This window comes from Xyrauchen texanus, chromosome 2, assembly GCF_025860055.1.
Source record: "Xyrauchen texanus isolate HMW12.3.18 chromosome 2, RBS_HiC_50CHRs, whole genome shotgun sequence".
NCBI lineage: Eukaryota > Metazoa > Chordata > Actinopteri > Cypriniformes > Catostomidae > Xyrauchen > Xyrauchen texanus.
This window is the reverse complement of record NC_068277.1, coordinates 38,280,571-38,338,861: the sequence shown is the minus strand read 5'-3', so window position 1 is coordinate 38,338,861 and position 58,291 is coordinate 38,280,571. Positions and strand designations below refer to the sequence as shown.

Below are 58,291 nucleotides of genomic sequence, written 5' to 3'. Positions count from 1 at the left end.
ACACACACACACACACACACATGTTGGTGCGGTTATCCTTATGAGGGCTCTCCATTGACATAATCATTTTTATACTGTACGAACTGTAAATTCTATCCCCTAACATTAACCCTAAACCTAACAATCACAAAAAACCTTCGGTTTTTTTTTCAATAAAACATAGTTTAGTATGTTTTAAGTTATTTGAATTATGGGGACACCAGAAATGTCCTCATAAACCACATGTATATCATAATACCCTTGTAATTACCAGTTTGTATCCTAAATAATTGTCCTCGTAAATCCCCCCCCCACACACACACACACACACTAGTTTTCTATCATGGTGGGGTATTTCCGATGACTTCTTTTGTTTTTATACTGAACTAATGATATTTACTTTATCCCCTAACCCTACAACTGAACCTAACCCTCACAAAACCCTCTTTTATGTTTTATAATTTTCATTAAGATGTTTAGTATGAGTATTAAGCTCATGAGTGTTATGTTTGCTGTGTTTTTAGACAAAAGCAGGTTAACAGGAAAAGTGTTCTCTGTAGCTAGTTGATGTAATTGCAAGAAATTAAAGAAAAAATTATGAGATGGAAAACATAACAAAACAAACCTCCCTACCACTCCAAAACCCATGATTATGAGGTTTAATGTAACCTTACCATAAATATCTAACTCTGTATCACTGCTTTTACTGGAATCTGTATGTTTTCCCACCTGTTGTGATCTCTAGCAACAGTGTTTAGCACTAAAACAGTTGGGAAGTCAAATCTTCAACCCTCTACACATTCTGCAGACCCATATTAACATACATTTCTGCATATAAACTTCACATAAATAATGATTCTAGAACTGCCAAAATAATGCACTATTTCAAACTCATTTGAATTTTGGCAGGTCTGCTTGAGAAGATTATATGGTTAAAGTTTTACTTAAGATGTTTTAAGGCGACTGTAGAAACATGAACAGTGCATAATGATGGGGACACGTTTTAAGGAACATTTATAATCAGATTTGAGGGTAATTAAATGAGAACAGAAAGTTTTAGGGCTAAGACTAATATATATATAAAAAGGGTTACTTTTGAAATGTATTTCACTACAGATTACAGAAAACATGCTGTAAAATGTCATTTATAATGTATTCCATTAGATTATTCATGGTCAGTAAAGTAATCTAAATACTTTGGATTACTTCTTCTGCACTGGTAGATTTTTCACTTGTTTTGACTATAAAAACTGTCAGTACAGTAAAACAAAATACACATGTTAAAAATACATTCTCTGAAAAACCTAAATATCTTATGCAGTGTTGTTTCTAAAACAAGATAAATCAAATTGATCTTGTTTTAAAGATTTTTTGATATTTTTACAGGAAAACAATATAACAATTATTATCAAGAATATGATTTTTGCCCTAATATCAAAGATCTTACTAGAAAAAAAGAGTCTATGATCTAACTTGAATTTTCTTAATAAAAAATATGATCGTGTCTGGTAACATGTAAAATGGCTAGAAAAAGCATTTTAGCTTAGCGTAAATCTAAATTCAAACAAGGTTTATTTCTATTTCTTCTGCTCCAAACTTACTTCAAACGTACTTCTCTGACTGCTCGTATGAATGTAACACATCATAAGAAAGTGTTTCACTGCTGTTCAAATGCACTTTGGATCACATATTTTATATGTGTAAATGTTTTCCATCTGAAAGGACTAAATATTAAATGAAACAAATGACAATAAAACGCAAAGTAATCTCTTCAGTAATCAAAATACTTTGTGAATGTAACTGTATTCTAAATACCAATTATTTAAATTGTAACTGTAGTGGAATTCAGTTACTTATATTTTGTATTTTAAATACGTAATCCCGTTACATGTATTTCGTTACTCCCCCACCATGTATGTATTGAATTACATTCTTTTTTTACATTTCAAAATTAACGTTTGATGTATTAAAGTGTGTATTTTATGTTGTAGAACAAAATGTCCACATATCGTCAAGTAATGTTTACCACAGACCTTATTTTACTCATAAATTTAAAACAACAACAACAACAAATCTTTCATACCAACCAGACAGGTGCTGCTCCAAGAGAAACAATATCTTAGTCTGCACTCTGTCAAGTCATGGAGCTAATTTGATTCAGTGTATTGAAAATCTGGTCAGAGACATTTTACTTGTGAAATTCACCTCCTGGACTTACTGACTCTCTTGCTTTGATGAGGAAACTTCAAATCAGTTTATAACAATAATCTGTCATTTATTCAGGAAGCATATTTATTTGGGGGAAAAGACTTGAAACCAGAATCCTGTTTATCTGAGACATTTATTAAAAACTCAACTAACAGCATATAATATTCCAAATGCAGTTTTGGGAAAGCAACATGATGCCACTAAAGTTTTCATATATGTATGTTTTTAAACAAATGTCGAATAAAGTTGGTAGGCTTTCAGTGACGATGAAAGAAGCTGGTAAATTGAAGCCCAAATAAAGCTTTTTTAATCTTTGGCTTTAGGAGCTTTTATTTGAATAATTTTCAGTTAGAATACCTGGCATAGTTACACACCATAAATCACTAGCACCTCAGGACATTTGTTCTAAAACACATTTGTTCTAGTCACTTACCCACAGGGTCTTTCAGTCACATTTCAGAGGCATCTCTGGGTAAACAGCATCCTGTAACCATATTAACATGGACAATGTCATCAAACAATAGTACTGCTTGAATGTAATTAACAGAGAGTGCAAAAACATATGTTTCATTTACAAAACAGATCTACTTTGATTTAGAAAGAGAGACAGACTGAGAGAAAAGTATGAAGCTCAGTATATTTTCTGTTAATTTTAGTTAAATATAAAGGAAAGTAGAAGAGCTCAGATTAGGGAGGAAATTTAAAGGAGTGGTTTACCCAAAAGTGATAATCATCTCATTTACTCACCCTCATGCCATCTCAATCTCTTATGACTTTCTTTTTTCTACAGAACACAGACAAAGATATTTTGATAAAAATATGATGTGAATATATCCATACAATGCATGCCAATGGGGATAGTTCCAAACTCTTTAAAGGACATAAAGGAAGCAAGGTAATCAATTAGGCAATTTCTTGCTATAAGTGGTATAAGCGGCCGCTTAGGGCCCCCTTGTGGTGTGAGGGGGAAGGGAGAATATAACAGCAAGGACAGAGTTGTAGCTAGATGTGGCAGTCACGTGCACGCTCAAAGAGTTTTTTGTCATCATAAAATTCACATAAAAGATATGAGATACACAGCCGGACCACTGGTAAGAAATTAATTTAAGCCAGCTACATGGCTAGATGGGGTTTTTTTGTTCTCATGCATTAAATTGCAACAATTTGAAAGGTCATGTTTTGCAGTTGTGTCCTTGTGGCAGGGCAGAGGGCGGGGCCATGATTCCACACACCTAGCCCCTAATAGCCCCTAAAAATAGTTCACCCCAAAATTTAAATTCATAATTTACTTACCTTCATCCCCGCGACCCTGTACACAGGATAAGCGGTTGACGATGGATGGATGGATGGACTTACCTTCATGCCATCCCAGATATGTATGACTTCCTTTCTTCTGCATAACACAAATTGTGATTTTTAGAAGAATATTTCAGCTCTGTAGGTCAATACAATGCAAGTGAATGGGTGCCAAACTTTTGATGCTCCAAAGAGCACATAAAGGAATCATAAAAGTAATCCATAAGACTCCAGTAGTTAAATCCATATATTCAGAAGTGAAATAATAGGTGTGGGTGAGGAAAAATATCAATATTTGCCATTTTATATATGAATGTGCTCTGTTTCTCATCCACATCTATCACATCACTTCAGAAGATATTGATTTAACGACTGGAGTCTTATGGATTACCTTTATGTTGACTTATGTAAAAAAACAAATTAGCTTTAAAATGTTGGCACCCATTCACTTGCATTGTGTGGGCCAAAAGAGCTGAGAAATTATTCTAAAAATCTTTCGTTCAGAACCGCTCAGAAGATGAATGAAAGTCATACACATCTGGCATGAGGGTGTGTAAATGATGCGAGAATTTGCATTTTTGGGTGAACTATCCCTTTAAGGGCTGTTGTCAGATCTGGATGAATTTGTCAATAAGAGGAGAGGTTTGGAAACATTTCAGTCTTGGTCCCGGAACACTCACTGTGTTTGAAACCACCCCCTATCCACTGTATAGTGCACTATTTCGGGTGTAAGCCATTTAGTAGGATTGTCTGAATTCTGAGTGAGCCACTCGTTCCAAACTTTTTTCAATAATTTTTACCCACAATGCACTCTATTTTCAAGTGTATATTTGATGTACACTCAATTACAGTTAATTGCCCACAATCCACCTCTTGGAAGACGTACGAGCTGGGAGTTCCTGCAATGTTTTATTTCATGCTGAATGTATTAAATTACATTTTCACCAATCATTACTTGATTAAAATAACATAATAACATATAGACATGCAAAATATAAAGATACATTTTAATTTAAAGATAAAGATAACATTGAATTTTGTCATTAAGCTGAAGAATTCTTTATTTACTAAATAAGGTGATATTATTTTAACTCAGGAGTCTGTACACAGGGGAAATGATAATTCTGTGGATGATTTAAATATTCGGTTATAACATGTAGGTTATGATAACTTTGGTGTCGTTTATAGTCGGATGAGAAATGCTACCCATCTTGTATTGGTAAAATTATCCATGATTTAAATATAGAAATTAGAAATATAGATACTAAAGTACAACAAATAACTACAATAATGTAAATTTTATCAAAGGTGTTTACTCTTTATATTAACATTTATATTCAAAATGAATATACAGAATTAAGGTTTATTGTATTAATATATTATTTAATAAGAATAACAAGTAAGGCCCAAGTATTTTAAAAGTTCATATGTGATGTTGGTGTATACGTCAGCATCCAAATTCACTTACTCATTTCGTTCACTTACTGCTGAGATATAGTGCACCCACTCCCATTCCCTATGTAGGAAATATTGAATGAGTGAATGATTTCAGACACAGACACTCTCTTCATCATATGACCGCCTCACGGCCCTCGCGGTGCATGCGCAGAAATTCTGCCTGTTCACGCTCCAGTTGTAAATCACACGAACAGCAGAGCAAAAGGCATTTACACTCAACTTGGATGTTTACCTGGATTTATACAGTTAATCCGCCCGAAGTAGCTGTGATAGTTGCCAGTACCCCCAGGAGGGCACGGGGTAAATGTGTAAATACTGCTCATGACACGCAGGACAACGCGACTGATATATTGCTGCACTGATTTAAAAATGTGTACTTAAAAACTGATGTCATAAGAGCCCAGTTACAGAATCACCCTAAAAATGACCATCACCATGTCAGAGAAAATCCTGTGTTAGCATTACAGCCAAAACTTACCCCAGCGTGCTGCCTGAAGTTGAAGCTGAGATTTTAATCTTGAATTATCAGTTCCCTGTCTGTCGCTCACTTCGATGTTGTGTCGAAGAAGCGACACAACACCTCCCTAGCACCTCCCGGAGGGGCACCTCCCTAGCAGACATATTCAGAGCAGCGGGTTGGGCAACACCCAATACCTTTGCGAAAGTTTATAATCTCAGGGTTGAGTTGGTTTCGTTCCATGTTTTTTTAGGTCCCAGCCGGTAGAACGGTACACGCTGACAAACTGACCAGGTGGACTGCTTGCACCTATGGACCTTTCCCTCCGCTGAGGTAATACCGTGCACCTTTACCCCAGGAGATCCCATGAACTCGGCTCCCTGGATGACTCCTCCCTAGCCCTCTGGTCCGCAAATTCAGGGGAGGAATTCGGCGACCAAGACCAATGCGGGTACTTTTACCCTGTACTGGAATAGGTGCTCTACAGGACAGGTACCACATGGACTTTTCCTCCTGTGTGTATTTTCCGCAGTACAGTCCCCTTACGAGTGGACCCGTGATTTGTAGCAACTCCTCAATCCCAATGAGGTAGGATCTACCAACGTGCCATTCTCCACATGTGACCTAAAAGCCCAAGTGATGTATTTCACCACTCTTTACCTCCCCCGGACTGGGCAGGTGTGGTCTGCGCAGGGTCTTTCCTCCTTGAAAGAATAGGAAAACTGGGAAAGATCACCTTCCCCGATGCGTATGATAGCGTTAAGATGGCCCCAGCCGCTTTAACTCTATGCGAGAAACATAGAGAGAGAAAAGGGCGCAGCTGGCGCAGCCTGCTCCCATGCTTAGCACGTCGCCTTGTTCCCCCCTGTCGGGGGTAAAGAACCAGAAAGCTTTGACGATTTTATGGGGCGTTGGGGAAGGGTACGTGCAGCCTGGCACAGCTGGTCGCTTTGGCACGTAAAATACCTGCCCGCTCCTGTGTCAGAAGTACACATACACTGCTCAGCGCATGGCATGATTTAAATTGGACCCCTAGTGTCGCTTCTTTGACACAACGTCGAAGTGAGCGACAGACAGGGAACGTCTAGATTACGGATGTAACCTCCGTTCCCTGATGGAGGGAACGAGACGTTGTGTCCTCCTGGCCACGTCACTGAACCGAGCCACTGTTGCGGCCGAACCTCATTGTCGGGTCCTCGGAAAAATCCTGAATGAAACAGATGCATTTCCCTCCCGTTATACCTGTATGTCCAGGGGCGGGACTTGCAAATTCTGTCTGCCAATTTCTCATTGGCCTTTTCTCATAGATCAGAGATGCAAAAGGCTCAAAGTCTTCAAGAGTGTGAGACAGAGACTGAAAGCTTGTGTCTCATGCCAAATGCGTGAGAGTTGGCAACCCTGATACTATTACAATATAATAACTATTATAAATTTAACTAATGCACAATGCAGAGAAAATGCCTATACAGCCTACATCAGATGATGGAGATGAGGGATGTAACAGGTGTTTAGAATGTGGAACATAAGGAACAAACCAGATGACACCAGTTTCTTATACAATGTTTATTTGCAAAGGTGAGTCCATGAGTCCATCATGTTGTGCATGAATTAATTTTATGAGTTTAGTTGACTTGGTGAATGTTTAGTTTGAATGCAAAAGCACCTTTTGACAGCAAAACGTGCAGCAGCAACAGAAAGTCCATCAGAAAACAACAATTCAAAAACTGAAATGGCTGCTGTTTAAGCCTCAGATTCAAACATCTTCTTCCTGCCGCCCATGCCAGCCTTATCCTCAATGTTCTTACGCCAGTCACCAACAGCCTCCTTATCCTAAAACAAGCCGCACATGAATTGAAGACACAGTATTAATATTTTGACATTAGAGAGGATGCTACACTACCACTGTACTGCCCTGGGAGCTAATGTTTGACACTCTGATTTTTGACAAAAATAATTAATGAAAAATATGTGTCTTGACAACATTCAATCGTTCAACTTTCAGTTAAAATCTACCTTTATTATTGCCTGAATGTACACCAGTGTGGTTTGATTGACTTGCTTACCCAACACCTATTTGTACATTTTAGTTTGAAGTATAAAATTAACAAATATTATTCTAATTTAAGAGTGTTTTAATCTCTATGCTTGAAACCAACATACAAAACCTCTGCTTAAGAAATAACACATGTATAATTGGACTGTTGACTCAGAATCTCATCGTAACTGAGATATAACCCTTGTGAAAACTTCTCTGTGTGACAGCTAGCCATATATCTCCCCTATATTTACATTTACATTTACATGTATTCATTTGGCAGACACTTTTATCCAAAGCGACTTACAAAAGAGGAAAAACATCAGCGAATCATCTTAGGGAGACAGTGGTACAAAAAGTGCCATATTACAAAGTTTCACTATCATCAGAATAGTATACAAAACAGATTTAAGTGCAACAAGAAATGTAAATACTTTTTTTTTTTTTTTTTAGTGACCGGTTAAGTGCTTTTGGAAAAGATGTGTTTTTAGCCGTTTTTTGAAGATAGAGAGTGAGTTAGCTTCCCGGATTGAGTTGGGAAGGTCATTCCACCACCGTGGTATGATGAAACTGAAAGTCCTGGAAAGTGTTTTGGTGCCTCTTTGTTTTGGTACGACAAGGCGACTTTCCTTAGCTGACCGCAGGCTTCTGGTGGGAACGTAGCTCTGCATAAATGATATGCTATATATATGCAAATGGTGTGAGCCTATGTTTGGTTTGCAGTCTTGGAATTTAAGCCATGATAGTGGAATATCCTCTCCCTGTTTGTTTTTGTATGGCAAACTATTACAGTGTATGTGTGGTTTTTTGACTGCAGTAGCACACTCACCTCCTCCTTGACCTCCTTTTTGACTTGTTTGAGGTTGGCTCTCAGGTCCATGGACACCTTGTGTTTGGAGCCCAGCAGAGCCTGTAGCATGGCATCAGCAGACATGCGTACTTTCTTCAGAGCTGGTTTCTTGAATTTACCTTTCAGGTCCTGAACCTTTATCTTCAGATCCTCAACCTATATAAACACACAATGACGTTTGCTGAAAATCAAGTTGTCACACCCACTAAATGAGAAGAGAAATGAGTGAACAAAAACCCTTGATAACAAACCTCTTTGTCACTCTTAGCCACTTTGGCAGCCATGTCATATCTCTCCTCATCCACCACATCGATTTTCTGATGGAGCTGTTTGCAAAAATCCTAAACACAGAGAAAAAACCTTTCATCAGCAAAACACAATGTATATACTGTATTTTTTATCTCTCTCTCTCTCTAACACTTTTTGGTATCTACATTTTCAGAGTAGGAAAAATAAATAAATAAACTGCATACATATACATAATATACAGTGGCCCCAAAATGTATTTGGACAATAAGCCACTTTCTGGTTGTCAAACACTGTCCAAAGTTAATGTCATGAACTACACTTGTGGTTACTCAGCTAGGAAACCTGTGTAAACTTAAGAGAAACTGACATCCACCAAAAATCATCTTCACACCAGCTGGTTAAAAGTAATAAGCTCAATGGCTCAGAAAAAGAAGTAAGTTTTAAGAAAAGATCTAGCAGTATTTTTTGCAGATCCCACTTACTTTGTTATTTTGTTATTATCTATGCAATTACATTCATGACAAAAGTGCAGCCATGCAATTCTATGGGGCACAAGCTGATGGGTTATTTGACATGTAACATGTTAAGCCAATTGGCTCAATTGGTGTAAGCTGATTGGTCCTTAGATTTGTAATTTTCTAGCAGTAGCAAGTCTCCATACTTGCTCTGCAGCAGCAGTGTAGCAGATCTAGTCTGCCAAGACCAATATCCTATCAAAATGTCATACCCACATTAACATGCTAAATCTTTCAGAGAGTTGTCATGACTGAAATACATTTAATTGAGGCTTACAGTAAGTGTCCAAATACTTTCTGGGGCTACTGTAAGTTCAAACAGTTTAGCATATATCATGAATGTGTGTGCGTGTGTGTGTTATCATTAATGTGTGTACCTGTAGTTCTTGCATAGAGCCAGGCAGAGAGAGAGCAGGACATTTCTCCTCCAAATATTGAACTCTGTCCTCCACTGCCTGCTTTTCCTCAGCTTCCAACAGGTCCTTAGCTATAGCCAGCACCAAACTCTACAACAAACAATAAACAAGTGACAAATGCAACCAAAAACTCACAAATCTGCAGAGTTGACAAACTGAACACTTAAATGATTCTGTATACCTTGAGATTGTGCCGGCGGCTTGAGGTCATCTTTTTTCTGCCATGATATTAGGAGAAAGACAACATATTTCAATAATTTTGGTTTAGATATGTGTGTTTGTGACTATTTGTGTTTGACTTGTAAGGTTTCCAGTTGAAGATGAGTTTACAGACTTACTCAGACATGGTGACAGACTTTCTGTTGTGTTCTGTTACAGGAAATGTAGAGAACGAGGAGAGACTTCCTTATAGAAATGATAGAGAGATCAATCAGAGTTGGCAAACTCTACACTAGAATGACATGCATCGTATTTTTCTTTAACATTGTTTAATGTCACACGTTGATCAGATGACAAATCTATTCAGCTACACATGTGGTTCTTTCGTGAAGGTCAACTCCATTATGTTAGACTGATGGCAACAGGAAGCCTTGAAGAAGGGGCTGAATTTCAATCAAGCATAATAATTTCAGTCAAAACCAATAAATACTGCAGCTAAAAAAAAAATGACAAAAATACTCTAAAGTCAGTGCTGCCCTCTTGTGGCAGAAAGCAAAACTCCTCTCTACTGCATTTATCATGGATAACACCCCATATTCAATTACAGCCACTGAGTAGGCCTACTACTATCAACAACTATAACACTATAACCTATAGCTATAAAACATTCACTCAATATCTCACTCACAGCCAATCCACACTCAATTACACACTCATTCATAGCACAGAGAACACCCCACCAATCACATACCAGAATATAAACCAGCGGTTTTTCATTAGAGAGAAATCTACATTCAAAATAGCTCACAGTGCATGCAAGGCCACAAAATAATATAGTGTTAAAATTGTAAGTTAACTTAGGTTTTAGGATTTGGTTGTGTGTAAATTAAATGCTGGATTTGTGCTGTCTGCAGTGTAAATAAATATATGCAAGAAAGAAAAGGCCACAATCTCAGTTCATTATGTAAATATTACAATGGTGTCTTCATTGTTGATTACATTTTGAATGCTGAACATTATATCAATGTAAGTCAATGGGAGATTTTCAAACTTCAATTTTTTATTTCCAACAAAATAAAAAAACACACAAGAAAACATAGAATATAAAGTTTACTAAAACCAAAATAGATGGTGTATGCATGTTAAGTGGTTCAGGTTGAATCATTTACCAACTTTTAATACTTTGGGTCAGGACTTTAGAAAGGAATATTAATACACTGTTGTCTTGCAAGCAGAGTAGAAAAGGATATCAACTGCCCATATGATACAGACAGCTGCTGTACATACATATGTATCATCCATGTATCCATGTATCCATTTCCTATATTATTTAGCTGTGAGACATAAATGTGACTGAAGTAGAAAGCTAATGTGTAAAATTATCCAGAGTGGTGTATCCCGAGCAAAGAGCGGAACACATTCATCAGAAACTTCATCAGTCAATAGATCAATCAGTTTTTCCTCTTTCTTTCAGTATAATAACTAGTCTCAAAGTTATACACTGATCAAATATTTCTCACTCTCAAAATCCATATGTCCAGAATTCCTCAAGATCTAAAACTAGACTGTAGCTGTAATGATAATCTGAGTGATGGACTGACTGAGGCCTCAGATTTCAGGGTTATTGAAATGTTAGCACATGGTGTTCCCTCAACTCTGCCACGCCACCCGTATTATGTTATCTTGACATTTTCTTGATATTTTGCAGGAATTCACAACTCTTAATTAAAATCTCTTTTTCATTCTACCCATAAGCCACCACCATTGTGTCAATGAGCAAGGCATATACTGTAGCTCCATCTGAATGTTACTCACATTGGATGAAAGCAACATGATAAAGACTACTTACCCCAACACTTGCCGCAACACCTTGCTTAGTCATAAAACGTGCACTTAGGGTATTTTATACGGAAAATTGTAATTAAATACTTAAAAATGCACTAACAGATATATCTCTTAAATATTTCTAATATTAAACTTTTGGACAAACATTTGGAGAGCAAATTTACCTTACTAATGACTGAAAACATTTCTCTCCTTTGAATCACACACTAACTCAATTCTCATAAAACACTTCCATATAGTACACAAAAACACATGTATTCAGTTTCCATATGCCACATATACAAAAATGTCATAAAACTCATCCACATAGTCCTCAAAACTCATCCAAAAGGTACACTATTTATAATAGAGTTGAGAAAGTAGTGTGTAACAGGTCAGACATCATCTCACCTTTAAGAAAATCTGGGCAACAGAACAGACCAGGAACTGGAGGTGGCCTCCGTACTGAAAGATAGTTTTGATAGCATTCTGTGATGGCTCAGCAAAACTCTTTAACTCTTTATGGAATTGGTGTTGCACAGACCAATGAGCCTTCAAGCTGCTGAAAGTCAACCATACCCCTCCCAGTTTTACACACATAAATAACCTTTGCTTTTCAGTTATTCTTCTTAATTACATATTTACTTTACTCTCTATCCTAAACAAGTTATTGCACTCTAAATAGCAAAAATCACAACAACAGAGAAATACTCAATCACACAGTATACACCTACTAAATCAAATCACCAGTCATTTTGATTAAACCAATGATTAATGTATGGAAACTCTTTCCAACACAATTTTTCAGCATACATCGAAAGGTTTTGATGGTAAGGACGTTGGGTTAGATCAACAATGACTAGATATAAAATCTTTTGCCTTAAAATAAGCCCATTTTGAAGACATGGAATATAAATGTAATATGACAGATTCAGATATTTTATGAATTATTGATAAAAAAGGACATTTGGCTAAATTTGTAAAATACATTCAATATAATTAATTTTCAAGTGTATGGGACATAATTGGCATTATACAACAATGAAACCAGATTATACAACTATTGCACAAAAAATTGTTGTCAACACTAGTACCACAAATACAAAATTTAATATCAACTGAGAGTAGTGTTTGGAGCAGTCATACAGAACAAAAGAGAGCACATTTCCCTAAATATCTGTAGTATTTGTCATGTGTGCTATGGCTCAGTCATGTCTTGCAGCTCCACATGCTATAATTCTGCTTCTTCCATCCATAAGCAATGTATTTTAAATGCCACTGCATTGCAGCAATTGCATAAAATCTGCAACACGAGCCAAAAATATACTAGTCATCCTCAGAAGAAACTGTATCCATTCAGCCTTACTAACCTTTCATTTAGCACACAGTTTCCATGTGCTATAGAGACTTTGTGTCCTAACATGCTTCTAATTCCAAGAGGGAAAGGGAAGAGTGTCAGAGCTGTCATCGACATATGTGTATATGTATGCATGTGAACATAATGTGCATGAGTGTGTGCGAGGTGGTTGTGATGTTAGCTGTGTCTTTGTGAATGATCTCACTTTGACGCCCCAATTGGTGCTGCCAGTCCAACCCTTGCATGAACAATCCTGAAATAGTCAAGACATGATGTCAACCAATTTTACTCATTAATACATTTTCACACTGACTCCTCTGCACAAAACAAATTAAATGTTGCAAAGTATGTATTAACTCTGTATTAATTAATTTGATAAGCTCAAGCATCACATATCCAGAGCAAAAATCTAATTTCTGATCAAGTTAATGTCTCCAAAAACGAAGATATTGAGGTCCACTGGCATGTTTTGTAATAAACCAAACATTCACAGCCCAGACAGAATAACAAACGTGTCTGATTTCAGAGAAAGCTCTTATGTGGCCGCAACATCAGAGCTCTCCAATGACCTACACTCACCTAACTTGCGTACCATTACAGCATTAACTATCTGTCACTGAGAAAGAAACACATGTAATAGTTCATTTGACATTTTACAGCTCTTGTTTGCAAAAACAAAAAGACTAGTTTGGTAGAACAAAAGCTATAGAAATAACCCCACCAATATCCCTACCTATGCATGTGTTTCCATGTTTTAAGAAATGTTTCTACACAATATCATACAGCACATATTTATTTAACTGTGAAATGTGGTATTAATTACATTGCGCACTCACAAACGCACAAAAAAAAAACCTAAAACAGCACCAAGTACACAATTTCAGAATCAGTCACTGTGTAAACCAGAATTCTCACAGTGCAATATAATGAACTGAAATCAGATACTGAAATAATTTACCTGCACTGCAAAACAATTTGTCTCTCTTGTGCTTCATGATCACAATTTCCATCCAACAAGGACAGAGAGAAAACCAGGGAGAGAGTGAGGTGCTCTGAAGTAAAGACATGATCAAGGTGGGGAGAATGGAGGAAAGATGAAAGCAAATGAGGGGTTTGGATGTGTAACGGTTACCCTGTCTTGTCTCACTGTTGCCCTTTGTTTGTAATTTTGTCACTTTTGTTATTCCGTAGTTTTCACTTTTGTCACCCATGTACCTCCATAGTCTTGTTTTCCCTCGTGTTCACTGTTCATTGTTTTCACCTGCCCTTGTTAATTTGCCTTTGGTTTCTGTTAATCACCTTGTCACCTAGTTTGTGTTCTGTTTGTTCATTGGCCCCTTTTTCCCATGTTTCTGTATTTATATCCTGGTTTTTGGTTTAGTCCTTGTCTGTCGTTGAATGTTGTTGTACGTAGTTTGTGCTCGCTCCCATGCCTGTGTTCCAGTTCCTGTGTTTTGTTTTCATTTGCCCATCGTGGTAGTTTTGTTTATTCATGCCTGTTTGTTTCCTTCAATCAAATAAACCCGCATTTGGATCCTCATCCCTTGTCTGACTCCGACCTCATTCGTTACAGAACGACAGACCACACAATGGATCCAGCGGTTATTCGGGCCAACTACCGGTTGCTCAGCCTCAAACAAGAGGACCGCCCTGTTGAAGACCACATCAGCGACTTCCTCGCGCTGGCGAAGTTCACGGACTTCCCGGACTCAGCCCTGGTGGTTTTCTTCAGGGACACTTTCCACGTTTCGCTCAGGGAGCGTTTGCCGCCGGCTACGCGTGACTGGACTCTCCACAACTTCCTAGAGGCGACCTTACTGGTCTGCGGCTCGACGTACAACGTGGGCTTCGCCGAGAAGGACCCTACCTCTCCACCCACTGTGGAGACCCTTCAGCCGTCCGGGGCTCCTCCTGTCACGCCTACCCCGGTCTGCAAGCCAGAGCCTACGCCCACCCTGGCCAGCGAGCCTGAAGTCACGCCGACCAGGAACAGCGTTCCAGCGTCGCCAGTCGCCTTCCATGAGCCAGCACGGCCCACTTCGTCTGCCCGGAGGAGGGAGAGAAGACGGGCTTCCGCCTCCCGGCCCGCGCCAGCCCCGGTCTGCGAACCAGAGCCCACGCATGTCACGGTGAGCGAGCTAAAGCCCACGCATGTCACTGTGAGCGAGCCTGAGTCCTCGTCAGCCACGGTGAGCGAGCTAGAGCCCACGCATGTCACTGTGAGCGAGCCTGAGCCTCGACCGTCCCCGAGCCAGCGCCTGTAGCCTCGACCGTCCCCGAGCCAGCGCCTGTAGCCTCGACCGTCCCCGAGCCAGCGCCTGTAGCCTCGACCGTCCCCGAGCCAGCGCCTGTAGCCTCGACCGTCCCCGAGCCAGCGCCAGTAGCCAGGTCCGTCCAAGGGCCAGCGCCAGTGGTCGTGCCCATCCTAGAGCCAGCACCTCTCGAGCCTTCCAGGGCTCCTCCTCCCGAGTCTTCCAGGGCTCCGCCTCTCAAGTCTCGAGTCTTCTAGGGCTCCTCCTCCCGAGCTTTTCAGAGCTCCGCCTTCCGAGTTTCCCGAGCTTTCCCGAGCTCCGCCTTCCGAGCTTTCCCGAGCTCCGCCTTCCGAGCTTTCCCGAGCTCCGCCTTCCGAGCTTTCCCGAGCCCCGCCTTCCGAGCTTTCCCGAGCCCCGCCTTCCGAGCTTTCCCGAGCCCCGCCTTCCGAGCTTTCCCGAGCCCCGCCTTCCGAGCTTTCCAGAGCCCCGCCTTCCGAGCCTCCCGAGCTTTCCAGAGCTCTGCCTCCCGAGCTTCCCAGAGCTCCACCTCTCAAGTCTCTCGAGTCTTCCAGGGCTCCGCCCCACAAGCCTCTCGAGCCTCCCAGGGCTCCGCCTCTCAAGCCTCCCGAGCTTTCCAGAGCTCCTCCTCCTGGGGCTCCGCCTCTCGAGCCTTCCAGAGCTCCGCCCTCAGCTTTCCAGGGCTCCGCCCCTCAAGCCTCTCGAGCCTTCCAGGGCTCCGCCCCTCAAGCCTCCCGAGCCTTCCAGGACTCCGCCTCCCGAGCCTTCCTCAGCTCCGTCCCCAGAGCCTTCCAGGCCTCCACCTCTAGAACTGCCTACGGCGCCACCGCCCTCGGCTCCACCTCCTGAGCCATCCTTGGCTCCACCTCCTAGGCCTTCCTCTGCTCCTTCCTCAGAGCCTCCCTCAGCCCCGCCTCCAGAGCCTCCCTCAGCCCCGCCTCCAGAGCCTCCCTCAGCCCCGCCTCCAGAGCCTCCCTCAGCCCCGCCTCCAGAGCCTCCCTCAGCCCCGCCTCCAGAGCCTCCCTCAGCCCCGCCTCCAGAGCTCCCAGAGCCTCCCCCAGCTCTGCCTCCTGCTCCTCCAGAGCTTTCCATGGGTCCGCCTCCCTTGGCTCCGCCTCCTGGGCCTCCAGAACCTCCCACAGCTTCGTCTCCAGAGCCCCTCTCAGCTCTGCCTCCGGAACCTGCCCCTGTCCTGAGGTTGCCTCCCAGGCCTCCTGGACCTGTCCCTGTCCGATGGCCACCTCCCAGGTCCCCTGAACCGGCCCTTGCCTTGTGGCCAGCTCCCAGGCCATCTAAACCGGCCTCTGTCCTGTGGCCACCTCCCAGGCCCCCCGAACCGGCCCCTGCTCTGCGGCCATCTCCCAGTCCACCTAAACCCGCCTCTACCCGGTGGAAGCTTCCCAGGCCACCCGACCTGGTTCCCAGCACACACCCCCAGAGACTGCTAATCTGCCCTCTCGCCCTCCTTTGTCTGTCTCTGTGTCCCTTGTGCCCCCCTTGGCCTGCCTGTCCGCCCCTCGTTGCTCCCTGGACTGCCTGCCTGCCTCTCGTCACCCCCCGGACTGCCGGTCTGCCTCTCGTTGCCCCCTGGACTGCCTGTCTGCCCTTTGTGCCCCCTGTCATTTGTCAGTTGTTCTTCCTGTTTTTTTGTTTTGTTGATCGTCTGGTATCCGATCCTTGAGAGGGGGGGCTATGTAACGGTTACCCTGTCTTGTCTCACTGTTGCCCTTTGTTTGTAATTTTGTCACTTTTGTCACCCTTGTACCTCCATAGTCTTGTTTTCCCTCGTGTTCACTGTTCATTGTTTTCACCTGCCCTTGTTAATTTGCCTTTGGTTTCTGTTAATCACCTTGTCACCTAGTTTGTGTTCTGTTTGTTCATTGGCCCCTTTTTCCCATGTTTCTGTATTTATATCCTGGTTTTTGGTTTAGTCCTTGTCTGTCGTTGAATGCTGTTGTACGTAGTTTGTGCTCGCTCCCATGCCTGTGTTCCTGTGTTTTCGTGTTTTGTTTTCATTTGCCCATTGTGGTAGTTTTGTTTATTCATGCCTGTTTGTTTCCTTCAATCAAATAAACCCGCATTTGGATCCTCATCCCTTGTCTGACTCCGACCTCATTAGTTACAGGATGAAAGAAATGATTGAAGCTGTAACCTTATACATAAAGGAATTTGTAAGTAAGGTATAATTGATGATGGGCTGTTGAATTATTGAAAAAGAATGTGCATTATTCTTTAAATAATTCAACGGGCCATAGTCAATTATTCCACCTATACCACGGTTACCACACCTCAAGACATTTTCAGGTTTTCATCCAAACACTCTTGTGAGTAGAACCTACTTTCTTCCACCACAGATTCAGCATTTTGCTTTGATACAGCCCAAACCTTCATTGCAAGTTCGAAGGTTATAGCATCAGCATTCTTGTATCGAGCTTTTCAGTTGCTAATCTGTCACGGGAGTACATTAATATTAAAGAGAGAGAGATGCCTTCTTTTTGCAGATGATCTAGTGGTGCTGTTGCCCACAAAAGAGGGTCTACAGCAGCATCTAGACATACTGCAAAATTTCTTTCAAACATGAGCCCTGTCAGTTTACCCCAAAAAGACAAAAAATGTATGATATTCAGAAAAAGACCCAGTCACCAAGAGCAACACCATAACTTCAAATTAGACAACATGATCTTAAACTCAGAACTACACATACCTTGAAAAATATCAAAATTGACATCCATATCAGAATCTGGCTAAACATAATTCACTCGGTTTTAGAACCCATCGTACTCTAAGTCTGGGGTATGTAGTTTCACAAACCAAGAGTTCACCAAATGGGACAAACAGTAGACACACTGCAGGCAGAATTCTGAAAAAAGATATACTGTGAGTACAATGAAAAAACCTAATAATGCATGCAGAGCAGAATTAAGACTGTACCCACTAATAATTACAATATAAAAAAAGTGCCATTAAATTCCATGCCCACCTAAAAAATTGTGATAAACAAACCCTTCACCACAAAGCCCTTAGATACAAAGAGCTGACCCCAGGGAGAAATCCCCTTAGCCAGTTCTTTGAGCTGACTTTACCATCTAAAGCATGCTCAGATAAACCCCAGCTAGACGAAATCAAATTATTAAAACACAAAAAGAAAAATATCTAAAACATTGGACAGAAGCAACAGCTCAACAAAGTAAATTGGAATGCTATCTGTCCCTAAATGGCTGGGTGGCTTTGCCGGCTGTGGCTCAGGTGGTAGAGCGGGCCGGCCGCTAATCGCAGGGTTGGCAGTTCGATTCCTGGCCCAAACGACTCCACATGCCGAAGTTGCCAACCCCAAGTTGCTCCCAATAGCATGCTAGCACCTTGCATATTGGTGTATGAGTATGTGTGTGTGAATGAGTGAATGGAACACAGTGTAAAGCACTTTGTTAACCTCTAAGGTTAAAAAAGGCACTATATAAGTGCAGACCATTTACTGAGCGTAGTCACCGACCCTAAACTAAAAAAAGTCCTGACCATGTACAGACTCAGAAGCAAGCAGACAAAGACAGACCTGGCTGCCAAAAGAAGACAGGCTGTGCCCCCACTGCACACAAAATGAAGTGCACTGCAGAACTGCACTTTTTAACAACATGCCCTAGTTATGCACAAATTAGGGAGACATTTTTTCCCCATTTCACAACCCATCACAAAGACTTTAATTGGATACATCACAAGGACAAACTTTCATACTTGGAGAAACCTCAGCAAGTTCAAACCTGTCTGCAAGGTATGTCAAGTCCTGCCACGACAAAAAGAAAACCAGTGGAACAGTACCACTACCAGACAATAACCGAAACACTGTGCCACATAGCATAAAATGGATAACATAGCATAACAAACTGCTTTGATTTACACTTTTACTATTTCTTTATTTTCTTTAACTGTATGTTTCTGTGTAAATGTGTATGTATATGTAATGTTACTAAGCTTTGTCAATGTAAAACTTTTATTTTACCATGCCAATAAAGCTATTTGAATCTGATTCTGAGAGAGAGAGAGAGAGAGAGAGAGAGAGAGAGAGAGAGAGAGAGAGAGAGAGAGGGAGGGTGTTTTCCACAGATATAAATACATTTAGGATATTATAAACATTGTTTGGCATTCTTATCCGATTAACTCGCTAATGTCTATGTTTTATTTGGTTATCTTGGCATGTTAGAATGTATGGCTCTTTGAAATAACTTAAATAATTTGGTGAAGTGATATGGAACCGTCAGTTACTTCATAGCATTAACTCTAGTATAAATTGCACACCTTAAAGAACATCCATCAACCAATCAGATTCAACACTCCATAGTATAAGGTCTAAATAATCATCTATCTTGTACACATTATATCATGACTACTTTGGCCCCCCTCGTTCCTGAATAAATAAATTAGTCTGAAAGTTTGTACTACTAATATTCAATCTTCTATCAATTTCCACATGCCTTGCAATCTGTTTTACAGTCTGTGTTCTGTTCTAGGACAGATGTTTTTAGTCGGCTACCAGAATAGATGACATGTCTCTTCTTTTTTGCAAGCACCAGTGATGCCTAAATGTGGTCAATCTGATCATATATACAAAAAATCCTGTTAAATGAAGACATACATTATTTGTACGTACTCTTTCTTCAATTTAGCTCTACCAGGCTGGGTGAAAGACATTCTGTTATGACTCCTAATGTCCTTTTTAATGACCACAAACTGTTTCTCTGTGCAATTTATCAACCCAGCATCCGAACATGCTTACTTACCTACAATATATGCCAAAAGCGGTATGTCAAATGAGTAGGGTGTCAGAATACTCATTCATTAACAGTGGGCAAAAAATACACGGATGACCTACTACAAGGAGTTTGGAATGGCATACTGCCTGTTATATGGCAGAAATAGTAAGAGTAGTATGGTAGTGTGCCATTCCGAACTCAGCATTTGAAGTGCACATCCACTGGACACTTCAATATCCCATAATCCCACAGGAGCCATGAAGAATTAGGCTGTATCTGAAACCACGTACTTTCAGAGTATGTACTGCTATTGTTGAAGAATGCACTTCTCATCTGGTTAAAACAAGTTTATTCTTAAGGTATGCAGGTAAGTAGTGTGATTACATTGCCGTACATACTTCATCTGGGAACGTGGGTAACAACAATGCAAAGATAATTGACTCTAATTTGTTAAATAAACAGGGTGAGGTTAGAACGATTCAAAGGCCCTGGAGAGACAGTGGGGCCAGCAGAACTCCAGAGTCTTTTAGTTTTGTGATAAATGGCTACTTTGCACTGGTTAGCTAAAATGAAGACTGCTCTTACTTGATAATAAAAGATTATTTAGTGTGTGGGATCTCCCTTACCATGTTCAGTGGTTTATACCAAAAGCTTTTTATGTGTTTCATAGTTGCACAGCTCGTTGCGACTCAACATTCTAAACAGTTCTAACAAGGAAGAGGAGAAAACATAATGTGCCATTACTGTAGTAACACCAACTGTAGTAACACAGGGATTATTTGACACATATGGCATACAGTTTCATTGAAATTATAAAAGAGGAAGGCGTCTACCTAGTTTTTATTATAACAAACCAGTTTTAATTTGAGATTTAAATGTTTTTTGTTCTAAAACAAAATGCTATAGCTTGTTTTATAGAAACCACACCAACACTGACCTACTCAATGAAAAGCCATCCATGGTCTAACCTGTGGTAATTCTTACAAATGAAAAAAGTCAAATTAGGGCTTTAAAGCCAGGACCTCTACGAATTATGGACCAAACTATCAGTTTTTCAACTGCAGTTTTTTTGCCTTCAGATATTCCAAGAGATTATTTAAATCCCAACTCACTAAAATGACACAATCAAGCATAATATGTTTGATATACTGTAAATTCCTTTATTGTATAGTTATTTAAATTAAATTATTTTAAGTTTTCAAACTCAAAGTTGTTTTTCGTCTCTGTTATTGAATGCACAAACATGATAATGTTCAATATATTTGAATGAAAAAAAAATTTAAAAAAAATATATATATATATATATATATATATATATATATATATATATATATATATATATATATATATATATATATATATAAATTGTACGGGTTGCGATAAGACGGGTGCCCCAGAGTGGTCAGGGGGACCCTACCGGTGCCCCTGATCCCACATGCAGCAATCTTAAAACATGGCATCAACATTGGCCTACAGTTCTAGTAGTCACCTAACTTTAAACCGCAAAAGAAAGCGACATTTAAGTAAAAAACAATTATAAAAAAAAAGAATAGTGAAATGTCTCTTTAAGAGGAGGACGGAGGACAGATAAGAAACCGCAAACTTCAGATCGTGACCCTGTTTATGTAGGAAGTGCTGGAACGACCTAGTTCATTACACTCTCCATTTGATCGGCACTGAAACTCTCCTTTGTCAATGTGGTTACGTTATTTTAGGTCAAACCAAACATTCTGAATCACAGCGTCTAAATATGGAGTCTCTGAATTCCCAACGCTTCTATTCAACTACTGATAATATGCTGTTAAGAAGTAGCTGAATCCAAGAACCTCGCGTGCCGTGTACACACAAATAGCAACTTTGCGAAGGCAATGTTGGAACGGTATTTGCCTACAAATGCCTGCTGTGCTGTGTTGTTTTGCACCCTTGTTCTGCGATGGGATCATGCCAGCTGCCAGCAATCGGCTTCCACTCTTCCTTATGAGTCAAAAACAACTCAGCGCATGGATCTGGGAAATGTCTGGAGTTCAGATAGTCCTGCTGGGGATGTAGTGGACCACAATGGAGATGAGGTGAGCTTGTCAAAAGATATTATCATAACTGAAAGCATTATAAATTAAAATAAAGATAACGCATGTTTAAATCACCTGTCTCATCATACAGACGCTTCAGTTTATTCAGTATGAGTTGGATGTAGACCTCATTTATGATATTTTGCAGTGTGACGTCGTGATGAACTTGTCTTCTAGACAGAGATGTGAGTTTGTGAAGAACACACCAGATTGTTCTTCAGATGAAGGATTTATCAATTACCCATGGGTCACCTTTTGCCTGTTCTCACCTCATCTACTGCCCCTAGTCATCACACTCTATGTAAGGGCACAAATAATTCAATAACCAAGCTTACAGTTTAAAGGAACTGTTCACCCAAAAATGAAAACTCTCATAATTTATCTACCTTCTTGCCATCACAGATGTGTGTGACTTAATTTCTTCTGCATGACACAAACAAATATTTTTGGAAGAATATTTCAGCTCTATATATCCATACAATGCAAGTGCATGGTGACCAGAACATTGAAGCTCCAAAAAAGCACATAAAGGCAGCATAAAAGTAATCCATACGACACCAATGTTTTAATCCATGTCTTCTGAAGTGATCCATTTGACCTTTTTCACTGTACATCTCACCATATTGCTCTTATTATGCTTTCTACTGCTTGTCATATGCAAAGAATGCTAGAGGATGCTAGGAAGTGTATTTGAGCTTGAAATCATGATCGCCAAAGATCACGGTCACCTGAGACCGCTGATGTCAAGATTTATAGTTAAAAAGGAGTTATATGTTGGTCTGTTCTCAGCCACACCTATCATTTCAGAAAATATGGGTTAAGCCACTGGAGCTTTATGGATTACTTTTAGGCTGCCTTTGTGTGCTTTTTGGAGCTTCAAATGTCTAGTCACCATTCACTTGCATTGTATGGACTTACAGAGCTGAAATATTCTTCCAAAAATATTGTTTGTGTTCAGCAGAAGAAAGTCATACACATGTGGAATGACCTGAGAGTGAATAAATAATGAGAGAATTTAAATGTTTCATTCTATTCTTTATTTACTCCTCATGCAGTTTCAAACCTGAATGACTTACTTTCTTCCATTAAGTGCAAAGTAAAAAATTGCAGAGAATGTACTAAAAACATTTCTTCATCTTCCATTTACAATGAATGGAAACTAGAGTTGTCAAAATTACTTGAAAATTAACCATAAAATAATCCATATGACTGGTGTACTATATCGCAAGTCTTCTGAAGACATAGGATAGCTTTTTATGTGAAACCAGCCAAATTGTAAGAGTTTAGACTGAAAATCTCACCCTTGCTCTCCTTGGTGTGTTCATAAGAGTTCATTAGAGAAGTAGCAATTCATCTTTTTTTGAGTCTTTTCAATAAATCATGTGACAGACAGTCTGAACGACTCATTAAAAATGGGATTAATCAGATTCTTGTGTATAACTCACTAACTTAATGATCCATTTGCAACTGTTTCCAACTGTGAGTTAATGGCTCACTAGTGGGAAACATTATCAGTGAATATTGACTTTTTTTCCTCACGCAAAGCTATTGCATGAATTCAGAAGACACGAGACATGTCGAAGCACATATCATATGGACTACTTTTATAATGCTTTAAAGTGCTTTTGCTCTAGTCACCATTTAATTGTAATTGCATGGAATTGACCAGCGTTCTTCAAAGTTTATTATTTTGTGTTTCACGAAAGTAAACCATTCAGGTTAGGAACAACTTGACTTGAATTTTACATTTTCAGTGAACAATCCCTTTAACTTTTTAAACAGTTCAGCACATACCCAATAATTTAGCATGTCTGTTTTACTTTTTTTCCATGGAAAGCGGCAACATTTTTGTACATATCCTTTTTAATTTCAATGCTTGTATCAATTATTATTAATTTTCTCTTTTTGTTATTTCTGTTTCCTCCCCTCCCCCCTCTGTCTTTTTCCCCTGTCAGGTTCTCTGGCTGTTTGTGCTCTTCCTTGTTCTTGGGCTGATTGCATCAGATTTGTGAGTTTTAGTAACTGAGGGAATGTTTTAAGGGTTATTAGTGGTAATCTGCCTGCACATGCAGCTCTTTGTTGGTCACTGCTTCTGAGGACCATCAGATCATTCATATTTACCAACGCACTACACTAGTTGTGTAATCATTGATCTGTGGTAATTCAGCATGGCCGAATCAGGTGAAAGTCAGGTGCTGTGTATAGCTGTAATCTTACTGTAGTTACTTTTAATATTCTGCCTTTTTGAGATGATAGTGAGTTTCACTTTTTAACTTTTAAAGGGAATATGGGATGATGTGTTTATAGGTTTACATTGCATTCCTTTTCCATTATACATTGAATGTTTTAACATGTTTACATTTGGTCCCTGCAGTCTGTAATGCCCTTAACAATAATTGCAGCACTTTTCAAGCTTATGTGTGATTTATTTTTTTTATTTATTTTTTCTTCTCAATGTTAAAACTTTTATTAAGTGTATCCCAGCTTAATATGTAAACACTGGCTCTGTGGCGCTATCAAAACATTATGCAAGAGTCTCTATTCCTTCATGTGACCTCATAGCAATATCAAGAGAGCTGACTCTTCAACCATGACCCTGTCTTTATAGGCATTGTATTGATATTTACTATGGGTGACATGATTGACCCTACTTACTCATGTGACAATGTATTTCATTAATTTGGTGATTTTTCAGATTGCTTTATCTTTGAAAGGTTTTGCTTTGTGAATAAGCCAGTCAGTTAGTCATTATGTTGGAAAGTTGATTTAAATGCCTAGCTGTAAAAGAACATACATGTATTAGTATAAGTATTAGTATAAAAAAAGTTGTTTAGTATGTTCTGTGACATGCGTTGTAATGTACAAACATTTTTGTGTTTTGTAGTTTCTGCCCAAACCTCTCCGCCATTTCCTCCACACTAAGACTGACTCATAACGTGGCCGTATCCTTTAAATGGGTGAATCGTGACATGATGGCATTATGCTGCAGCAGCTCATCCTTTTCATTTATGTAAATTTTGCTGAGGTTGGTTAATTACCGCAACAAACACAGCAGTGTGACAACCAAATTACATATGAAAATAATAGTCTGTTAGCAGGTCATATGCCATTTATGTTGGCTTTGGCACCATGTGGTGTGTGTTGCAATATGTAACCTGTGGAAGAAGTGGCTCTAAAAAAAAAGTGCGTGCGTGCGTGTATTTATCACTTTGTGGGGACCAAATGTCCCCATAAGGATAGTAAAACCTGAAATTTTTGACCTTGTTGGGACATTTTGTCGTTCCCATGAGGAAAACAGCTTATAAATCATACTAAATTAATGTAAAAATGCAGAAAGTTTTCTGTGAGGGTTAGGTTTAGGGGTAGGGTTAGGTTTAGGGGATAGAATATAAAGTTTGTACAGTATAAAAACCATTATGTCTATGGAAAGTCCCCATAAAACATGGAAACACAACGTGTGTGTGTGTGTGTGTGTGTGTGTGTGTGTGTGTGTGTGTGTGTGTGTGAGCGTGTATTTATCACTTTGTGGGGACCAAATGTCCCCATAAGGATAGTAAAACCTGAAATTTTTTGACCTTGTGGGGACATTTTGTTGGTCCCCATGAGGAAAACAGCTTATAAATCATACTAAATTATGTTTTTGAAAATGTAAAAATGCAGAAAGTTTTCTGTGAGGGTTAGGTTTAGGGGATAGAATATAAAGTTTGTACAGTATAAAAACCATTATGTCTATGGAAAGTCCCCATAAAACGTGGAAACCCATCATGTGTGTGTGTGTGTATTTTAGAGCAGTGGATTTAGATTTTACATTGAATATGAATTGGTGACTCAACCAATTGTAAGCAAAAAATTATCTTAAAATCAAATTGAAATGTAATAATATAACCATGAACTACATTCAGTAAGTAGGCAGTCAAAATTTCACTGAACGAAACACATGGTGGTCAGCACAAACCCTGTTTGCAAGTGAACCCTTATTTAATGAAGTCTGCTTACGTTTTCTTTTACCTCCTTGTAGTTGTGTTCATGGTTTTCAGGAACGGCGGCATGTTGCACAGCCTGTCCATGGTGGAATCTGCTTAATTTGGCTGGCGTCTACGAAGTGACGCATGAATTCGCACCAAAATGCCATAGACTTTGATTGTTCTCACAGCCTTTGACGGTAAAACAGCAAAAGAAATTGAAAGAATTTTCTCCTCCCCTTTAAAAGTTGATAAGCCTGTTTATTTTTGCCATCCTAACTATGCACAATTACTGTAGATGGTTAGTTGCAGTTGATCATTTGCATTTATTTTTTTTATTTTTTTTCCCCTGCAGCTCATTTTTGGGTTGCGACCCACCAGTTGAGAAACACTGATTTAGTGTGTGTGTGTGTGTGTGTGTGTGTGTTTTTTTGTGGCTTTTATTGAGATGGTTTAATCAAATCCTCTTTTGGTTTAAAAATAAACCAATTGGTGCTGCAAAAAGTGTGTGTGTCTGTCATGTTTTTAAATGTTGTTTTCTTTAACATTGGAGTGGAACAGGGGGTGACATTCCTGGCTTTTGGAAATGGGGCTCCAGATGTATTTAGTGCCATGGCTGCTTTCTCTCACCCTCAAACCGCTGGTCTTGCCATTGGAGCACTGTTTGGTGAGTGGACAGCACTTGTAACTACTGTATAACACACACCAACCTTCCTACCTTATACATACAGACATCCTTGAAATTATTATTTAAAGGTGAAGTGTGTCATTTCTGTGCAACTAGTGCAATATAGCAACACTGACCACGTTTACATGCACTTATGAAAGCGGTTTATTCCAGGGTTTTTGCAGAATACACCATTATGATTTGTCACGTAAATGAGAATGCTGCCATACATCATATCAGGAAGTCAATACAGAAATAATTCAACATGTCTGGCTGTACAATGTGTAAAGGGAAAAGCACATATACTATAAAATATACACTATTATACAAACAAATGTATATCGACTACTGTCCCTCACTTCCATGTATATACTACGCTCTTGTACTTTGGAGGAATCCCAGAGTTTGACGTAAGAGGGAAACTACTATTGCAGCACAATTCTGCTGCAGGTCACAATGAAAAGTTAAGGAAACAAACACAGCAACAACTCTGGAATATCTAGGAATAAAGTGAAGCAACAGAGAGTAAAATGGCCAAGTCTTGCCATGCTTGTTGTTTGGTCAAGCGTTGCAAGGAAATGACATTGCTGTAGAGAAAGCCGCTCACTGGCTGAGCCGCATGTATACAGGAGTAAAGAGAGACTGTAACACAGTGCATGTAACCGCATAAACTGATTTTGAATCATAAAGGGATAGTTCACCTACACAAAAATGTAAATTCTCTCTTCTAGTACTCACCCACAATGACATTCCAGACGTATATGACGTCCTTTCTTCAGCAGAACACAATTGAAGAAAAATAGAATAGAAAAATATCTCCGCTTAGTTGGTCCTTATAATGGTTGTGGATGGTAACATGATTTTTGATGCTCCAAAAAGCACAAACAGTCAGCATTAACGTCATCCATACCAGTGACTCCAGTGGTAAAATTAATGTCTTATAAAGCGATGCGATTGTTTTGGTGCAAATATGATCAATATTTAAGTACTTTTTAACTATAAATATTTGCTTCCATTAAGCAGCAGCATGCACGTTCATGAGGGGGCTGAGGTTACGCAGTCTCTCGTGTGACGTATTGGCGTTGGCTTGTCATGTGAGAAGTGACACATGCGTGACACACCCTAAAGAGCGCTGTTTACAACAGATAGAGAAATGCTGTACAGACTGAACAGCGTAAACAACTTGAAGCAAATTTAAACAAAGAGGTGGCTGGACAAACAAGCCTCAGAGAGCTCAAGAGACGTGGTGGTGCACAATTAGGAAATGCCAGGCAATGCCAACAGAGGTAGAGAGTGTCTGCTGCAATGAATGGAGTGTTGCCATTCCATCGCTGGAAAGACCTTGTGACCTTAGCCCTATCGTGAACGTGCTTACTGGTGCTTACCAGGACGTGATGATTTATAGTTAAAAAGTATGTAAAAATGGATCTTTTTCGTAACAAAAGCGTTCGTATCGCTTTATAAGACATTAATTTAATTTAACCACTGGAGTAGAAACAAAAAAAGTATAACAAAAATCGTGCTACCATTCACTTGCATTATATGGACCAACTGAGATATTTTTATATTTTTCTTCAAATGTGTTCTGCAGAAGAAAGGCATTCATATACATTTGGGATGGTATGAGGGTGAGTAAATGAGAGAGTTTTGGGTGAACTATCCCTTTGAGATTTCTGATGTCCATGTAAATGAGGTCATTGTCTTAACCAATGGCCCTAATCTGGGGCAGGACTATCTGTGTGTTTTAGCACTGGGAGAAAAATTTAGCAATTGAGTGTTAGAAATGTTTTTTAGCAAATCCATTTGCACAATTTAAGTTTTGTGTGGTACTTTGTGTAGCTCATTAAGATTAATCCACTTTAATAGACATAGAACATTAATATATAGATTATTTTCAGTGTCATATTTGTCACACATATTAAAGTTAACATCAAATATAAATCATTTGTTGCACTACATGAATTTGGATTTGTTTCCTAATGTGTATTTCTTTCTAGGTGCAGGGATCTTTGTGACAACAATTGTTGCTGGGAGCATTGCTCTGGTTAAACCTTTTACTGTGGCATCCCGTCCATTTCTTCGTGATGTCATATTCTACATGGCTGCTGTGTTTTGGACCTTCACTATCCTCTATAAAGGCCACATTACCCTGGGAGAGGCAGTGGGTCTGATAACCGTATTAATTTTCTTTTGTTTTTATGTGACCTGATTGGATTTTATACACGCTCTTTTCATTCTGCACTTTTCATCCCAATTTCTGCAACCTTTACAGTTATATTTTAATCAAGTTTGACCTATTCATAAATTTGTTTGGGTAAGAAGTAGCTAAGTTGTCTAACGTGTTTCTCTCACTCCCCCTCTTCTTTTACTCTTTTCTGCAGGGTATCTGGGGCTGTATATTGTATATGTTTTGACTGTGGTTGTGAGTGCATATGTATACAATCGTCAGAAGCATCAGCTGAATAACTCAATCCAGAGCTCAGATAGAGCACAAGGTGAGGAGACTGCAGTCTTTTTCAGCACCAAAAATACATTCACACACCAAACACTTTTTTTACTCTTGTAATTTGATTGCAATTCCTAAATGAAGAATTTCATACTGTTGTGTTAAAATCTTCATGTGCATCTTGATGCAGAAAACTTTGTTAACGTATCAGTGTGTTTTTATTTAATTATTTTAACCTTTAATTGACCAGGCGGGTCCCATTTGAGATTTAAATGTCTTTTACATGAGAGACCTGGTCAATGAAAACAGCAAACATATCTATAAAATACAAAAGATACCACATAAATGCATAAATCAACAACATGTAAAAACAAAATCTTTTACAACTATCACAAGATTCTGTATAGTGACAGTATTCTTCAAATGCTTACTCTTTTAAAGGCTTTTGTGAAATAGAGGTACTGCTGTTTGACTTGGATCAGTGGGCAGAGATGAACAAATGCTGTTGTTTTGTATTTTGTCTTGTAGAAGATATTCTAAACTCTGATGCATATTGGGAAACTCTGAGTGGAAGCAGACAAGCACCCGGTGGGTCACTTCCTCTCAAATGAAAACTATGTGTCTGGGACTTAACAGATTTCAGTATACATATGTGTTGTTTTACTTTACATTGTTTTGAACACCACAGTCTTTCAGGTGTGTGTGTGTGTGTGTGTGTGTGTGTGTGTGTGTGTGTGTGTGTGTGTGTGTGTGTGTGTGTGTGTGTGTGTGTGTGTGTGTGTGTGTGTGTGTGTGTGTGTGTGTGTGTGTGTGTGTGTGTACCTGCTTGGGTAATTGTGAAAGGGATATAACATTTTGAAACTTAATTTTGAGGAAGATCTGCATGGTGTGAAATTGTTGTTCTCTGCCTGGACATTTTGTACATACAAGTTTATGATTGTGTGCTTCCCTGGCTTTGAAATGTCACTCCTGAATGGTCATTTCCTTCTTAAATTTAAATTTTTGCATCTATGTTAAATGTGTTTTGTAAATTTGTGTTATGTAAATGTTTTAGATGAAGAGTATGAGCATTTGCTGCCTTACACTCAATCAACCACTCAAATCTTCCTGAATGCCATTAACCCGGTGGACAGCCGGAACTGGAGGAGATGGCACTGGAGTGGCAAACTCATCAAAGTGATCAAGGTGAAAATGTGCACATTCACTTTCATGATTATGCTGTTCCACTCTATAAATGAGGTTTGCTCCATAGAAGTACTTTTAATAAACTTGAATTAATTTAAGTGTTTTTAAAGATTTCCTGTTTCAGTGGCATACTCCAAATTAAAGGCTTATAACTTGACAAAAACAAACCAAAACAAGGAGGGTCAAGTGTTTGGCATCATTGTAAAGAAAATATTTCACATTTATTAATGATATACTTGGATTGTGATCAATCCTGAGACTCTCAGCCTAAGAAACTGCTGAAAAATCACAAAAATTAGTGTTTTTTTTATGTATTTATTTTATTTGACATTATATACTGTATCTCAGGGTATAAATAAGGCAACGGTTTTTGTTTTGTTCCCAATCATGTCACCTGTAACTGACAATTTTTTTTTGATACAATCAAAAGTTATAGCATTACAAATATAATTTATCCTAGTGTCCAAAAGCATTTCCAAACAAACAAAACAAAATAATAGTACATAACTATTTACACATGCAATCACAACAATGCCTAAAGATTTACAGAGCAAGCATACATGAATTTAGCCAATTGAGTCATTACTGTCTGTGTCGTACTTGTCCCTATCTCCTGGCAACAATATTTAAGTCACATGTCTCTCTGCCCAAATATGGATAACTTTTTGCACCGATCTGAACCTAGTCTGATTGGTTTAGTGTTCTATGACACTACATCATTTCCGATTAAGTCATCTGATCCAGGAATGCTAACGTGTTTTTAGCCAGATATCACATTATTTGCTGTGTGAACATTGAGCTTTGTGTGGATTTCCTAATGATCTATGCATCCAATTACCTTGTGTGTGGACTCGTTTGAAAGAGAATCCAATTAATGTTATGTGATATTTTATGTTCTGTTTATTTTTTGTGAAGTTATAAGCAAAAACGTGGCATATGAGCAACACCTGTTCGCATGAAACATAAATGTCAAAGATATATATTTGGCTATTAAGAGAAATAGGCGGGACGTATTGTAGTATTTGATAACTTTCCTATGACACATGGCTTTATGATGAGTTTCATTTTTACCGATTACAATAATATTTACAGTACAAAATCTTAATGATCAAATTATAAAAACGGAACTCTTCTGATTTGTATCCATATTTCAAAGCACTTATTCTGGCTCTGCCTTTTCCCTCTCTTCGGCTGATTAGCCTGATTGGGGGCCGGCCGTGCGCATTCACGGTCTGGCCCCACCCTCGTCTTCGTCACATTCAGTTTTGGTCATAATGCTTACATCTATTGTAAAGTAGACCTTCTAAGCTTTCAAACAATACATATTTTGTGTTGGTCAAGACTGTAGTTATAAATATTTTTATTATTATTTTTTTTTTTTTTAGCTTAAAGGGTTAAACAAAATATATTATTTTATTGGAAGGCTGAGTTAGAAGGCTATTGCAAGTAACTCCACTTCTGATTGGTGGATGCTATGAACCTTCCATCCTTGCCTGTGTATTTTTAGGTTGGGGATTTTTGGTTTCCAGGAAATGTAGTGGAAATGACACAAAGGTATTGTTGTCCTCTCTCATAGTCTTGATCCCTCCTTTCTGTCTGACTGTATAGGTGCCTATAGAAGTGCTGTTACTGTTGACAATTCCTGTGGTGGACAGAGATAAGGAGGATCATAACTGGAAACGCCCCCTTAACTGTCTTCACATAATCACTGGGCCACTAGTGTGTGTGCTCACTTTCCAGTCTGGAGCTTGTGAGTCAACTTGCATTTCTTTAAACCATGAAAACAAACCTGAAACAAATCTGAAAAGTAGAGTTAACACTTTTGCTTAATTAGCCCTTGTTTTCTGATGAGGCCAACAGGAGTCATAACATTACTTGCCCCTGTTGCCTGTTCTGGTAACTTTTAGAGGAACTCAAATAATTTTTATATATAGAAAGATACATGTTCATGCAAATAAGTTTTGGTGTTCCATGTACTACTGTGAAATACATTTGATTGAAACTAGGGATAAAAATCCTTTTAACTAGGGCTGTCACAGCGCTTGGCCACCGCATCAGTTGAACGTGTTTACCATGGCGGTAACAAACCTCAGTACTCATGGGGGCGAAAGTGCTACTTTCAAACATCTGTGCCATTTAAACTGCATATGTAATTATTCAGGTTAGTTGCTATAAATATATTGACTTTAACTTACTTGCTCAGCACTATTATCTTCAAACTGTTGCTCCGCCATGACTGTAGCTGACTTGAAAGAGAAAACTCACCGTAGAAGTGTACAGTTCACACTACTCTCTCTATAGCGCCTGTAGGAAACTCTTAGAGAAGACCACTAGACTCAGCTTAAGCTTCAGCAGGATTCTTTATTGTAGAAGATCAGGAGCATCAGTCTACATGTCAGAATGCGCGGTCTATGCTGCAGTCATCAAGTCTAACTTAGGGCAGCATATATTTTATTTTATAGGCATTCAGTGGGCAGTCCTTCCAGGTCCTAATAAAGTATTCAGGTGAACCTTAAAGAATGCATTTTAACCCGTTTCTCCAGCCCTAATCCAATCAGCATAACTATATCACTCAGACAGTTTCATTTTCATAGGAATATGGAAGGGTCCACACCTATGGTAATGCATTTACTTTTGACTCCGCCTTGATTGAATCATGTACAATGGCCACCAACTCACAGAATGGGGCTGGGGCACCTAGAGCCATCACAGACAAAAGGTTGGCTTGAGAAACAAGTTTTCATTCACATACACTTTTGTTCAAGTTAACAAACAGGATGCAGCCATGTGTAGACAGTCTCAAAGAATCACAATACCAAATACTTTGAAAGCCCAATACAATGTGCATCACTTTAGTTTTTCATGTGACGCTATATGAACACTGCTGATGATGAAATTTGCATCACACGTCCTTTAAGCAGACGCCTAGCGTTCATGTCTGACTGAAGAATACTTTGGGCTTAAGGCTGAGTAGCCTGCCAGGAACGACGTCCGGCACCTTTTTCCCATCGCGCGTCAAACCAAAGAGAGCAGGCAGATAAGCCTTCTGGAGATGATGCGCTCTAGCATTACAAAAACAACTGGACCAAACACAACATAATGCAGGGATCTAGAGACACATTTGTTTCTATTGTTTCTACAGACTAGAGGTGCTGAAACGGGAAACTAGTGAGATGGGATGCAACCAATGTGAGATGCTCCATCTGATGCATGAGTACATAAACCAACAATTAAAAATAACGCAGATGGATTTAGACCAATAATGTTGTTGTTTAATTGCAAAGTTATGTTTAATGATATGAAACAAATAAGCAAAATCTTTACTTAAAGCCACTTTTTGAAACGTCTAAATGCTTTTCTTGTCTGCTGCCACAATATACAGTATTTAAATTATGTAATGTGTTTGAATGATCTGTATTATATGTATTGCATATAATTATTTTCTAATTATGTTCTAAATTGAATTATTTATTTGGGCTGTAAAACAAGAAAGGTTTGTGATTGTGCCCTATTGGTCTGGAGTGGAACCCTTTGAATAGAATAGATTGCCCTTCGAAGGTCTCTGCATTGTTTTGTCTTTTCTGAGCACTGAAATAAAACGGTTAGTTATTTGCACTTTATAAATTCATTCGTTATTTTATCTGACTCCAATTTAAGTTGACCTCTAATTTAGATTAAAGCTATAATTACTTTCTGATCATACTTTTAATATAATCTTTTACGTTATTGATTACTCTGAATCATCTTCTGAATCTTTCATCATCCTTTCATTCGGGTCCCGATTGTCACTTGGAGTCATATGCCGGCTGATTAATTGCATGGATCTCATGGACACAAAATTGCCAGCCAGTTCATAGTCAGCGGTTGAAGGGTTTACTAATATCATCTGATTCGGCCACCTACTGCTTGCTCGTAACCAGATGATCGTTTTATTTAGTCACGTTTCATACAACTTGCTAAGACAGTGATAAGCAGTGACTGGTTTTCTCCTATTCATAAGCTCCAGTAATGTCATTATCCTGGACATACGTTTGTGGCAACAAAAGGCATCTCTCGAATCTACCGGTGATAAATAATTTGAGGAATACAGAATACATAAAGTAACAATTTATTTGCCAGTTAGGATTTAAAACGTAAGTTACAAAATCAATCAAAGCCAATTTTACATATGATCAGAATAAACAAACATTCCTAAAATAAAAATAAAAGAAAAACGTACCTGACAATGTAAAAAACGACATGCAATTGCAAAGCATGGGAGATCTGAATTCATATTCCTAAAATTACACACATCGATGTGTGGGATTGTCTGACTACAGAGAACTCTGATTCCTTTGTCATCTCTCCTTAAATAACAAGTACAATAGTAGGGCTGGAGTATAAATATATATATATATATATATATATAAAATGTACAGACACAATCTGGTGTACAATTTAGTTTTCATTATAATTGGTTTATTATAAAACAGTACTATTTTAACCTATAGTATTGGTCGAACATATTGTGAATTGTTAGGCAATAATTAATTGGTTAGCCATCTACAACCCAATTTGAAACAAATAATCCTTCTCTTTCATTCTAGATGGTTTGTACCTCATTCAGGGAGAAGTTCCAGTTTGGGTGCTCACATTCTGCATTGGATTCTTCCTCTCTGCCTTAGTCTTCTTCACTACCACAAACGAACGTCCTCCTGCATATCACTTTGTATGAGTCTTCAGAATATGTGTCTTGCCAACAGCATAAAAGGGCCTTATCCATAAAATATACACTTAATTTCATAGTCACTTCTGTTGTTTATTTTTGTGTGCAGCTGTTTTCTCTGTTGGGTTTTGTGGTTAGTGCTCTGTGGATCAGTAGTGTGGCATCAGAGATTGTTAGTGTGCTGCACCTGCTGGGTGTTGTTCTCCATTTCAGCAACACTGTACTAGGCCTCACCTTGTTAGCTTGGGGCAACAGCATTGGAGGTATATTCTTACTCACAGATGAGCATACACAGCAAAAAGTCTTCCTATTATTATTTCTCCTTGGCCAATAGCATAGCTCCTGAAATAAAAACAAGCCATTTTATAATAGTTTGAATGTTTTGACACTGAACCCTTATTGAATAGCATAAGATGATTATCTTCAGAATATTAAAATTATAATATTCTGAAGAAAATTATCTTATGCTATAAAAATAAGGCTCAGTGTCAAAAATAATATATATCCCCTTTTAATTCATGCACTAATTGGTCAAAAAAATGTTTTTAAATGTTTTACCTTCATTGGACCCAAAGAAGTATGTGTGTGTTTTCACAGATTGCTTTTCAGACATTACTTTAGCCCGTAAGGGTTATCCACGGATGGCCATCGCTGCTTGTTTTGGAGGCATTATTTTTAGTATCCTTTAACCTCTGTATGTGCTATAAAGACTGTATTATTAATATTTAAAAACAATGTTTGCAATATTTTACATCCCAAAGTAAAATACCATTGCGCAATTTCCACAGAGAGATCTATGTATGTCTTTAACCAGGTCAGACATGATGTTTGGTGTGGGTCTGGGCTGCCTGCTGCAGATGTTCCATCATAATCGCATTGTGATGGTAAGTCTCATGCTCTACATACAAGGTCTCCGCTTTCTCAGATAAGATACATATATCTGGTTACTGCATACAATCCTGAGAACATTGTTGCAAGTCTTCCAAGTCAGAACAATGTTAATTTAGTCAGTATGATGGATGAACTGATGGAGGCCGATCTTTGTTGTATTGTATTCTGTGATCAGCTGGAGCCAGAGGGATCGCTATGCTGGGTTCTTTCAGGAGCGCTGGGTCTGTCTCTGGTCTTCTCCTTCATACTAGTCCCTCTTCAGTGTTTCCACCTGAGCCGAGTCTATGGAGTTTTTCTCCTGATCTTCTATGTTGTCTTCCTCCTCATCGCCCTGCTCACAGAGTTTAAGATTATCCAATTCTGACTTCAGCAGGAACACTAACTGGACATGTGCAATGACTCATCAAATGTATAAGATTACCTTTTTTTTCTTTCTTCTTATTTAATATATATGTATTCTAAGATTTCATCAGGGCCAGTAATTCCTTTACACTAGTTAAATTGTCTTTTTAAGCAATGATACTGTTCAATCATGAGATTAAAATATATATTTTAAAATTATTTTATTAAACATAACTCTTGCAAATAGCTTTGTGGTGTTGTCTGTTGTTATTTTACACAAAGTATTACGAACAAGAAATGCCTGTTAAACGCTAAAAGCCTCTACGGAGGCAGTTTAGCGGAGACGGACCACTTCTGGCCGACGGATGTAGAAAAGAAGTCCCGCCTTACAGGTAAAAAAAAGCCATTTACCTTTTGAATGGAGAACCACCTGTCAATCAATTCGAGAACACGCATACGCTGAACCAGCCTGTCAAAAACAGCGTTTCTTTTTTTTTTGCATGATCTGAGTAAAAGAAGCACACTTTGTGTTTATGTGCACACTTTCTCCATTCAAATAGATAGGAGCTGTACTTTATGCCACTTGTTTACATGGAAACTAGCTGCCCAGGAGTGCCGACTGAACTGACTTTGAAAAATGACAACGTTGGCCTGTTGACATGCAGTAACCGCTCCAAACCATCAGATGTCAGTCTCGCTTCATTGCGCTCTTTGAACCGGAGAGCGCTGAATGATCCGCGGATGTTTTTAATTAGATGGAGGTTACCTAGCAGTGTAATTCAATCCCGTTTACCTGCGACATACACCAAGTTAGAAATTACGCCAGCCTAAAGACCCGATCCGTTGAATTTGAGTACTGTTTTATCATTTCCTCGGTCGACACAAACGATGTCAGCCAGCTGCGGGCGGAATCCTCCTCCTTTCCCTGATAATGAAGACCAGGAGGCTGAATTAGACAACCGAGTCCTGGACAGCGATGATGATGATGATGATGATGATGAAGAAGAAGAAGGGGACAACATATTCACTGGAGCCAGAGTGAGACACCTGTTTCGAAATAAATTCAGTCAAATATTGAAGTGTCATTTATTTGATAAAAGCTAGAATTTCGCTTGTTGTCGGTGTCTGCAACGGTCGTGAAATTGTCATTATGTTAGCGATGGTGGCGTTAATTGAATGTCTTTTTGCAGAGTAAACCGATAACACCCTCGCCTGCTGCTGATGAAGCCCCTGAGGTTGATATCTTCAGTGAGGAGGGCTCTTACATCAGGAGAGATGTTCATCACACCTCTAATGGCCTTCATTCTGATGAAGAGCTGGATCTGTTCACTGGTATTTCAAGTGTTTATATAACAAGTCAACTCATTATTATTTGTATAGCGCTTCTCACAACACGCAACGTTTCAAAGCAGCTTTACAGAAAATTATGTTGTATTGTCTTAAAAGTCCTCTGAGCAGCTTAAATGGAAAAAAATTATTGAAAAGTATATTTTGAAGTTCATCCCTGAATTCACTGCGGAAGTGCACATAGATTCAGTGCTCTTATTTTATTTGACTGATGAAGGCGTTATTTGGCATTATTGTCTATGTCAGTGGTTCCCAACCCTGTACCTGGAGGCCCCCCAACACTGCACATTTTGTATATCTCCCTTTTCTGACACACCCAATTAAAGTCTTGGAGTCTCCAGTAATGAGCTGATGAGTTGAATCAGGTTTTTTTTTATTAGGGAGATATCCAAACCATGTAGTGTTGGGCGGGAGTATGAGTTTGTGAATGGTTTAATTAATGTTAATGAAATACTGTTATTAATAACTTGTATGGAAGATACATTTTTGAGTTTATTAAAACTTCACATTGTGGATTGAGGAATATTTCAGTCCTTTACTACTATTGCTGATATGTAGGCTGCTGCAAAACACAGTAGCCTACATGGCATGCTGTTTCACTGGTGCTGGTGGGATGTCAGCTGAATGTACCTTTGTGCTTTCCTGGCCATTACTGACGTTATTGTAGGTTGGGATGGAAAAAGGAGACCAGAAGATCAACAGTGCTTGTTGTCATGTTGAACTTTAACACAATATCACAATGTATGCAGAAAACATGCTCTGAGAGACAAGCTCTAACACTGATTGTGGATGGTAGTTCTTCTGTAATGCAGACAAGATATGACATGCAGTGCGCAAGCGCTCTGTAGCAGCGGATGCATAGACTGCTTGATCAATATCTGCTGCTATGATTACTGAAGGCATTTGTCCAGAAATTAAGCTGAATCGATCAAATTAACAGTAATGAATCGATTATATCTTGATCATTATCATCCCTAGATTAAAGTAATGTCGACAGTGATCATCATAGCACCCCTCGCTGTCTGGTTTGAACAGGCTGTAGTTAGTAGTCATTGCTCAGTGACACACAGTGGTGGGAGCCGAACATCGGACTGGATCAGGCAATCTCTGGTAACCTCGGTAAATACGATGGGTGAACAAATAGAATTATATTAGCATAGACGCTGTTCGCTTTAAAGCATTTAAAGAGTTATAGAATATGAGAAGTGTTTCTGGCTCTGGCAGACCTGACTAATGCTGCATGATTATGGGTTGGGGATAAATTAGGTGTATCCTTGACTGAAAAGATGAGTGTTTAGTCTAGACTTTAATGGAGAGTTTGTTTCTGAGTCCCGAACAATTTTAGGAAGGTTATTCCATAGTTCAGGACCCAAATAGGAAATGAATACCTCATTTTGTGGATTTTTATATTTTACTGTCATTTAGCAGACACATTTATCCAAATCAATGGTCAATCACTCGATTGCTGCAGCATTATACTTGCATACATTTAAATCTGATTTAACATTCAGGTCAAATGGCATCTCAATTGCAAATTGACAAGTTGAAGAGCAATGATTTACTTAAAGGTGTACTCAAAAAAAAGTGTTACTCCTAAAGACATCAGTTGTAATTTTGAAACATCTGTATAAAATAGTGACCATTCACATGAGATGAAGAATCCAGTCAAATCGCTAACCTTATAAAAGCTGGTTCATGCTACATGGAGAGGGTCTCCTCATGGGGCTGGTATGTTAGGATCACATGTCCAGCTTAATTCTACTCTCTTAATATCAGTTACCCTGTTATTGGACAATTATTTTAATGGATTACATTTATCATGGATGACTATTGTGTTTGAATTATGCTGAATCCCTTTCCCTAGTTCTCCGTGTAGGTCCAAGATGCTATATTGGCCAGTGCAACATAAACAAAAACTATACTGAGTGCACCTTTAATAAATTGTGTCACTTCCATGATGAAATTACCACTGGTCATGTAAAGATGCTTTCTCTGTTCTCTTTGTTTAAATTCCAGAGGCCACTGTAGAACTGACACTCACCAACACCACTAGTCAAGGGAGGAGAGAGATTATTGGCCCGACTGCAACGGCTTCCAACCCCACACATATTCCTAATTCCATACACAAATCTAGCATTGTCACCAAGACCATGGAGGAGGTGCAGACCCAAGACCTCTCATTTGACCACTGTTGCATCAGTGTTTTTATTTTTATTTTTTATATATATATTTTCTCAACTCTAAATCAAATCTAATGTATTTTAACAGTTGGAGGAGGAAGAGGTTGGAGATCAATTTGAGCTGAACATTGCAGTCACCAACCCAGAGAAAATGGGTATGTGTGAACTACTTGCATAATTGAGTCTGGATCAAGGTTTTTAATCTGGATGTTCAGTTGGGAGTTTAAGTAACTGTGCCCCTCTTTTATTGTGTTGCAGGAGATGGCATGAATGCCTACATGTCTTACAAAGTGTCGACTCAGGTTCATCAAGGTTCTGTCTTTTATAGCAATTTTTGATTGTTCAAAGCTTTCTTAATCAGCATTATTCTCTCTCTCTCTCTCTCTCTCTCTCTCTCTCTCTCTCTCTCTCTCCAGACTACACTGCCCATGTTCCATAATAAGACGTTCACTGTGCGTCGGCGGTTCAGTGATTTTCTGGGTCTGTATGAGAAGCTGTCAGCCAAACACTCCCTGCTTGGCTGCATCATCCCATCTCCACCTCAGAAGAGTGTAGTGGGTAAAGAGTCTTTTATTTTTCATTTGATCATCTTGTGTTCACTTTTGTACTTGTCTACAGTAGTGCGGTTATTAAACTCAACTAGACATCCTACAGTGTTCCAGATAACTGAGAATCACTCTTCGCTCTGTACAGTTGTGTCTCAGTGTCTTTTGCATCACCTCATGTTCACTCTTTGTGTGATTTGTTGACTGTTTGTTTGTGGTTTGGTGATGTGCCACAGGGATGACTAAAGTGAAAGTAGGGAAGGAAGATTCATCCTCAGCAGAGTTTGTGGAGAAGAGACGAGCAGGACTGGAGAGGTGAATGCACCCACAATTAAACAGACTCGATCACTTTTAAATGCTAACACAAACTTGTCATATTTGGGAAGTTCACAAAGTGTAGTAAGAATTATGCTTTATTTGATCACTAAGTGTATTTATGCGTTTCATTTAAAATGTATTATATTTGCTGAATGTTTGTTTTATGTTATGTTCTGTAGGTATCTGCAAAGGGTAGTGGCCCATCCGTCTCTGCTGCAGGACCCTGATGTCCGGGAGTTTTTAGAGAGAGATGAGGTGATCACCATCATGTTCCTAAACACATCCAATATTTTAGTGAAATATTTTATATCTTAAAGGGATAGTTCACCCAAAAATGAAAATTCTCTCATCATTTACTCACCCTCATGCCATCCCAGATGTGTATGACTTACTTTCTTCTGCTGAACACAAACTAATATTTTTAGAAGAATATCTCAGCTCTGTAGGTCCTTGCAATGCATGTGAATGGTGACCAAAACTTTGAAGCTTCAAAAAACACAAAGGCAACATACAAGTAATTCATAAGACTCTAATGGTTAAATTATGTCTTCAGAACAAGCAATATGATAGAAACGGATCAATATTGAAGTCCTTTCTCACTAAATTCCTTCTTTCCCAGTAGGTGGCAAAATGCACGAAGAAAGCGAATCACCAAAAAAAAAAAGTGAAAGTGGAAATTTGTTAAAAAAAAATAAATAAAGGACTTAAATATTTACCTGTTTCTCACCCACATCTGTCATATCTCTTCTGAAGACATGGATTTAACATGTGGAGTCAAATGGATTACATTTAGATGCCTTTATGTGCTTTCTGGAGCTTCAGAGTTTTGGTGACCTTTCACTTGTATTGTATGGACCTATTGAGCTGAAATATTCTTCTAAAAATATTTGTGTTCTGCAGAAGAAAGTCATACACATCTGGGATGGCATGGGGGTGAGCAAATGATGAGAGAATTTAAATTTTTTTGTGAATTATTTCTTTAATTTGTGTTTTAGTTGCCCAGGGCGGTGAATACTCAGACTTTGAGTGGACCTGGCCTACTAAAGATGATAAACAGAGCATCGGATGCTGTGAATAAGATGACCATTAAAATGAATGAATCAAATAATGTAAGAGGATCTCAGTTCCTACATATTCTGTCACAGTCAGCTGATTGGCTGCATGCTAGAGCGTGACACTTGTGCATGTATGCTTGTATTTTAGTGGTTTGAGAGTAAGTTACAGGAGCTGGAGAGTGAGGAGCAGTTGTTGAGGAGACTCCACGCTGCTGTTGACTCATTAGTATACCACAGGAAAGGTGAGTGAAAACTATGGCGTTAAGCCAATGATACAGATTTATCCTGTACAGCATCTTGTTTCAAACTCTGTCTTTCTCCTCCCCTAGAGTTGTGTAGTAATACAGCAGTGTTCAGTAAGACTGTGGCAATGCTGGGCAGTGTGGAGGAGAACTCTGCGCTGTCTCGTGTGCTGTCACAGCTGGCAGAAGTGGAGGACAAGATGGAGCAGCTTCATCAGCAGCAGGCCTTTAGTGATTTCTTCATCCTTGCAGAGCTGCTGGCTGACTACATCAGACTGCTGGGGGCTGTGAGGGTTAGCGTGTTCAACCACCAGCTTTTGGGCTTTGGGTAGCCCTACACACATTTAATTTAAGTAGAGATTTAAAGTTATTGATCATTTCTTAATTGTCATCAGATGCTGAACTTTGTTATGAGTGAGGCAGTGCTGTATTTACTGTGTGTGTCGTGTTTCTCTCAGTGCTGTTTTGAGCAGAGGATGAAGGTCTGGCAGCGTCTGCAGGAAGCTCAGTGCACACTGCAGAAGAAACGAGAGGCAGAGGCAAAACTGCTCTGGGCAAACAAACCTGACAAGCTGCAGCAGGCGAAAGACGACATCAATGAGGTTAAACCTTCAACACTAAACGCTTAATGTACCAACACCCTGCATGTATTATTAGGCCAACACAATGCAAAACGTAACATCCTTGTAGGAGGTTTCTGTTGAATCAAATGGAATAATATGATTGGTTGCTAACTGAATGTTAAAAAACACAATAATTATCATGTGTATTGTTGAAATGTACACACCTACCCAACTTGAATAAAAAAAAATGAATGAGGCTTAAAGCCCAAGATCCAAAGAGAGGAAAGTTTAACTGAAGATATCAAATGTACATGGTGACAAACAAAAATGTGTACACACACAAAAAAAAAATATATATATATAATTTTTATTTTTTTTGTGTGTATATATATATATATATATATTAGTGAGGAAAATAAGTATTTGAACACCCTGCTATTTTGCAAGTTCTCCCACTTAGAAATCATGGAGGGGTCTGAAATTGTCATCGTAGTTGCACGTCCATTGTGAGAGACATAATCTAAAAAAAAAAAATCCAGAAATCACAATGTATGATTTTTTAACTATTTATTTGTATGATACAGCTGCAAATAAGTATTTGAACACCTGAGAAAATCAATGTTATTATTTGGTACAGTAGCCTTTGTTTGCAATTACAGAGGTCAAACGTTTCCTGTAGTTTTTCACCAGGTTTGCACACACTGCAGGAGGGATTTTGGCCCACTCCTCCACACAGATCTTCTCTAGATCAATAAGGTTTCTGGGCTGTCGCTGAGAAACACGGAGTTTGAGCTCCCTCCAAAGATTCTCTATTGGGTTTAGGTCTGGAGACTGGCTAGGCCACGCCAGAACCTTGATATGCTTCTTACAGAGCCACTCCTTGGTTATCCTGGCTGTGTGCTTCGGTCATTGTCATGTTGGAAGACCCAGCCTCGACCCATCTTCAATGCTCTAACTGAGGGAAGGAGGTTGTTCCCCAAAATCTCGCAATACATGGCCCCGGTCATCCTCTCCTTAATACAGTGCAGTCAGCCCTGTCCCATGTGCAGAAAAACACCCCCAAAGCATGATGCTACCACCCCCATGCTTCACAGTAGGGATGGTGTTCTTGGGATGGTACTCATCATTCTTCTTCCTCCAAACACGGTTAGTGGAATTATGACCAAAAAGTTCTATTTTGGTCTCATCTGACCACATGACTTTCTCCCATGACTCCTCTGGATCATCCAAATGGTCACTGGCAAACTTAAGATGGGCCTTGACATGTGCTGGTTTAAGCAGGGGAACCTTCCGTGCCATGCATGATTTCAAACCATGACGTCTTAGTGTATTACCAACAGTAACCTTGGAAACGGTGGTCCCAGCTCTTTTCAGGTCATTGACCATCTCCTCCCGTGTAGTTCTGGGCTGATTTCTCACCTTTCTTAGGATCATTGAAACCCCACGAGGTGAGATCTTGCATGGAGCCCCAGTCCGAGGGAGATTGACAGTCATGTTTAGCTTCTTCCATTTTCTAATGATTGCTCCAACAGTGGACCTTTTTTCACCAAGCTGCTTGGCAATTTCCCGTAGCCCTTTCCAGCCTTGTGGAGGTGTACAATTTTGTCTCTAGTGTCTTTGGACAGCTCTTTGGTCTTGGCCATGTTAGTAGTTGGATTCTTACTGATTATATGGGGTGGACAGGTGTCTTTATGCAGCTAACGACCTCAAACAGGTGCATCTAATTTAGGATAATAAATGGAGTGGAGGTGGACATTTTAAAGGCAGACTAACAGGTCTTTGAGGGTCAGAATTCTAGCTGATAGACAGGTGTTCAAATACTTATTTGTAGCTGTATCATACAAATAAATAGTTAAAAAATCATACATTGTGATTTCTGGATTTTTTTTTTTAGATTATGTCTCTCACAGTGGACATGCACCTACGATGACAATTTCAGACCCCTTCATGATTTCCAAGTGGGAGAACTTGCAAAATAGCAGGGTGTTCAAATACTTATTTTCCTCACTGTATATATAAAAATTTTAACTGGGACGGCCAGTTTTATGGGCTGATGCTCCACCACCATCCTTTTTCAGGGCCAGTTGATTTAGCAGGTGAGTTTTACACACTCCTTAGTGGATTCCAACTTCTATAGCCACCAGAATGTTAAAGGGATAGTTCACCCAAAACTGAAAATTCTCATCATTTACTCACCCTCATGCCATCCCAGATGTGTATGACTTTCTTCTGCAGAACACAAACAAAGATTTTTATCTCCACTCTGTTGGTCCATACAATGCAAGTGAATGGTGGACAAGGCATTTAAAGCTCAATAAAGCACATGAAGGCAGCATAAAAGTTATCCATAAGACTCCAGTGGTTAAATTCACATCTTCAGAAGTGATCTAATCAGTTTTGGGTGTGAACAGCCCAAAATGTAACACATTTGTCACTACAAATCTTAACATCTGCAGTCCCCTTAGGGATCATGATTTCAAGCTTGATTACACTTCCTCTAGCGCTCTTTGCATGAGTCAAGCACCAGGAAGTGTAATCGAGCTTGAAATAATGATAGTGCGTAGAGACTGCAATGGCCAGATGTACATTGAAGTTACATTTTTGACTGTTCCACCCATAATCGATTGGATTGCTTCAAAAGACAGTGATTAAACCACTGGAAACATCTGGATTACTTTTACACTGCCCTTATGTGCTTTTTGTAGCTTCAAAGTTTTGGTCAGCATTCACTTGCATTGTGTGTTGTACAGAAGAAAGTCATACACATCTGGAATGGTATGAGGGTGAGAAACTGATTATAGAAGTTTTGGGTGAACTATCACTAACAATACTAATTGAATATCAACAAAGAGCTTTTCTCTGTATCTCGGTGCAGTGGGAGTCTAAAGTCAGTCAGTATGAGAGAGATTTTGAAAGAGTCACCTGTACGGTGCGCAAAGAAGTGCTGAGGTTTGAGGTAAGATTTAATTTTTTTTCTACTGTATTGCACTAAATGTAAGGTGCAGATCAGTACAAGAAATAAAGAAAACTAGAAATAGAAAATAAATGTTTTGTCTATTGCAGAAAGACAAAACCAGAGATTTCAAACAGCACATAGTGAAATACCTGGAGTCCCTGCTTCACAAACAGCATCGGGTAAGTGTGTGTGTGTTTGTATGTGTGTGTGTGTGTGTGCATTACATATATTGAATACACTTTCATTATTTGTTATTTATATTCATCCAGCTTGTGAAGTGCTGGGAGGCCTTCCTGCCGGAGGCCAAATCCATCGCCTAATCAGTGTTACCTCACACACTCCTAACCTTTGACCTTGACAACAGACAATCAACATTTCTCCCTTCCTCTATCCTTTGCTCTCTCTGTTTGTCAAATAACATGTAATTGATACCTTTCAATGAGGATGAATCTCTAGTTTGTGATTGTAATCCTGTGCAGTGATCCATGTCACTGCTGGCAATTGAAAGTTGAGTGGAAAGGTTAAAGGTCAGAGCAGCTTGAAGCAGGTACAGCAGTGTGTGGGGGTGCAGCAAGAATATTTTGTGTGTTTGTGTGTTTAGTGTTATCCTTGAGGTTTGTCATGGTGCTTGGCCTGTGTAGTGTTTTAGTAGAGACTTTAAACTGCCTTTTAAGATTAAGTTTCATTCTCATGTCATGGATGTGCACAGGGATGAGGTGGAACATTATCCACTCTAAATAAAAAGAGAGACCATTTTTTAGAGTACAAACACTTGATGTGTTTCTATGGGCATTCCACCCAGCCTGAGATTGCACCACATATTTCAAACAGTAGCAAATGTATGGTATGATGTGAAGAATGAATTACAAACTATGAAGTGAAAATAATGTCTTTTGAAGTACCCCAGTATGTGTTAATAATAATTTTAATGTCAGTTGGTAATTTTAATTGATATTTTTATGTTCTCCACCACATGCTCTGATCTGTACTGGTCCAGATAAAGTTGGACAAACAATTATATTAAAAAAGATTCTCGAAAATTCTATGAACTTGTTAATGAGTACATTACAAAGAAAGTACAAGGTTTAATGCCTTTGTACTGAGGAAGTACTTATTTCGTCTTTATCATTTAAAGCTCTGCTGCCATATTCATGTTATCACGCTACCTGTTGAAACCAGGATTGTAACCACTAGTTGTTGACCAATAAGGGGTTTTCAATGGCCGATACCAATATTTAGAGCAGGATGGCCAATACAAATGCAGATAAACCTAATACAATTAGAAAACACCAAATCAGATGTTCACAAAATGTCTAAAGCGAAACAAACACTTATTTTATGCAATATTTACTCAAATTTGCATAAACTTTAAAAGAAATAAAGTTGACAATTTTTTTTTTAAATCTACTGGTAGAATGTGTAATTTTCAAGTTTTTTTTTTCTTGACAATAATACTCTCTGCTGTTATGCATATTTATGTATTGTAACCTCTTTTTAAATGTTAATGACCTGGTAAAAGATGTGCACTTGTTTAACAGTCCTGTAAAACATTTAGCCTTTTTGGTAAAAATAAAAAGAGAAAAAAGGATTACAAAGTGTTTGCTTTATTTTTTTGTCACAATATCTTCAATGTGTCACTACAGCATTTGCTTAATTTACATTAATCCAGTTCAGAAGGTTTCGAGCAGAGCCGGAAATGAACTTTTATTAAGTGGTGATATTTACCCCCAGAATTGAGAACTCATGATATGTTGGACAATATTTAACTAAACATAAAATCTGATTGATGATGTAAATAATTAATTACAGGGCAATATTAAGCAACTGGAATGGAATTATTGACCACATCATTCATACATTTCAAAGGTCTGCATGTTTGTGATGGTAAAGGAAAAACATGAACACAGCAAAAGATTTAATTAATTACCAATAATTGTGTTTAAATGGCTTATTATTAATGATCACCTCATCTGAGAAGACTTCAAATCAGCATGCTGTACTCAACTATTCTGTGACTAAATAAGTGTGTTAATTAAAAATGAGACTATTACATTAAAAGCATGAGCGTGGTTCATTCAATTAAAGACAGAGTTTGAGTGATAAGGCCTTAATTTACATCTAATATCTAAGACATTTCATTGCACCATCAGAATGACTAGGCAAATGTATCAAGTACAATGCTCTAATAAGGATACTAAAACTAATGGGCCAGGCTCACAAACCAGGTACACCAATAGTCCTTGCATTTGAGAGAGCACAGACAGACAGCTTCAATCTAGTCCACTTCTCGGGTTTATTCTGAGATTAACAGTAAAATTTCTAGCTCCACCTTTGGACATTTGTAAGACAACACAATGATTCAAAACCAAAAGTCACTGTTGCACAGACACAGCATCTTTGCACTAAGCATTATAGCTAATCAACGCTGTTAATGCTATTGAAACAATCATAACTTCTGATTCCCTTTTTCCTCTCTAAACACTTACAGGTACAAAACAAATAATAAAACACTGCCAAGACTCCCCCATTATAAATAAAAGTTTGGCCAAAGGTTGTGGAGACAGTCTGTGTTGTCTTAGATCTTCTGATAAGTTGAGGTTGTGTCCTCACAGGTCCTCTTCACTGTCCCAGGAATCTTCTTTGCGGAGGAGCCTGTGTGATTGTCAGGAGTCACTCTCATTTATGACATTCCTATAGCCAGCCATCTGCTCTTTCTGACGACATAACACCACAAACAGCAGTAATATCAGAAGGAAGATTAGGCAGCCACACACAGCCAGTCCAATGATGACTTCTATAAACACATGGGAGAAAACCATTCAAATATAAAGGCATAGTTCACCCCAAAATTAAAATTCTGTCATTAATTACTCACCCTCATGTTGTTCCAAACACGCATTACTTTATATCTTCTGTGGAACACAAAATGAAATATTTAAAATAATGTCACAGCCGCTCCATACAATAGCAGTTGATTTAAAAAAAGCACCCATAAGTGTCCATGCAACTTTTGCATGACGTTATTGAGGTGTTGCATATTTGAATTGGACTCAGTATACACGAGTTGAACTATGATTTGATGGATATATGAGGGTATAACAACTTACATTTCTTTAACTTAAACTTAAAAATTGATTGTGGAATTGCAATATGATGTAAGAGTAGCATGGAATATGTCCTTTAAAGTGAGGTCCTAGCTATTGTATGTAAATCAGCAACTATGACATTCTGTAAAATATTTCCTTTTCTGCTCTGCAGAAAGAAATTCATATGGGATTGGAACGACATGAGGGTGAGAAAATAATGGAGGAATTTTTATTTTTGGGTGAACTATTCCTTAAGATATCCATCATGATTATCATGACAATGAAATGTAGGATTTAAAAAAAAGGACTAAATCTGTTTTGTTGTACACACACACACACACACACACACACACACACACAAACACATGCTTCATTTATGCATTAGAGCACTTTGACTGCAACATTACAGTTTAAATATCGATTTATTATTTACATAAACAATGTGTGAATAAAAGTGTTTTAGGTTGTAGATCAAAAGAACAATAATTAATGTTTATAAGTGAGTTTACCAGTGTCCCTGTTGTCTTTGCTGATCTGGCACTCTCGTTTCCAATCTTGTGGTATGACTTCATGTGTGAGGTTTAAGAAGTCCTCAAGGGGGCAGCGCTGAGAACAACCAGGTAAAGATACAGAATACGGCTCAGGCACAGAGCTGTCATTGCGATAATACATCTCCACTGAAAATGATCTGAAATGGAGACAGACAGTAAAAATTTGATTTTTGTTGACCTAAAATATATTCTAGCCATATGCAGAAATGTGATTTTAGAGAAAGTGCAGACAAAATACCCATTTTCCTCCTGGTAAAGTTCAATTAGATGACAGGAAGCATATGGTGGTTGCAGACCATTAAAGACATTCATAGCTTCCTGCAGAGCTAAAATGGTTGTGTCATGCTGGTGAGGAAAGAGTTCAAACATCATGAAAGCATCGTTTTAAAGGAGCTTTGCTATTGTGAGAATAAAGGGAAGTTTTGGTTTTATGTGTAAGCAGATGGTTAAGTGTAGCACATGACTTACAGCGGAGTACACAATCATCTTCAATTCCTGTTTAGAGTCTGGAGCAGCTGCAGCTGAGAGATTCTTAATGATCTGTTCTAACAGCAGGCCTGTAAGTGCAGTGTCACAGGATCACAGTATTGCTTTAAAACACCACATTTTAATCTATATTTAATTTTTATCTATATTATCCTGGCACTTTATTACCCATCCCTTAAAATAGTGGCCTCTCCCTCTGATACTACTGTTCAAAACTGCAGAAAAAACCTGATTTGCATACATTTGCTTAAAAGTGTCAAACTGTATAGCTATGAAAATTATGTGTCCTAGAATTAGCTCTCACCTCCCTGAAGTCTGCACTTCTCCTTTCTCTTATAGACTCCAAACATAATCTGGAAACCAAAGTTCTTTAACACCCCCAGCTTCTCCATCACATCTGGAGTCACCCAGGGAGGTGGCTGCATCCCATGTTTTGCCTGAGAAAATAGAATAACAGAAAGAGATGAAGGGGAAAATGAGCGAAAGATACGGCATCTGAAACAGTTCATGGTGTCTGGTAGTTTGGATTTAAAAGCATTATTCAATGCATTGAATAATGCAAGTGATTCCAGCATGTGTTAAAGGACAGTAAAGGCTGTCATAGGTAGAACCTTTCCATAATTGCCATTTACAACCCCAATTCTGAAAATGTTGGGACTGTATGAAAACAGCTAATAAAAACAAAAAATGTAGAGTGATCTGTAAATGATATTCACCTTTTGCTATATTGAAAGCAACTACAACTAAACATTATATGTTTACCTTGTGAATTTCATTGTTTTTGTGAAAATGTACAGTCATTTCAAATCAGGTGATTGCAACACGCTCCAAAAAAGTTGCAACAGTAGAGTGTTTACCACTGTGAAACATCACAATTTCTTCTAATAACACTTATTAAGCATTTGGGCACTGAAGACACAAGTTTGTTTGAAGACAAAGTGGAATTTTCCCCCAGATGAGAGGAGATCGAGCCCAGAGAAGTGGGCAGTGCTTCTGGACAGAGTTGATGTAGGGCTTCTGCTTTGCATAGTGAAGTCTGAACTTGCATCTGTGGGTGCAGCAGTGAATGGTGTTGACTAACAAAGGTTACTAAAGTAATCCCAAGCCCATATTCATGATATCCATTACAGATGAATGATGTTTTTAAGTTTTGACATCTGAGGGATCAGAGATCACATGCATTCAGAAGGGGTTTTTGTCTTGCCATTTACACACCGAGATTTGACCAGATTCCTTGAATCTATTAAATATATTGTGCACTTTAGAGGGTGAAATGCCCAAAATCCTTCAAATTTGCCTTTGGGGAACATTGTTCTCAAAGTGCTGGATTATTTGCTGAAGCATCTGTTGGCAAGTGTACAAGTCTGGGACTATCTTTGCTCTTGAAGGACTAGGCTGTTTTTGGAGGCTCCTTATATACTATGACACGATTGCCTCACCTGTTTAACATTTCCTGTTTCACATTGCCTTGTTATTTAACTCATCAAAATGTTCATAGTCTTAAATTGCCCCGTCTTATCTTTTTTGCAGTGCGTTGCAATCATATGATTTTAAATTACTGTACATTTAAAAAAACAGAAGCATCATATAATGTTTAGTTGTAGTGCTTTCAATACACACTATACTTACAAATCCTTTTTGTTTCATTAGCATTTTTCATAGTGTCCCAACTTTTTTAGAATTGGGGTTGTAACAAGCTCCAACATATCTAATACACAAAGGTCTAGAAGAGTGCTCAGTTTCAAAGACCCTCAGTAATGCCTCTTCAAACTACTACCATCTTGCAAATGTTTCCAGTGTGTGAAGGACCACCAAACTAAAAGGAACAGTTTTTCTTGTGAACAACTGTAAACAATAAGCATCCCTCCATAAATATGCCTTATTTACTTCCTACAGTTTACTGCGTTTTAACTTGCAACTGCTACATACCTTCGTCTCATCTTGAAATGTACAGCTGAATGTATAATGCAAATACAGCATATAATACATACACTGTATACACTATCATATGTCTATAGAAATACAGTATGCAGGTAGGTTGAGAATAATGGAACAAAATGCAGGGGCACAAAACACATTTAGAAAAGCCAGGATTGTTGCCAGTCTTAAATATTCTCAGTGCCAATGATATATAAAAAATTGTTGTGGTAATTTTCCCAATGATACATCATACAACTAATGGTAACCGGACACCACTTTAATACGACCTCCTTAACATTGTAGCAAATATTTTAGGTGCTAATGCTAGCACTCAATATGCTTGTCCCACCCCCACTTTTTTTGATTGGTACATCATTTTAAAAGTGACATTGATGCACTGTGTAACAGAAGTTAAACAATGTTTTAAAGGAATATTCCAGGATCAATACAAGTTTAACTCAACTGACAGCATTTGTAGCATAAACATTTGCCAAATTCACTCTACATTTTTTGTGATTTTTTTCTTTAAAAGAAGCAAAAATAAAAGTTACAGTGAGACACTTACAATGGAAGTGAAGGGGGCCGATTTACTGAAGGTTTAAAAGGCAGAAAGGTGAAGCTTATAATTTTATGAAACATTATATTAATTCTCCTGTAAAAATGTGTGTTATTTGAGCTGTAAATTTGTTTAAATTGTCGTTTTTGCAAGATTACAGCGTTATGTCGTCATGGCAATGAAGTTATAAATTGGCTATAACTTTTTACAGAAAAGGTTAGTAAGCCATTTATCAGACTAAAATCATGTTAACATGTCTTGTGGTTATACTAACGGGTCTTTCAAAACAAACATATCAATTTTCATAGCCCACAGAAACAGTGTCTACAGTTTGAGAAAATGAACATATGAATTGCTTACATATAGTTGTCGCTGCATATTAAAATGGGATAGAATTATTTTAACACAGAAAAAGTTACATCAGCTTTAACTCCATTCACTTCCATCCTAAGCACACCTCACTGTAACCTCAATTTTTGCTTTTTTCAAAGAAAAGGAAAGAAATTTAATTTACTTTTGTGGTAATTACCATATTGCCAAAAATTTGTCAACTGAGCTTAATATATATTGAACCGGGAATATTTATTTAACTAGACATGTGGTCTAAAAATGCAACACTCTTAGAAAACAGAGCATGACACAATATAATGCCCAAAAACATCTGTTGGACGCATCCGGACCCAGACAGAACAGAATAACATTTCCTATGTGTTTGTTCCCTTATCTGTTTCTCTGCGCACATAACAATAAATCACTTGAACTAACTATAAGCTGTTAAAGTGAGGAGAGGCACAATAATCTAGATTAACTGCACACTGTGTCTTTAAAATATAGTTCATTCATATTGACAATACTTAGACAAGAAGATTAGGAGTTTCTTAACACTAGTTGAGTAATATGTGAATGAAACTCACCTCACAGAACAATGTGTCATGGACACTCCAAATAGTTTCAATGGTGGCCTTAATCAGTCCTGTTTTATTTCGCACCATCTCTATAAAATCCTGGATAAAAACACAATGCCATCACTATTTAACTCTAAATCCCAAAACTTGAGAATGCTTTTTGTTTTACACTATATTATAATTGCCATAAATTGTTGTCACTGAAAAGTGCATGAGCAGGTTACAGGCACAATAAGCTGCTATTATAAGCAGGTCTTTGAAAGGTGGACTCACCTTGTATGTGTCAGTCATGTTTAGAAAGATGTCTGATTTTTCAGTCTCGTTCATAAGCTGTTTGTAACGTGGACAGTCTTCCAGCGGAAATGAGAGCAGCTTCAAGAGGAAAAGACATGTTAGGGAGGTCGAGTGGTCATGGAAACATACATGGACACTTTTACTGATCCGACTGCTGTGCAAATATAACATCAACACTGAAGAGGCCACACTGTAAAAAAAGAATAGTTGAGCAAACTTAAAAATTCAACAACACGATGCAGTAAGATTTTTGGATTCTCTCAACGATATTTGTATAATTGTCCTCAGTAACATTGCTTTGTTTAGTCAATGTTAATGCATTTGTTCACTAAATGCAAAAATTCTTCTTAAGAGAACTACTAACTTATAGTTTAGACAACTGACAATTCACGATGCGAGAACTTCAATTTTGTCATCATTTAAAGTACTTTTATATGAAGTTACCAGCAATCTTTGCCTCTGAAGAGAGATGTATGTCTTGCGAGGCAAGGCAGTATGAACAATTGTTTGATAGACACACAACAGACCTCAGTCCTTAACACACAAACCTCAATAATGGTGACAATCAACAAACCTCAAAAACAAGTTAAAAGATGAGCTCCTAACATCACCACACAACTATTAACTATCAGTGCCAAAACAACAACAACAAAAAACATAAAGTCAGCAAACAGCAAGGAACAAGTCTACAACATTAACCACATAATGTATTCATGTTGCAATGAATGCTGGTAACTCACATCAGCAACACTAGTTGACAAGACTAGTTTGGGGTACTATTGTTGGTCTAACATGTGTTTTTATATAGATGCAAATAATTTACATTTTGAGTTTCTGTGACTCAAAAACCACCATAAGCTGGATAAAATGCTATTTCATTTTTTTATAGTGTAGGGCCACATTTTAGTGTGCAGCAAAATGGTGGAGAGGAAGTGGGAACAGTGCTTCATTAGCCACTTTTTCACTATCGGGCCAGTGTGAGCCAGGGCTATCAACTGCCCAGCCGGGGCCAATAGCCTCACACCTCGAGACCAAAATCAACCTGCATTCCCACAATCAGGCCAATAACAATAACAGCGTTGCCCAAAAACCCACTCTTAATACACTTCTGCTGTGCCAAAGTCACATACCCCGCCCATTTAAAAAAATAGTTGATCCAAGAGTAATTGGCGGGCCAAAGGCCTTTGGCCAAGAGGAGGCACTATGAAGGCCTGGAGGTGCCAGTGTGAACTAGGGATGCACCGATACCACTTTTTGTATTCCGATCAGATTCCAATATCGGAAACCTCAGTATCGGCCGACTCCGATCCAATATCAGTGTTGGTTTTTTTGTTGCAGAATCGGTTTACAATATCTTTACATTATTGTGTGGAACTATTTGGGAGTACTCTTAATATGTAAAGAAACAGAAACATCTAACTACACATTATTTCAATATAAATGTATAGCTTATTAATAAACACTTTATTATTAACTAGAATACTGGATTATGTAGCAGCAAAATTAACAGTAATTCCAGTATAAGTCATTAGTAGAAAAGAAGCTGTTTTTTTTGTGTGCAAAATTTTCAACTTGTAACTGGACTTTAAAGGATTCAGATCTCTTTTTTGTTCAATTTAGTTGTAAGACATCAGTCTTTCATTCACACAGTTATTTTTTGGAACCTAAACATAAATATTATTATAATTTATAAACAAATAATGATATATTATAATAGTAATATATCTCAATTGTGCACCTTTAACTTTTAAACCCTCATCCTTTTTTTTGACATTCTGAACTTTCCACAAAGTCACGTAAGTGTGTCTGTTTGTAGGCAAGTTTACAGTAGTTTAATTCGCATCTTATTCAGATTCTGGTTAAAAATTTTTTTAAAAAATACAAAAAAAAGCACCTCTTGTGCCATTCTAAATGCATATTATAAGTGAACTGAACTATTGAGCATCTACATCTGAGATGTTGTTTGTGAGTAGCGCTCAAATATTGCGCTTAGCAGAGGGGCAAGCGTTTCCCTAGCGTTGGGAGTGGCTTTGTGTGGATTTTTTTCCGCATCAGTGGAAACACAGTCTCAAACTGTATGAAGTTGTTATTACGCGTTCCGGATTCCAGATTGATTCCATCTTGACTGCAAGACATCATGACTACGGTTACGCCCTCTCATCGTCTATAATGAGCAGCGCGACAAAACAACAGTGCCGATTGCATCATATCTGATCTTTCTGCGCTGTATTCTTGAATATGTTTCTCTAGCACTGAAACACGCTAAACTGATGCCCTGTCCTGGTCCGCACCGCTTCCTCTTTTCCCCACATGTGAGTAAACATGAGGTGCGTGTTTCCAGAGCGCCTTTAGACCATAAAGTTTTTCTTTCTAAATGTAGTTCTATTAATCAGCATGTTGCAAGCCTTTAATAATAAACACATATATTTCTGTTCTAATTTTGTGAAATTATTCATATTTCATCATCTCTGACAAGGATGAAAGACAAAACAATTACTAGTTTGTAGCCTAGTCTTTCTCACTTGAATGAAAATAGAAAATTGTCCATTCAGACTTTTACATTTTCAAAAGTTTCTCTCTGGAGACACCCCTGAACCCCCCCATACAGTATCATTCCTCAGTCACAAGGGCTTCTATGCCCCCATACTTGGATATCTGCATGTAAAGAAATATGAAAATATTTGTTATGTAAAATTTTTTTAATAAAAAATACAAATATATTTATATATATATATATATACACACACCTTCATTATGATTCAAAATGAACAGATCATCTTATAACATTCATATCCAACTGCACTCAATTGATAAACTCTAAAATATTGTAATATTTTCATAGAAGATCCCTCAGACACCACTGCATTGGTTGTGTTTGGGCCCCCAAAGCAGTTTTGTAAAGACTATTTAGACTGTTTAGGATTTTGATTCCTCTTCTTTTTTTGGAAATTAAAAAAAAATGTGCAATGTGCAAATGTGATTCAATATCGTGATAAATATCAAATGATATGAAAAAGAATATTGTGATAATATTTTTTGCCGTATCGCCCAGCCCTACTTCAGGTACCCGATTGGCGCATCCCTAGCAGGAACGCAACTGGCCCTGGCACGCACAAGCTCATTTGGCCCGATAGTGAAAAAGTGGCTAATGTGATGTCTTACCATCTCTTTATCCTCAGGGACAGTGTGAACAGGTATTGGCTGCCACTTCAGATCTTTCTCAAACACCTCTGAACCATTAGGTGGGAACAGGCCAGCCAGGTTAGCCTCTGCACTCATCAGAGTCCGGTCAACATCTGTACTCCGTATAAATATCTATAGCACAAAGACAGCAAAGTTAATGTATACTACATCAGACCCATTTAGCACAAAGACACAAGTCCGAAATGTTTAAACCAAAGTTAGAGAAAGAGATAAAGACCTCATGTCGCTCATATTTCTCACTCAGGAATCCTGTGTAGCGTTTCCTTAAAAAATCACCCAGTTCAAAGTGCTGCCTCATACCCTCCTTGAAAATTAAGAACAATGAATTACACTAAAGAAAAAAAAAACTATTTTTTGGTATTTTGTATGCATTAATCCAATAGCCTACAAGGAGTTGCTTAGAATGCAATGCATTTTAAACACAAAAGGTGGGTGTGTGTGTTGGCAAAACAAAGCCCCTTGTGTGTATGTGTACCTGAGACAGCTGACCAAAACCCTGGGGCCAGTCGCTCTCCTGGTAAGGATCAGTTGGATAGGCCTTGACTGGAGATCTGTCACCATGACGATACAGCTGTTGGAAAGGAAGTCGAATAATTCATGAGAATTGGGGAGTTATGTCAGTGTGTCTATACTGTGCAACTGCAGCTAGATCAGCAAATCTATCTTGTCATGTGGTCATACTGACACTGTCACACAGCCCACGCAGTAGACAAACATATTCTTATTGTATTTGCAGATTCAATCTCCTCAACATTATCTATTGTCTTGCACAGAAACCAGCTGTATCTAAACGTGTATCATGCACAACCACAGCTTGATCAGCTAAAAGTGGCTGCTCCAGTTTCTCTCTGTCACTCATTTACACAAAAGAAACACTGAAACCAAAAGTAGGACCTGAAACTCTTTCCAAACATGAAAAAAGTTTCCCGTGAATTTTTAGTATAGCTGTGCTACAAAATCAATCAAACGTACTCATTTTGCAGTGACACCGATTTAGTGAATAAGCTTGAAACCATAAACCATTTACTTTCGGGAGTAACAAATATCACTTTGCACACTCTAATAAAAATGAACGATTTTGGGGGGCACAGATGTGAAATTAAAGCAGCAAGAGCAGGGTCTATTTATCATGTGATGAAAACAAAGAGTAAGCAAGTTTACAGGTATGCCACAAATGGTCAAACATTAAGTGGAGAATGAGGTGCGCCCAAACTGTAAACAATGTCTGTACTCTAGCTACTAAAAGTTGCTCATGTCGCACTGCGACTTACTAGATGTTGTGACAGGATAAAGTACCAAACCAGACTGACAACCAATGAAAATATCACTATCGACATTAACGTATATTAAAGCGAAACAATTTATGAGAGAACTCGATTCACATTCACAGTGTACACTGCCCTGCGCACAACACACACATGTTTAGATTTAATCCATAAAATATTAATCACATGCCCACATAATAAGAATAAGTCAAAATATGGTGTTTCAAAATATTGTTTTATGGGCCGATTTAGACGTTTGCTTTCGCCATTCCAGCTGCAGCTAAATTTACACAACACAAACTGACAGTAGTCTGTGACGGACACATCCATACTCACCACAGTGACAAATTTGAGTGTCCTCTCTCCACTGGCAAGACTAAAAGCGAGGAGAAGCGCAAAGCTCAGAAAGCAGGACTCCATTCTTGAAGACGAGCAGCTGCGGTGGACTACAGCAGCCTCATTGAGGAATCGTTACCTGGCTGTTCTGTTCTGACAAAGACAAACACGGGACGAACTGTAAGAGTTTCCGGGTAGAGGGACGCTCTAATTGGTCAACAATCTGCAGCTTTAAAATGACGCCACGTCATTTGAAAAGAGGCGGGACTCAGGACCAGTGTGAAAACGTTTGTTGTGCCTGTTGTTTTGATAAGATCCATTGTGGAATTTTTTACTAAAGGTGCACTCAGTAATTTTTTCAGAGTTTAACTCCTAAAAACAGGGACTGTAATTGTGC

The 58,291-nt window shown here is 38.6% G+C and overlaps 4 protein-coding genes across 7 annotated transcripts; 2 read left to right on the top strand and 2 right to left on the bottom strand.

Annotated features, from left to right (window-relative positions):
* Positions 1-6,973: 6,973 nt before the first annotated feature.
* LOC127656146 (troponin I, fast skeletal muscle-like) lies at positions 6,974-12,837 on the bottom strand. Of its 3 annotated transcripts, none has more exons than XM_052144327.1 (7): positions 12,817-12,837; positions 9,802-9,832; positions 9,645-9,681; positions 9,425-9,553; positions 8,535-8,624; positions 8,263-8,439; positions 6,974-7,228 (listed from the first exon to the last, which is right to left on the bottom strand). In XM_052144327.1, exons 1-7 carry the CDS (start codon positions 12,821-12,823, stop codon positions 7,139-7,141), a joined length of 561 nt encoding a protein of 186 aa, XP_052000287.1. In that variant the 5' UTR covers positions 12,824-12,837; the 3' UTR covers positions 6,974-7,138. The 3 variants fall into 3 exon arrangements, with proteins under 3 accessions (XP_052000287.1, XP_052000302.1, XP_052000294.1); XM_052144342.1 differs by lacking the exon at positions 12,817-12,837 and adding an exon at positions 11,858-11,876 and having other exon boundaries at positions 9,802-9,864; XM_052144334.1 differs by lacking the exon at positions 12,817-12,837 and adding an exon at positions 11,858-11,868 and having other exon boundaries at positions 9,802-9,868.
* An 8,608-nt stretch (positions 12,838-21,445) lies between these two features.
* On the top strand, positions 21,446-36,296 carry slc8b1 (solute carrier family 8 member B1). The gene is made up of 15 exons (XM_052144408.1): positions 21,446-21,887; positions 22,036-22,188; positions 23,843-23,895; positions 24,772-24,829; positions 26,411-26,516; positions 28,514-28,681; positions 28,898-29,011; positions 29,491-29,550; positions 30,017-30,147; positions 31,756-31,897; positions 34,734-34,855; positions 34,962-35,115; positions 35,450-35,530; positions 35,672-35,736; positions 35,919-36,296. The coding sequence occupies exons 1-15, from the start codon at positions 21,687-21,689 to the stop codon at positions 36,105-36,107; spliced, it is 1,797 nt and encodes a 598-aa protein (XP_052000368.1). The 5' UTR covers positions 21,446-21,686; the 3' UTR covers positions 36,108-36,296.
* Positions 36,297-36,756: 460 nt separating this feature from the next.
* Positions 36,757-46,872, top strand: LOC127656213 (sorting nexin-1-like). Its single transcript, XM_052144421.1, has 15 exons — positions 36,757-37,123; positions 37,276-37,417; positions 39,449-39,591; positions 39,701-39,767; positions 39,871-39,914; positions 40,029-40,170; positions 40,394-40,472; positions 40,655-40,730; positions 41,471-41,584; positions 41,679-41,772; positions 41,860-42,065; positions 42,231-42,374; positions 45,211-45,291; positions 45,399-45,470; positions 45,561-46,872. The coding sequence occupies exons 1-15, from the start codon at positions 36,974-36,976 to the stop codon at positions 45,609-45,611; spliced, it is 1,605 nt and encodes a 534-aa protein (XP_052000381.1). The 5' UTR covers positions 36,757-36,973; the 3' UTR covers positions 45,612-46,872.
* A 19-nt stretch (positions 46,873-46,891) lies between these two features.
* acp2 (acid phosphatase 2, lysosomal) lies at positions 46,892-58,080 on the bottom strand. 2 transcript variants are annotated; one of them, XM_052144394.1, is made up of 12 exons: positions 57,895-58,080; positions 56,769-56,864; positions 56,511-56,597; positions 56,252-56,404; positions 53,069-53,167; positions 52,805-52,894; positions 49,719-49,851; positions 49,397-49,485; positions 49,167-49,273; positions 48,887-49,065; positions 48,167-48,203; positions 47,952-48,085 (listed from the first exon to the last, which is right to left on the bottom strand). In XM_052144394.1, exons 1-11 carry the CDS (start codon positions 57,976-57,978, stop codon positions 48,190-48,192), a joined length of 1,131 nt encoding a protein of 376 aa, XP_052000354.1. In that variant the 5' UTR covers positions 57,979-58,080; the 3' UTR covers positions 47,952-48,085; positions 48,167-48,189. The 2 variants fall into 2 exon arrangements, with proteins under 2 accessions (XP_052000347.1, XP_052000354.1); XM_052144387.1 differs by lacking the exon at positions 48,167-48,203 and having other exon boundaries at positions 46,892-48,085.
* Between the last annotated feature and the right edge of the window lie 211 nt (positions 58,081-58,291).

Excerpts from the sequence above, each read along its gene's own strand:
- LOC127656146 (XM_052144327.1), bottom strand. Across the intron at positions 8,440-8,534 it reads TGGCTAAGAGTGACAAAGAG|GTTGAGGATCTGAAGATAAA; the intron begins GTTTGTTATCAA and ends GTGTTTATATAG. Across the intron at positions 7,229-8,262 it reads AAAAGGAGGTCAAGGAGGAG|GATAAGGAGGCTGTTGGTGA; the intron begins GTGAGTGTGCTA and ends GGCTTGTTTTAG.
- slc8b1 (XM_052144408.1), top strand. The coding sequence starts at position 21,687 with ATGTTGGAACGGTATTTGCCTACAAATGCCTGCTGTGCTGTGTTGTTT. Across the intron at positions 29,012-29,490 it reads GAGCTCAGATAGAGCACAAG|AAGATATTCTAAACTCTGAT; the intron begins GTGAGGAGACTG and ends TTTGTCTTGTAG. Across the intron at positions 35,116-35,449 it reads TTGGGGCAACAGCATTGGAG|ATTGCTTTTCAGACATTACT; the intron begins GTATATTCTTAC and ends GTGTTTTCACAG.
- LOC127656213 (XM_052144421.1), top strand. The coding sequence starts at position 36,974 with ATGTCAGCCAGCTGCGGGCGGAATCCTCCTCCTTTCCCTGATAATGAA. Across the intron at positions 40,473-40,654 it reads AGACGAGCAGGACTGGAGAG|GTATCTGCAAAGGGTAGTGG; the intron begins GTGAATGCACCC and ends TATGTTCTGTAG. Across the intron at positions 42,375-45,210 it reads CGAAAGACGACATCAATGAG|TGGGAGTCTAAAGTCAGTCA; the intron begins GTTAAACCTTCA and ends ATCTCGGTGCAG.
- acp2 (XM_052144387.1), bottom strand. The coding sequence starts at position 57,978 with ATGGAGTCCTGCTTTCTGAGCTTTGCGCTTCTCCTCGCTTTTAGTCTT. Across the intron at positions 52,895-53,068 it reads ACATGACTGACACATACAAG|GATTTTATAGAGATGGTGCG; the intron begins GTGAGTCCACCT and ends GTTTTTATCCAG. Across the intron at positions 48,086-48,886 it reads CAAAGACAACAGGGACACTG|AAGTCATCATTGGACTGGCT; the intron begins GTAAACTCACTT and ends ATGTGTTTATAG.